The sequence below is a fragment of the Benincasa hispida genome, chromosome 4 (assembly GCF_027475165.1).
Source record: "Benincasa hispida cultivar pf3 chromosome 4, pf3_genome.v1.1, whole genome shotgun sequence".
NCBI classification, from domain to species: Eukaryota; Viridiplantae; Streptophyta; class Magnoliopsida; order Cucurbitales; family Cucurbitaceae; genus Benincasa; species Benincasa hispida.
Genome location: NC_143481.1, coordinates 28514402 through 28577402, shown reverse-complemented (window position 1 = coordinate 28577402; position 63001 = coordinate 28514402). Strand labels below are relative to the sequence as shown.

Genomic DNA, 63001 nt, shown 5'->3' with positions numbered 1-63001 from the left:
TGTAAATTTTAAAGTAAATAAAGAACTAGATATGCATTTATATAAATTATAGCATGCTATTAAAAAGTTTTAGAAACCTTACATTTGAAGACTTTTCTTCAAGAATCCCTCGAACAACACACGAACGTCTTGAAGATTCTCTTCAAGAAAACTTCAATCAAGAGCACGAACACTACCACAAAGGCTTCCTTGGTATTCTCAGGTAGAGAACCTAGGAGTGATGGGCTTTGGCTATTTTGGAATGAGGAAATTTTAGTCGTAAGGAAGAAGGTTTGAAATTGTTCACCAATAACTCAAACTCACACACAGAACTCTTCTGTTGTTTTCTCCACTGTCAAAAACGAAGAATAGAATCTTGAAGAAGGAGACTCTCTCATGTCTTTCTAAAAATAAAATAGCACAACCACCCACTTACGTGGGTGGAGAGAAAAGAGGGGGAAGGAGTTGTAACTTCCACCCTCATTTTTATTTAAAATTAAAAAAATGATATTTAATATATATAAATACAAATATGATAATTAACTTTTATTATTATATATAAAATTATATGTTATATCAAATATAACATATAACCTATAGATTTAATATTGTATCACATACAATATAACCTATAGTTTCTTTTTTCTCTTATATGGAATTTAATATAAATCACATTTATATTAAATTTAAAATTATGAATCCAATTCATATTAATAATATTTGAGTCTTATTCAAATATTTATGTCCTCTCAATTAAGCTATAATGTATCAAATACATTATAATAATTATATCACATATAATTAAAATAACTTAATTATATCATATATAATTAAATTCCTATATTAATTTGAACATATCAAATTAATAAAAAAACCGATTCTCAATTAATCTTATTGAGCTATAAAGGGGACCTCATGGAGTTAGATGTAACTACAGGGGCAAAACAATAGCCTAGCTGTACTTACGAACAATTTGTGAAGGATCATCGTACTTTGATTGGTTATATCTAATGGACACAAAAATATATCTATAGTGAGAAGAGTGTAGCTGTCGGTCTTTAATGGAGTGCCCGACAGTTAACGGATGGTGGATAAAGTAATTAAAGATTAATTATTTATTTACGTATTGTTGGAGCTTCAAGATACATATCCATAAGGTCCCCTTGGTAGCTCAATGGATAAAGTTGAGAATCAGTTTTTGGGTTAATTTGAAATATTCAAATTAATAAGAGGGAATTTAATTATATATGATATAATTAAATTAATTCAATCATATATGATATAATTGAGATAATGTATTTGATATATTATAGTTTAATTGGAGAAACAAATAGTTGAATATGATTCAAATATATTTTCTATGAATAAGATCATAGTTGTTAAATTTAATATAAATATGATTTATATTAAATACCATAAAATAGGAAAAATGAACAATGATTTATATATTGTATATGATGCAATATTAAAACTATAGGTTATAAATATAATATGTTAAGTTGGTTATCATATTTATTTATTTATTATTAATTATTTGATAATTAACTCCATTTTTCTCTCTAATCATCTTAATGGGAAGTTATTTAGTTTTTATGGTAAAATGGGATAAATAAAAACATGACTTTTTATTATTCAAGATCAGAGGCACACGATTGAGATCTACCACACAATTGCTTGGAGAGCCTATACGATAGACTCAATTCTCTAAACGATCAAGAGACTTATCTATGCGATAGAGTTGTCCTTGTTGATCGTCTTCCTCCTCCAACTCCAAAACACCCTCCTAACCAAAATAGCCAGAGTCCACCACTCCTGGGTTCTCACACCGAGAATACCAAGGTCACCAAGTGGTTGTGTCTTCTTTTGGTTTGAGAGTTTTGTTATTGTTTGCTGTTGTTTGGAGTGTTCGTGACTTGTTCGAAGTGTTCGTACAGTTCGAGGGATTAATGTGAAGAAGAGTTCTTCAAAGGTATAATCTCTTGAACTTTGTTTATTATTAGAAAACATGTTGTAATTTAGTTTTATGCATAATCTATTCTATTTATTGTAAATGTATGCGTTCAATCGAAATGGGATTTGGACGATCCACTTCCGCTCATAGGTCCTCTGTCAAACGAGTTCCACCATAACTATGACTAAACCCCTCTCGGGTCAGGAGAGGGTGTGACACCACATTGTTCAAGCTCTGGAATCAGCCCTTAAGGGAGTAATTTATCTACTTACCCCAACTTCGGGAAAAGAGTGAATTCCTTCTTATGTAGCTGTGTTCCTAGCTCCCCAATCAGACGAATCCCCAAAATGATAGGCTTGTTGAGTCAAAGATTTGGCCATTCTCACCCATACAAATCAAAGGACCACCCTCATAGGCAGGAGTTCACAACTCACTCAGGATTAAAGTCATGTTATCTATGGTCATCCTAGTGAAATAAAAGTCTATATTATAAACGACGTTATATAATCAGACTAGGAATTTCGTGATCCGATCTTATACAAACTCTTTTGTATAGAATATCCCCGCACGCATTTCTAATATATGAATGATCAGGATCAGATCATTTGTAGTACTTTACAATATTTGTAACATCTATAAAGTGGGCCATACTCGTAGTGTTACCAGGATAAGGTACTCGGCCTTATCCATATACTACAGACCATTTAGGTTATCACTTAAATATGATCTACCTGTATGTCTCCACATACATGTTTAAGTTACAATGATAATTGGTTTGTGGTTAATGTAACTAAAATATCATAGATTTCATAGACAGAGTGAATAAAATATCAAATATTATTAATCACAGATATGTTTGTTCATTCAAGCTTTACAAACTATAGGACCATGAGATTTAGGGCATCAACCCCAACAAAACGTAGCTCATCATAGTCCGAACCAAGTCTAACAAGGTTCTATTTCTCCTTTTCAATACACCATTTAGATGAGGTGTACCAGAGGCTGAGAGTTGGGACGTAATTCCATGGTCTACCAAATAGTTTTGGAATCTTAAGTCCATCCACTCTCCACCACGATCAGATCGTAGTGTTTTTATCTTTTTACCTAACAAGTTTTCAACCTCAGTCTTATACTCCTTGAACTTTTCAAGTGGTTTAAACTTATGTTGCATTAGGTAAAGATACTCGTATCTTGAATAATCATCTATGAAAAAGATGAAATATTCATACCCTTCTCTTGCTTTTACATTAATCGGAATATAGAGATCTGAATGTATAAGCTCCAAAGTATCTTTGGTTCTATAACCTTTTCCAGTAAATGGTCGGTTGGGTTTTATGCCATAAAACTTGTTGATATTAAATGTAAATAATTGACCGTCATTAATAAAAAGTTATTGATGTTATCTCAATAAGTGTTATTGATTGTTTTGTATTTATTTTGTCTTCTTAACCCTAAAACCCAATAAGCTAACATCTTAGGTTGTCTTATAAGGCTTGAACAGTATGTAGAGACATGCAGAGATCAATGTTCAAGATACAACCTAAAGGGTCTATAGTATAGGGATACGGTTGGGTACCTTATCCTGGTGAAACTTGATGCGATCTAATTTGTATTTGATACAAACACAATGATCACACGCGTTTATAGGAGACATGCGAGTGGGGGTATCTTATACAACGAGTTTGTATAAGACCGGACCACGAAATAGTAACCACTAGATGTAACTCTGTTGACTAGTTAGGTTTCTATTTCAATGGGATGACCTAGACAACTTAGTCTTAATCTTAAGTATATTATGAACTCTTGTTCACAAGAGACTATCCTTTGATTTTACAGGTGAGAGTGGCCGATTTGCCGACTCAATATACCTATAATTTTGAAGATTAGAATGAGTGGGGAGCTGGAACATAATAATATAAGATGGATTTCACTTCTTTCCGACTTCAGGGTAAGTAGATGAGTGTTCCCTTAAGTGGTGTCTTTAGAACTTGAATAAAGGGCCCTATTCTCTCACTGGCTTGAGAGGGATTTTTGTTTGATGGTTGGGCCATAAATAAGTTGTTCCTTAGAGGAGAATTGGTACTTAAGGATATAAAAGTATGAAGAAACCATGAGGTCCAATGCAGAAGCGGGCAACGTTCCCAATTTTCAAATTTCACAGTAATTAAAATATAGAACTCACATTATGCATATTAGGAGGAATTTTACAACATACTTAAAACAGTATAGAAAAGAGAAAAAGAGCCCAGTCACACTTACCCTTGAAGCCAAATAAGCCTTCACGAAAAACCCTCATCGATCCAATCACGAACACTTTGATCTCCAAAAAACCTGCAACAATCCAAATGACCACCACCATAAGAGAACCTCCTATATTCTCTGTAAGAGTTGAGAATTGGCAGGAGTGTGTGGGCTCTTTTATATTTTGGGAAAAGAGAGAGAATTTTTTAGAGGAAAGGAATTTTACAGAAGAATACTTCTTCGAAATCACATTAACACACACTGTGATCACCCTTCTGTGAAGAAGATGAAGAAGATGATAAAAACCACTCCCACACCACGATAAAAAACTGAGAGAAAAATAGGGGGAGAATTAATTAAAAAAATTAAATTAATTTAATTCAAAATAATTTAATAAATAAAAAATTATACCTTATCATATAGTATATATTAAACTATATGCTATATCAAATATAACACACTTATAGTTTTAATATTGTATCTATTGGGTTGTATGTTATAAAACTCACAGTTTGTAATGCATATTTTATTATCAATAAAGATGTTATTGAAGTTTATTCAATAAAACTGACATTGAATATGTGAATTGCACTTGTAAAGTCTAAATCCAATAAACTAAAGATCCATGACTATTATATGAATACATGAACTTTATGTGGAGACATAAGAGTGGATCAAGTTCAGTAAATAGCCAAAATGGTCTATAGTATACGAATAAGGCTGGGTACCTTATTCTGGTAACACTATCGGATGCGACCCACTCTGTAGTTGTTACAATTGGTTGTAAAGTGCTACAAATGAATTGTTCATGTATTGACATGAGAAGCGGAGGCGACCTATGCAATGAGTTTACATAAGATCGGACCAAGAATTAAGTCACTCTTACTTTATAACGTTATTTACTATTTAAGATTGGCTATTTCAAAGTGATGACCTAGGTAACTTGACCTTAATCCTGAGCTAACTATGAACTCCTGTTTATTCAGGATTATCCTTAAATTTGCATGGGTGAGGGTTGGCTTAACAAGCCTCCCATTTCAGGGGTAAGACCGGGTAGATAGCTGGGGACATAAGGTGCAAGATGGAATTCACTCCTACCCGCTTTTAGGAATAGTAGAGAGGTTGTTCGCTTAAATGTTGACTCTGGGTCTTAAAGAAGGGGCTTTACCCTCTCATTTGCCCGAGAGGGACTCAATTTAGTGATTGGATCACAAATCAATTGTTCATTAGAGGATCAATGGGGCTTAAGAAGCAAGATGTAATCTCGAGGGTAAAACAACTTTTGACCCAACCATTATTACGAACAATCTGTGAAGGGTTGACTTACTTATCATGGTTATATCAAATGGACACATAATATATCTACAGTGAGGGGAGTGCAACTACAGGCTATAGTGGACAGTCTTGTTAGTTAACGAATGTTGATTAAGTAGGTTAAAGAGCTTGACTGGTTAGTCTCGAATCGTTGGAGTCCATGATCTGTAGGTCCATCGAGTCTCCTTGCTAGCTCAATATGGACAAAATTGAAGAACTAGGTGAAGTAAGAATTTAAAATGTTCAAATTCGGGTTTTAGGGAAACTTATATTTTATATGAGATATAATTTACAATTAAATAATTAATTTATTAATTAATTATTTTTGAGAGTATACTTGATCATTAGTATGAAAGTGTTTTCTAAACTTGATTAATGTGATCAATCAAAGCTAGGTGTCATAAACAATTTAAAATGTGATATTAAATTTGTTTATTTTATTTAATTGAAATTGTTTTAATTAAATATTTTCTAAATTTAAAAAATTGTATTTCTTTTTTTTTTTAATAAAAAAATTAGTTAGTGGAAAAATCAAATTGTTGGATTTTCCCGCTAACTAAATGAACTTTATAGTGGCACTTCCCAAGCTTGACACCTAGAGTTTACATGCTAGTGGAGTTTGAGATGGAACACATGCAAAATGATTTTGCATGTGTTTTCTCTTTAAATGACTTTGTTTTTAAAATTTGCAAGACTAATGCTTCCACAACTTTTGACCTAAACTCTTCCACCTCAACTCTCCTTTACTCTCCTTCTTTCTAAAGTAAAATTCGTTTTTTCTCACTGACATAGGTCCCACCACTATGTTCTTCAATCGAGAATAGCGAGGATTTGTCGTTGGTGGTGTAGATCGAGTTTGGTAGAGGAAGTTTGTGGTGGAGTCTTCAAAGGTTGTATTTTCTATCCCTTTTGCATGCTTATTCTTGTTTTTATTGCAATTAGAACGTTATCGATCCTTGTTTCCGCTATGCATGTGTTCTTTATGTTCCATCAATTGGTATCAGAGCCTGCTTGTAACGTTCTATTGCTTTTTGGTGGGTGTTATTCATGTGATGAATGTTTGGTTGACTAAAGTAGATTTATTACGGTTTTGGCATTAGTTTTCATTTAATTTTTTGTTGAAATTTTTAATTGCTCACATGTATATGAGCTTTAATGTGTGGCAAAGGGTCTGCAAATTTGCTAGAGTCATTAGAGTCGTTATTAGGCTGTAATTGTTCAATTCCAGAAAAATGGACAACATCAATTTGGAGAAGAAATCAATGCAGGCCTGTTTGGTAGCTCCCAGACCCGATTTTGTTATTCCATACCCGGAGACCCGTCCCGGAAGTAGCACCCGACCCGGTTTGGTGAGTACCGCGCGCGCGCCAGCTGTCGCCCGAAGGATCGGACTCGTTCGCACCCGGCTTGCCTGCTCTGCAACCCGGCTTCGTCACCGCCAATTCGTGCGCCTTCCCTCTGCGACCCGGCTTGCCTCGTGCTTCGTGCGTTGACCAGCCGGTCTGGACTGGTCCAGTTGACTTGGTTGACCGGTTTGACTAGTTCAACCTTGTTTTTGATGTTTTCAAGCTGATTCCAGTGGTTTTTGGCCCGTTTAGGTATGTTCAAAGCTTTTGAAGCCGGTTCGAGGGAATTGTTGACTGAATTATGTAATAATTTAGTTGTTTGATTGTTTTTAATGCCAAAACCAATCCACTTTAGTGTTGTTTAATTTATATACATGTGATGTATAATATTATTTGATTATGTACGCATAAATATAGTTTTTAAAAAACCCCACCATAGGATAAGCATGTGAAATGCATTTGTTATATATTATAAGTGTTATAGTGTATGTACTATGCATGCTTAGTTTTAATATAAGTGTTATATTAAAGCATGTAGTTTAAGGAAGCATGTTATAGATGATTGTTCTAGGGTTATAAATGTTATAATTTATTTTATAATTATTATAAAATAACCTAGGCTTTTAAAATCTATAACAAAGTTAAGATGCATGCTCACCTAGGGTTAACCGGTGCAATTTAATCGCCTTTTTAAGAGTTAGAATAGGTCGATTACTTATAAAACAAGAGTTGTTTACTTACTCGGGGAGATCTTGTCTAAGGTTGGGGGTACTTAAGTCGACGGTTTACGGAACACCTCCTACCTGGAGATCAAACTAGCGTCTAAGTCAATAACCCTAGTTTTATGAGCATGCGTGAGTGATGTAAGGTAATAAAATTGGTTTATCACCTAAACATCATAGGTTAATCCCGGTATAAGAGTTATACTAGGAAAAATCACCTAGACTTAGGTTGTTTAATTAGCCAGAACATGAAGGAGTATATCAGCATGCAACAGAAGCAACTAGGATCAATAAGCATTCTAATTTATAAATTTTGGCATAAATGAAGCATGCTCATACAGTAATAAGAGGGTTTCAAGTCATACATTTGTAGAACCTTTAGAATCTCGAATTCAGCTGAAAATCTTCTCCAAATCTCATTGTGAACCATCTCAAGATCTTCCTTACTATTCTCTTGGAGCTTTAGATTGAGTTGTGGGACTCAAAATAAGCTTGAATGAAAGAATTTGGAAAAAGAAGCTCACTGATGCAATTTGAAGGACACTTTTTCAACCTTATAAGTTTTCAACAAAACTTCAGCAAGTTCATCAAGTATTGCTTGCCCGATTTCCACTTCCATCTTCTCTATTTATTGCAGGACATTCATGCATAAAAGAAGGTTGCATGAGGTGTAGCTCATGCTTGAAAGATTGAAGCAAAATCAAGTGGACTTTGAGTGAGCTACTTGGTAAATGTAGTGGAGAAATCCCATTTCCAAATTTGTATTTTCCAATTTTCTAATTTACAAATTGATTTCCAAAATCAATTTTGATTTCAAAATTGAAAACTTTTATTAATTTTACAAAATTAATTTCTAATAAAATTAATAATAAATAAATAATTAAATAATTTAATTAATTCTAATTAATTTAATATCAAATATTAAATTAATTTTACACAAATTCTACCTTCATGAATTTAATATTTAAATCATATTTAAATATTAATTAAATTCTCCAATTCTGTTTAATTCTAAAATTAAACGCGTAATTATATCACATATAATTACTAATTCCCTTAATTCTAATTTGAATATTTCAAATTAACTTATCACGCTACACTAAAGCTAATCCATTTACGAGTTAGTAGGGGGATCTCGCGGACCTACAGATCATGGGCTCCAACAATCCAAGATTAATTGGCTAAACTCTTCACACCAAATTAACCCCATTCGTTAACTAATGGGTCACTCCACTAAAATCCATAGTTGCACTCCTCTCACTGTAGATATATTATGTCCACTCGATATAACCATGATTGGTATGTTAACCCTTCACAGGTTGTAATAACAGCTGAGTCAAATGTTTATTTTACCTCCGAGATTACCTCTTGTCCCTTAAGTCCCATTGATCATCTAATGAACAATTGATTTATGATCCAATCAACAAATCGAGTCCCTCTCGGGCCAATAAGAGGGTGGGGCCTCTTGTTCAAGACCCGAAGTCAACACTTAAGGGAACAACCTCTCTACTATCCTTGGAAGCGGGTAGGAGTGAATTCCATCTTGCACCCTATGTTCTCAGCTATCTACTCGTTCTTACCCCTGAAATGGAGGTTTATTGAGCCGGCGCTGTTGAGCCAATCCTCACCTATGCAAATCTAAGGATAATCCCGAATAAAAAGGAGTTCATAATTAGCTTAGGATTAAGGTCAAGTTACCTAGGTCGTAGCTTTGAAATAGTCAGTCTTAAACAGTAAACAACGTTATAAAATAAGAGTTACTGATTTCGTGGTCCCATCTTGTACAAACCTATTGCACAGGATGCCCCCACTCCTCATGTCATAACATGTATGAATTAGGATCACATCATCTGTTGCACTTTACAACTCCTTGTAACAACTACAGAGTGGGCCACATACGATAGTGTTACCAGAACAAGGCATCCAACCTCATTCATATACTATAGATCATTTTGACTATTTACTCGAACCTGATCCACTTTTATGTCTCCACATATAGTTCAAGTACTCATGTAATAGTTATGGGTCTCTTAGGTGTGAAAGCCGGATTTCCATTTTTCCTACTTAAGCAGGTGGTTAAGGAAATTAACTAAATGAAAGTTAAATCCTATGTTGAAGTGAAAGGAAATTTCTAAGTGTTGAATAGAATTTCCTTGAGTAGTTTTGAGTTAAATTTTAATTGATGAAATTTGGCTAAGTGTAAGGTCAAAAAGGGCCCATGCGTTAAGAGTTAGGAGACATTAATGCATAAGTTGAAAAAGGTAACCATGTGTTTGTAAGGTTGGACGCATGATTAGCTGAAGTATTGGCAAGAGGCATTTCCAAGAGTAACCATGCTTTGGAAGCCAAAAAGAAATATGACTAAGTATTTGACAAATGCGTTAGTGTGTGCCATGCGTTGGCCATTAGACTTTGAGAGGTTATTTGGGAGGTTAGTAGTGCATGTAGCACTAAATGTCTTGAAGAAGTTAGAAAACGTATGCGGCAGCCTCAAGTTGTGCATCCAAAGGCGCTGGATGTTGGATGCGATGGCATGCGGTGATGTTGCACGATGGATGCAATGGCATGCAGGTATGGATGCGATGGACGCGATGGACGAGGCAGTGCTATGCGATGGTAAGCAGCGATGGATGCGATGGATGCAATAGCGCAATACTATGTGTTGGTGATGCAGTATGCATCGGTTGCTATGCGTGGGTGATGTGCTATGCGTTGGTGATGCGCTATGCGTTGGTGATACGCTATGCGTTGGTGATGCACTATGCGTTGGTGATGCATTATGCGTTGGTGATGTACTATGTGTGGTGATATGCTATGCGTTGGATATCCGAGGCTAGTAGTATGCGTTGAAGTGTGGTCATCATCCTATTTGAATGCATATTGAGTTGGATGGATGCATACGAAGGATGAACGCATAGGAAGGATGAACGCATAGGAATGATGAAAGCATATGAAGGATGAACGCATATGAAGGACGTCATCCGGACATTTGGCTTGTTGGGAAGAAATCTTAAGCCTTAAGCAAATGAAGTGGATGCATAAGAAGACATTCAAGATTGAGGGCTATGCGTTGGTAAAAGGGGAGCAAGACACCTTGGGTGTACTGATGTAAGAATGCGTTGATAGTGTAAGGAAGAGACACTTGGACATGCGGCCAAGTAGGAGGTGTCGGCCTTAGAGCAATCTTGGATGCATATAAATAGGGCTAAGGACTTCAGATGAGAACTCAAATTCTCTTCAAAGGACATAAAGAAGAGTGTATTGGGAGGAGACTATGCGTTGGTAGCAAGACCATGCGTTGGTCAAGAGGTTCCAAGAGGGGAGATGCTGTCGGACAAAAAAGACAGGAAGTAACATCAACTTGGGACGAGGAGTTCTCCCAGAATACTCATGCGTTTGGAGTGATTCTAAAGCCATATGAAATCTATGAGATTCTAGTTTTTAGGGTAGGATTACTAGAGGAGAAGCTCCAAGGAATCGGGCTGAAGAATGAGGAGAAGACAGAGGGATCGAGCTGTCGGACAAGCTGAGCCAGTCTTGATGTTTTGATGTTTCCGGCGAAACCACGTAGATTTATGAGCTAAGCTTTAGAGATAAGCTTCCTGAGACATTTGAGCATATTTGTAGAAGGAGGTATCTCAAGATAAAGCCTAGAACTATGAGTAATCTGAACATTAAGTTGAATTTGGATTGTAGGGTTCAAAAGGGAGCCCGAGGTGACCAAAGGAACTTCTAGAGAGAAAAGTTCCTAAATGATCAAGGTGAGTGACTAAAATGTTTGACTAAAATATTTACAATGTTTTAAAGAAACCATGTGTTAAAGAAAGATCTTTCAAATAAAGACATGTTTTCTATTCGTTTTATTAAAGAAGGTAATTGTATGACTTTACTTGAAACTCGATACCGAAGGACGATTAAGAAGGTATCCAAGTAGCTTGATACTGAAGGACACAGTTGAGAAGGTATCTGAGCAAAAGTACCTAAGTGTGGGGTAGTTCTTCTGATAAGAATCAGTTTTCTGGTCACTCACTGGTCTTTAAAGCTTATCCCGTTTTCAAATGTTTTTCTTCCCAGGTAGCGAAAGGTAAAGAGTTCCAGGATGCTGCTAAGGTCAAGGTCTGCCACAAGCCACGATTACACTTCCGGATGGTTTTACGGTTGTTGTTGTAAACTTTGTAGCTAAGTCTTGGAGTTGTATAAATGTTTCACTGTTGTAATAAAATGGGCCTACTTAATCAGTTGTTGTTTGCCTCCTTGACTTAATCAGTGGATCGTTGAATTTGTTCATTGGTATCAGAGTTATTTCCGCAAGAGTTATTAGGCAGTAAGTGTCAACAAAAGGGTTGATAACTGTTGCAGTCATGTCCTTTCCTAGGCTCAGAGAGTAGTCTGGGGCGGGGTGTGACATTAGGTTTATTGGATTTATTTCTAAAACGAAATAAGCAATACATATATTCAATAACAACTTATTGAATTTTCAGAATAAGTTTTAATGTTTACAAACCACGAGTTTTAGGACATAAAACCCAACAGAACATTCCTAAGTAAAGATTTACCCAAAAATAAGAAAAACACTTTAGCGGGAGTTTAATAACGTATATGATATGTTTGTTGGGATTGATGCCCTAAATCTCATAGGGTTCTGTAGTTTGTAAACACCTGTATGAACAAACAATTTTGTGTTTTATAATATGAGATATTTTATTATCTATGAAATATGAGATATTTTAGTTGCATTAACAACAAACCAATAAACTAAGATCCCTGGTTATCGTTGTAACTTAAGCATGTATATGGAGACATACAAGTAAATCGTGCTTTAAGTGATAACCTTGAAGGAACTCTTAAACAAGAGTATCGATGAGCGGGTTCAGATCTTTCCTATTTTATTGTGAACGAATTGCCACACACACATTCTAACAAACATGTGATTTAACACTATTATAGGCATGCTTTGAAAAATTAAATACAACAGATTGAGTAAACGTACTAGATGAAGACTATTTTCACTCGAACTCAATCCAGCAAAAGTGACTCCTCTACGGTCCTTATCGCCCAACAAATAGTCGCCTAGCAGCACCACGATCGTCTACACGAACGGTAACGCACGAACAAGTAGCAACCGGGGACGACATCACCACTTGAAGCCTTTGGTATTCTCAGGGTGAAAATTCAAAGAGTGGACTTTGATGAAATTGGTAGAGGGAGGAGGAGAGGACGATCGTATAGAACGAACAAGCAAGTGGGTGATAGTAGGTGATTATCGTATAGTCAGGTGCTTGTCGCTTAGAGAAAGGTACACGATCGTGTAGGTTTTACTAAGCGATCGTCTAGTAAATATTAAGCGATTGTTTAGGAAAGCTCGACACACTAAGCAATCGTTTATAGAAGGTGGGCGATTGTTTAGAGAACGCGTGCGATCGTTTAGTGCGTGGGTGTGCGATCATCTAGGCGACGGGCGCTATTGTATAGGCTTTCAACTAAGCGATCGTGAAGTTTCCACACTGTGAGCGATTTTTCGAACTCTTTGCAAAATGAAACAAATTTCCATTTTATTCTTCAGTTACAATAACTGAAATTGATCTTCCCACTATCACACGATTCAGGAGAAATTTCCGGTCAATTATCACATAACCGACTAATTAATTAATAAATGAATATAATCATATTATATTCTTAACCTATAGTTTGATATCATATATCTACTATATTAATTTCTCCTCCACTTGATATAAATCATATTTATATCTAATTTCCTCCAAAATAATGTATCTCATACATTTAGTCAATTATATCACATATAATTAACCGGTTCAATTATATCATATATAATCGATCTCCCTCTTGTCAATTTGAACATTTCAAACTGACCCAAAAACTAATTCTCGACTTATCCAAGCTACCAAAGGGACCTTACGAACCTGTGGCTCGAAGCTCCAACCGTACGTGAATAGTTGACTGAACTCTTTAGCCACGAGATCCACCATCCGTTAACTGTCAGACATTCCACTAAAGACCAACAACTGAACTTTTCTTACCACAAATATATTTCTTTGTCCATCGAATATAACCAATCACGAGTATGATGACCCTTCATAGATGCTCGTAAGTACAGCTGGGCCAATTTACCGTTTTTCCCCTGTAATTACATCTCACTCCTTAAGTACCATTGATTCCTCTAATGAACAATACAACATAGTCCAACTATGTGTGAACACCTCTTAGGCCAAGAGAAGATGTGTGGCGCCACATCGTTCAAGCCTTGGAATTAGCCCTTAAGGGAGCTATCTTTCTACTTGCCCCTGCTTCGGGGAAGGAGTATATATTAAAACTAAGTGGTACAAAATATAGCTGCAATGGGCAGGAGGATGCGGATCGACTTTAACATGGCAACAGGTGAGAAAGTCTCCTCATAGTCGACTCCCTCTACCTGGGTATAACCCTTTGCCATAAGTCGAGCCTTGAAGGTTTGCACCTTCCCATCAACACCCGTTTGCACTTGTAGATTTATTTACAACCTATAGGTCTTACCCCATCAGCCTGATCTACAAGATCACATACTGAGTTGAAGTACATCGACTCCATCTCGAGATCCATGGCTTTGACCCATTCATTCCGGTCGAAATCCTTCATTGCTTTCTAATAAGACAACAGATCCTCAACGTTGCCATTTGCTACCACAGCAAGGATTTTCGTGAAACCCAGATAATGAACGGGCGGGTTCGCAACTCTCCCACTATGTCGAGGTTCCCTCAACTCCTGATGTGGAACCGACCTACTAGAGGAACTACCATCAACAACTCTTGTCGATGAAGTAGGCTCTTCAACAACTTGTTGAAGTTTCAATAGTTTCATTGGAAAGCTCATGCAACACGACTTTACTTTGTGGACTGTGCTCCCTAATATGATCCTCCTCCAGGAAAGTAGCATTCGTGGAATCAAACACCCTATTTTCCGATAGATCATAAAAATAACCCCTTCGTGTACCTTTGGGGTAGCCTACAAAAAGGCATAACCTTGACTGTGGTTCCAACTACCTTAAGCAGATGTGTAGGGCAACCCAAATGCGAAAGTGACATAAATTAGCTTTATGCCCATTCCACAACTCTAGAGATATCCTTGCAACACTCTTAGAGGGAACACAGTTGAGTATGTATACCGCAGTCTCCACTGCGAAACCATAAAATGAGTTCGGTAAGGAAGCGTAACTCATCATCGAACGAACCATGTCCAACAAGGTTCTATTTCTCCTCTCTGCTACACTATTTTGCTGAGGTGTACTCAGCGCTGAGAGTTGGGAAACGATTCCAGGTTCTATCAAATAGTCCTGAAATGCTGAGTCCAAAAACTCTACCCCTTGATCTGATCGAAGTGTTTTAATCCGTCTATCCAATGCATTTTCAACTTCAACCTTGAACTCTTTGAACTTTTCAAAGGATTCAGACTTCCGTTGCATAAGATAAACATACCCATACCTAGGGTAATCATCAGTAAAATTGATAAAATACTCATAGCCACCTCGGGCTCGCATATTCATAGGACCATAAAGGTCAGAATGTACTAACTTAAGAGGCTCTTTGGTTCGATAACCTTTTCCAGTAAAAGATCTTTTAGTCATCTTACCCTCAAGGCAAGATTCGCACACCGGTAAAGAATTTTCTTCTAACTCACTTAGAAGTCCATTCTTTACCAATCTCTCAATCCTATTGAGATCAATGTGTTCTAATCGAAGGTGCCAAAGTTGGGAATTTTCCTTGAGTAATACATTGACGTTTAGTTTGAGTTACGGTAGTTTTAAATGATTCTGTGTTATGGAGGGAACTAATGGCTAACGACCTTAGCACATACAAGTTTTTTTTTCCAAATATGCTGTACAAATATCAACACCATATTTATGAATAAATGCTTTATCCACATTAAATGAAATAGTGTATTTACATTGTAGCAAACACTTTATAGAAATGAGGTTCCTCTTAAGTTCAGGAACAATATATACATCATTCAAAATTGGAAATCTGTTCTTTAAGATAACTAGATCCTTCACATTGTCACAGCTGAGACGACGTGCCCGATGCCTACTCGCATCGTCATCTCAACAGCCTCCAGCTGCCGCCAGGATTTAATCCCCTGAAAAGAAGAACAAATGTGATTAGTGATGCCCGAATCAATTATCCTGGCAGAATCATCATTCTCCACTAAACAAGTTTCAAGTACAAGTAAATCATATTTACCTTTATCAGCCTTGACCTTAACCTTGGTAGCCTTCATTTCCTTCAGCCAACGAGGACAATTCCTCTTCCAGTGTCCATCCTGGTTGTAGTGGAAACATTTTCCCTTTTCAACCGACGGTGGATGCCTTCTTGGGGCGACAAGCGGTGGGTTAGCATGTGCCTTTCCTTTTCCTTTACCACCCTTCTTCTTATTTCCCTTTGCAGAGTTAGAAGTAGAAGGTGCAGCCTTTTTTCCTGAGGTCGAACCTCTATGGAATGTCCTGGAAGATGAAGCAACATTTGCCTCAACCTTCTTCCTCTCCTTACTATTCAGTAAAGATTGGTAGGTCTACAACTTGTCGAGGAGAGTTGTAAGGTTGCATTTCACTTTGCTAAGAATCACATTACTAAGGAAGCTATCCGACAAAGAATGCAGGATTATGATAACCTGCTGCCCTCATCGATGGTAGACCCATTCAACTCTGCCACATTGAAGTGGACTATCATGTTAAGCACATGTTCACACACATTGGTGCCTTCTTGCATTTTAGAGTTGAATATATACTTAAGAGCCTCATGCTGGAGCTGTTCAGACGGTTGTCCAAACATTCCCCATAGGTACTCCATGATCTCACGTGCTGAGACCATGGGCTCATGCTTCTTGGCTAAGACGTTAGAAAGACTTGCCAAGATATAGGCTCATGCCTTCTCATTCACCCGTGTCCATCGCTCGTATGCCTCCCAAACATTTCGAGCGGCATTGAGGGTTGGAATAGGACAGACCTCCATAAGGGCAAACATGTGATCCTTGATGATCAGTATCGTCGTGATCATGTGTTTCCATGTTGAAAAGTTATCGCCAGTTAATTTCTTAGCGCTAAGCAAAGCTAAAGTGGCTGTGGCCATTTTTCAAAAGATTGTTGCTGAAAAATGAACAAAACTTTTATTAGATTTTGCTAAACCACATTTTAACCAATTAATTTTGCAAAACAGTTTCAAGTACCCTAAGTGAAAGACTTCTATTTTGCAATGATGCCCTAGCGAGGCAGGACAAACGTCACCGGTGGGGTGATCAGATGCCCCTTCACTGGGATGAGACCTTCTCAACCATTAGGCAGAACCAATTCTTGGAATTGAACCTAACAACCATCATTTATTTGGTCCAGAACTGTTAACTTTTAACAATTTCGTGTAAGTGTGACGCTTTTGGTGCTAGAGTCTCGCCCTAATGAGCCCATCGTAGGGAAGAAGTAGATTAGGACAAGAGACTAAGTAACCTTATCCTCTCACAGGAGATTAAATATAGAAACGCACAAAACTGCCATCCTATAGGGGGAAACTCCCAGGGTGCCTCGAGGCGATGCACAGAAACTTTATTCAATCCAACGAAGGAGACCGAGGGATATGCTGTCGCACTTCCCTCTCCCACTTACTATGGACACTCTCTCCATTCACCTTGATATTGACCTACCCAAACACCATCCTTTAGGGGGTCACTCCTATGGTGTCACGAGGCCGAGGGTATATCTCATAGTGTGGACTATATAGGAGAAACGTAGATGGTTTAAATGAAGCATCATATGCCCCAAGTACCTCCCACTATGTTGGGTTTTATGTCCTAAAACTCGTGGTTTGTAAACATTAGAACTTATTTCGAGAATTTGATAAAGTTGTTGTTGAATATATTGTTTTTTAGAAATCCAATAAACCTAAGTCCCTTGACTATTATATGAGTACTTGAACTTTATGTGGAGACAAACAAGTGGATTAGGTTCGAGTAAATAGTCAAAATGATCTATAGTATATGAATAAAGTTGGGTACCTTATTCTGGTAACACTATTGGATGCAACCTATTCTGTACTTGTTACAAAGAGTTGTAAAGTGCTATATACGAAGTGATCCTAATTCGTGCATATTGAGACATGAGTAGTGAGGGTGTCTTGTGAAAATGAGTTTTGTGCAAAATCGGACCACGAAACCCGTCACTCTTACTTTATAACGCTGTTTACTATTTAAGACTGACGATTTCAAAGCGATGACCTAGGTAACTTAACCTTAATCCTATGCTAACTATGAATCTTGTTTGTTCGGGATTATCCTTTGATCTGCAAACGGTGAGAGTAGACCAATTGCCTCTGCTCAATAAGCTTAACATTTTGTGGATAAGACCGAATGAATAGCTGGGAACATAGGGTGTAAGAGGGAATTCACTCCTACCCAATTAGGGTTAATAGAGAGGTTGTTCCCTTTAAGTGCTGATTCTGGGTCTTGAACAAGAGGCCTCACCCTCTCATTGGCCTGAGAGGGATTCGATTTGTTGATTGGATCACAAATCAATTGTTCATTAGGGGATCAGTGGAACTTAAGGAACAAGAGGTAATTTCGGGGGTAAAACAGAGATTCGACCCAGCTATTATTACGAGCAACCTTTGAAGGGTTAACTTACTAATCATGGTTATATCGAGTGGACATAATATATCTACAGCCAGGGGAGTTCAGCTATGGGCTTTAGTGGAATAACCCATTAGTTAATGAATGGTGGTTAGATCGGTTTAATGAGTTTAGCCGATTAATCTTGGATCGTTGGAGTTCATGATCTGTAGGTCCGCGAGGTCCCCCTACAAGCTCGTAAATGGGTACGATTTAGGGTAGTTTGAGAAATTAATTTGAAACGTTCAAATTAAATAATAACAAGAGAATAAATATTTAAATATGATTTAAATATATGAAGATGATTATTGTGCAAAAATTAATTTAATATTTGATATTAAATTAATTATTTTTAAAATTAATTTATGAAATTAATTTAATAAAATCAATTTTTTAATGAAAATGATTTAAAAGTCATTTTTTATTTTAAAAAGAAAATGGAAATTCGTTTTGCATGGATTGTAAAAAGTGAAAAAAGAGTTTTCTCCATTATCATCATCTTTATGCTCACACACAAAGCATTTTCTTCTCTACTTTGATTCTCCAAGCATGAGCTGCAAGCCATGTACTCCATCTCTTTGCATGTTCATCTTAATATATAAATAAGATTGGAGTTGTTGGAGAAGAAAAAACAAAGGAATACAGAATTTTGAGAGAAATTTCGGTGAAAAAGAGATTGTCTTCTTCAACTTGCTGTTGCTGTGAGTTTTTCTTGTTTCTCCACTTCTTCAAGTTGTTCTTGAGTCCCATACTTTGCCTAAGGTTCCAAGAGCATAGTAGAGAAGGATTTAAGGTGGTTCATGGTAATATCAAGTGAAGACAGCAGTTGAACAGACGTTTTTTTTGAAGAGTTCATCAAAGGTATGTTCTGAAAACCCATTTTTATGAAGAGTATGCTTTAGTTTTTGCCAAAATTAGTGAATTAGAATGCTTATGGATCCTTGATACTTTTGCTGCATGTTGTTTAACTCTTACAATTGGTATCAGAGCATCTTTTAAGCTTTTAATTCGGTCTAATTTTGGCAAGGTGGGTGCTTTTTCATGAGATATATGAAACTGATGCACTGCTATGGTTTTCTCTATTTTGGCATCTTAATTCTCTTTAATTTCTCAATTAAATTTGTAATTGGATCTTATTTGATGAGCATTTATGTGTTAGTAAGAGTCTGTAATTTATTTGGAGTCATTAGAGTTAAAATTAAGATGTAATTGAACAAACAAGCGAAGGAGGTCGAGTTGCTGTTCCAGAGTTTTCAGCTTCTGCTTAAATCTGTTGCTGAGGTCTAGTTGCTAAACGATCGTTTAGCTCTAGACGTTACACGAGAGAAGAAAAACTAGACGATCGTTTAGTAATATGCGCTGGTCATGGTGATGTTGAATGCTAAACGATCGTGTACCTACGAGAGCTAAGCGATGCGTTCAATTGCTATACGATAGCATTAGACAATCATTTAGTTTTATAAGTGGGAACTAGACGATACGTTGATTTTGCTAAACGATGGCATTATACGATCATTTAGCAACGAAGCGTGCTAAGTGATGTGATGAAGTGCTACGCGATAGCGCTGAGCGATCGTTTGGTCGTGGAGCTAAGCGATCGTGTAGATAAATGCTATGCGATGTGATGATGTTTTATACGATGGAGCTATGCGATCGTTTAGCTGTAGCGGATATAAACGATGATTTGAATGTGCTGGGCGAGGTGTTATGCGATCGCTTAGTACTATGCGATGGAGTTAAACGATTGCACTGCGATGGAACTAAACGATCGTCTAGTCCCATGCGATAGAGCTAAATGATCGTCTAGCTTCCAGCAAACACTATGCGAACGTGTACTTCCTCTCAACCCAAGGCGACGACGCTAGACGATTACCTCCAGGCGTTACACGATTGACCTTAGCAACATATTGAGGTTGGACCGAGAGCAACCGGTTCGACCGGTTTACTCAAGGTTTAATCTGGTTCAACCTTAAATGGATTGGTTGGTCTGGTTCAGGCTTTGTTGGTCCGGTTCAGACTCGTCCAACCCGGTTCAAGTTGTTTTGGGTTCGGTTTGGAGCGGTTCGAGCAGTTCAAAGACGGTTATGAAGCTGTTTGTAATAGTTAGCTATCTGTTTGCTTGTTTATGCGAAAACGAAAACCATAAAAGTTAGTTGTTTATGCATGAGATGTATGTGATAATTAAATAAATTCATGTATATGCATACAGTATGCCATGTAAATTTAAAACTCCACCGTAGGAAGCATGTTACATGTATTGATAGTATGTTATAATTATTATGATATATAGTATGCATATTAGGGTTATGTTTAATATAATAGTTATATTAGATACCTTCGTTGTTTGTCATGGATGTTAAACATGTCTAAATTTTGTAAGTTGTTATAAAATTGGTTAGACATTTAAAATCCATAACAAAGAATAGCTGCATGCTCACTTTGGTTAACCACTTATTTTAATAAGTTAAAATAAGTCTTTAAACTTGTAAAACTATGGTTACAAACTCAACCGGTATATAATCCTATCAAAGGCGGGGGTGTTCAAGTTGACGATCTACAACACACCTCCTATCTGGGGATTATAGTCGAATAATTGAGTGTTGGTAACCGATTTTATGAGCATTGGTGAGTGATATGAGGTAATAAAATGGTTTAACACCTAGACATTGTAGGTTAAATCTAATTATAAGAGTTATATTTGGATAAACTACTTAGACTTAGGTTGTATGAAATTAGCCGTCTTGCCTAAGTAAAATACCCAAACATTTAGAACACTTCAGTGGGAGAATAAAAGTTATTAGCTCTCACGTCCTCAAGTGTTCACACTATGAGATCCATGCTCGGCTTTTTGTCGATTTTACCTCGACTGCTCCATACAGAAAGTGTTTGCATGGGTCAATAACAAGGTGAATGGGGAAGTCATTCATAGTAAGTGGGTGAAGGAAATGTGTCAACATTGTCCTACGGTCTCCTCCATTAGTTTGAACTGTGAGATTCTTATGTTGTGCCTATTGTCATTTTTCATGCGGCACTAGCTAGTCATTAACCTCGATGATCCTTACAGAGGGTTGTAACATAGGATTTGGAACAACCCAGGCTTCAGTAAAATGAATAGTGTCTTATAGTTCCATCTTGGGTATTGTCTTCTATTTTGGAGGCATACTTATACCGTTCTGTAAGATCTGAAAATGGCGGGTCTACACTTACAAGACTTACTAAGTGTTAGTAATGATCTTGACCGAAAACGATAACTAAATGACTATCGGAATATGAGTTATTCTGGAGATAGTATTTGGTCAAGAACTGTCTTGCTTTTGTGAAGGAATTCTTGATTGCCCCACGGTAGCATTTGTTCTAAATCACTTAAGTATCGTTGCAAAAATAATGATTATGGGTACGTTATCACTTTGCTAAAACTTGATTGGATTTAAAAGCAATTCACTTATAAATTTTTTTTATAATTTCAGAATGATGAGTTCTATTATACAATTGTTGGCTTTGGACAAACTAATTGGGGACTATTATGTAAACTGGAAATCGAATTTGAATACAATACTCACGATAGACGATATGAGATTTGTCTTAACAGAGGACTGTCCTCTCATTCCTAGCTCAAATACGAACCGAATTGTTTGAGAAGCGTTTGATAAATGGATCAGGGCTAATGAATAAGCCCGTGCTTATATTCTCGCCAGCTTGTCTGACATTTTGGCGAAAAAACACGAGGTTATGAACATTGCCAAAGAGATTATGGAATCTCTAAGAGGGATGTTTGGACAACCGTCCTTCACCCTGAGGCATGATGCTATCAAATATGTTTACAATAGTCGCATGAAAGAGGGGACCAATGTTTGTGAACATGTCCTGGACATGATGGTCCACTTTAATATGGCTGAAGTGAATGGTGCTACGATGGATGAGAGTGGTCAAGTTGGCTTTATTCTAGAATCTCTTCTAAAGAGTTTTCTGCAATTTTGTACCAATACCTTGATGAATAAAATCGAATACAACTTGACAACTCTACTTAATGAGTTGCAGGCTTTTCAGACCATGTTGAGAACTAAAGGTCTGGAACTAGTACCAGAAGTAAATGTTGCTTCTGTAGAGAAGAGAGGAATGTCCTCCAAGCCTGAAGTTGCCTCATCTTTGCAGACTAAGAGTATTTTAGCAAAGAAAGACAAAGGGAGAGGGAAAAAAGCCTGCTGGTAAGAAGAGCAAGAAAACCGCTGCAGGGAAAGGAAAATGTTTCCACTGCAACGAGCTAGGGCACTGTAAGAGAAATTGCCCTAAATATCTTGTAGAGAAGAGAGCAGAGAAAGGCAAATAGGTTGCTTAAATCCTGGAGACCATTTGCTTAGCTCATCCAGTAGGAGAAGTTGCTGATGAAGATGTAAATTACCTGCTTTTGTTAAATCTTGTAATGAACCTTTTATACATATTTTTGTGTTAAATGAAATGTTCATTTTCAAAAATTATGTTTGTTCTAGCAACTTCTGTTAAGAATCAAATTGTTAATAGCCATCAGCAAATATTCAGATATTTAAATGGCTAAGATCGAAGTAAAATGAATTTAAGATTTCTAGCTCTGACTGTTAACAAGAGTTGTTAAGGCAGGTTAGACCATTTTAATCAAAGAGTTGAGAGTACCTCAATGTAGTAGGAGGAAAATGTGTTTCCTAGCCATTATTGAGAAATAAATGAATTCCCCATAAGAAACCTATTTGTATACTAATATATTTACAATGATTCTCTCGGCTAAAGTGTTTAAGAATCATCTAGTAAGACTAGAAATACTAGAGGTTAATAATCTAGGGCAAGTGGGAGAAATACCAGAAGTGAATATGTACTCATTGTATTGAATATTAACAAAGTATACAATTAATTACAAATTAACACAATACAAAAATGTGTGTCCGTACAGGAATCAAAGAATTTCGTTAAAAATTTGATTCAGATGGGTGCATGCTAAAATTTGACACCCCGCTTCTAATAATGCAAATAAATTTTTGCTGAGGATGGGCAACAACGCATGCACCTCTGCAACACACCCATTAACTAATACATTTCTGGAGGATACCTCAACATAGTGCATTTAGCTAAGGATGGGCAAAGGACACATACGCGCGCAACACACCCCTCAATGCAATGTATTTGGGTATAATGGCCGCAAGGTGTCACTTGTTACTCACAATGCACCCATCATCGCATTACATACTAATTTTTCTTCTTTTTACGTCATAAAAAATGCAAGTCGAAAAGACTTTGCGGTGTCTCATGTTTCACCCAATTATTCACATAAATTAAAGAGCAACACTACTAATGTATACAAATTAAAGGAGTCTAAACATGACATGAAAAATTAAATTGAAGAGAATTACAGAAAGCATTCAATAAACCTAAGCTAGATGATACAAGATACAGCTTCATGTACAAGATGCTGGGGTCAAGGCTGGTTGTGAAAGTTGTGGAAAGACGTGGAATGCGGCGACAAGTATTATGAACAGAATAGAAAGAGAAAGACAAATAATATAAACAACGAAAGTTCTCAATTGCGTTGAAGCTACAAATGCTGTTCCACTCTTCTCTTGGTGTACACCTTTCAGTGATTGGCCGTGCTCCCACATGTCTGTGGTGAAACAGAGACTAATGTAATGAACACAAGGTTGCTTCTATGTCTGGAAATACTACTCGTTTTAGTTAACGCATTCTTCTGACCTTCTCTCGATAGATCAGAATGGCATCTTCACTTCTGCTCTCACAGGTGAAGATGCCGTCTAGCATGCCTTAGCTAAACGCATTTTATATCTTTAACACAGATTAAGTACTTAGTTAATTCATATTGCTTATCAGGGAATTAAGAAGACATCATGAAGAAAGTGATTGATGGGTGAACGAAAATAGACAGAAAATGGTAAATGAAAGCTATCGAAACATTTAACACGTCTATTAAGCGTTTGATACATGGTGTGAATGAAAAGAGTGAGAAAGTGAAATACAATGATGAAAAAGATAGAATAGATACAAACAAGTGCCAATGTTTTGGCACTGATTTGATGGAGATCTGCTTGCCAGATAGGATGGATTTAATGGTAGGAAGAGCTTCCCTCTCAGGCTTGCTCCACCAGTAGCAGGGATCTTTGCACAGAGCTTTCAATCAAGTGTTTGGCAGATTATTTATGAGATTCACCTCTCGGCCTTATCTCGTCTTCTTCTCAAATTTCTTCACTTAAGCACTCAGCTCAGCCTTTTCTCTCAATAGTTTTGCAGCATTTACCCTGTATCCCGAGCATACTTTTTCTCTGAAATCAATGGGGTATTTATAGGTGCAGGCAGATCTTTGACTCCGGTCTTGTGGTCCCCACTTGATTGTCATGGTAATTTCAAAGATGAAGGGATATTATTCCTTCTGTTATGCAATCAGACCGTCAATTCTGCACAATCGTTAGTTGTACACGTGTCTTAATCCTCCACTTTTGCGTTTCTCAGTTGCATCTTTCGATCATGGATTCGCATGCGGTGTTGTTTTTATTACTGCATGCGATTGAACACAGCTTTGGATCAATTATCGCATTGCGCCGTCGTTGCGGTAATCGTCTCTTCATTGTTGACTGACGGGTGCAATGTGACAGAGATGCGTTAGTCAGTTTCTCGTGAGCCTTGAGCGCAAGCGGTGACTTGGTATCCTGCAAAACAGAGTAAAATTCGGCTTGTCTTTCATCTTTATGGTGTTAGTGGGTGTAATTGCAAACATTTATAATTATTGTAATACTAGGCTAATTTTCATATAATCGACATATATTTACTAACTTTTGGCCGCAATATCTAGATAAGCTGGCATAAATAACTTGTATTTCTACAAGTTATCAAGCAGCACCACGATCGTCTACACGAACGACAATGCACGAACAAGTAGTAACCGGGGACAACACCAACACTTGAAGCCCTTGATATTCTCGGGGTGAGAATCCAAAGAGTGGACTTTGATGGAATTGGTAGAGGGAGGAGGAGAGGACGATCGTTTAGAACGAACAAGCAAGTGGGAGATAGTAGGTGACTATCGTATAGTCGGGTGCTTGTCGCTTAGAGAAAGGTACACGATCGTGTAGGTTTTACTAAGTGTTCGTCTAATAGATATTAAGCGATCGTTTAGGAAAATTCGAAACACTAAGCGATTGTTTAGAGAAGGTGAGCGATCGTTTAGAGAACGCATGCGATCGTTTAGTGCGCGGATGTGCGAATGTCTAGGCGATGAGCATTATCGTATAGGCTTTCAACTAAGCGATCGTGAAGTTTCCACACCGTGAGCGATTTTTTCGAACTCTTTGCAAAATGAAACCAATTTTCATTTTATTCTTCAGTTACAATAACTGAAATTGATCTTCCCACTATCACACGATTTAAGAGAAATTTCCGGTCAATTATCACATAACCGACTAATTAATTAATAAATGAATATAATCATATTATATTCTTAACCTATAGTTTGATATCATATATCTACTATATTAATTTCTCCTCTACTTGATATAAATCATATTTATATCTAATTTCCTCCAAAATAATGTATCTCATACATTTAGTCAATTATATCACATATAATTAACCGGTTCAATTATATCATATATAATCGATCTCCCTCTTGTCAATTTGAACATTTCAAACTGACCCAAAAACTAATTCTCGACTTATCCAAGCTACCAAAGGGACCTTACGAACCTGTGGCTCGAAGCTCCAACCGTACGTGAATAGTTGACTGAACTCTTTAGCCACGAGATCCACCATCCGTTAACTGTCAGACATTCCACTAAAGACCAACAACTGAACTTTTCTTACCACAAATATATTTCTTTGTCCATCGAATATAACCAATCACGAGTATGATGACCCTTCATAGATGCTCGTAAGTACAGCTGGGCCAATTTACCATTTTTCCCCTGTAATTACATCTCACTTCTTAAGTACCATTGATTCCTCTAATGAATAATACAACATAGTCCAACTATGTGTGAACACCTCTCGGGCCAAGAGAAGGTGTGTGGCGCCACATCGTTTAAGCCCTTGAATCAACCTTTAGGGAGCTATCTTTCTACGTGCCTCTACTTTGGGGAAGTTTGAGTCGGCGACCTGGCCACTCGCACCCATACTAATCAAAGGATTGCCCTCAATGGCAGGAATTCCCAACTCACTTAGGTTTGAGGTCAAGTTACCTATGGTCATCCTAGTGAAGTGAAGTCTCTGTCATGAACGATGTTATATAACGAGACGTTAACACTTTGTGATCAGGTCTTATACAAACTCTTTGTATAGGATGCCTCCGCTCGCATGTCCCCTACACGAATTATCAGGATCAGACCATCTGTGACAGTCACAACACTTGTGACCATTCCACAAAGCGGGTCGCATCCATAGCATTACCAAGATAAGGTTTCCCTCCTATATCCATATACTACAGACCATTTTGGTTATAACTTAAGACATGATCCACTTGTATGTCACCACATACATACTTAAGTTACATACAGATAACCAGGGCTTTTAGGTTTATTGGTTTGTGGTAAAGCAAATAAAACAAAACAACTATGCAAAATCAAGAAGTGAAGTAAAATATCATATATTATACATCACAAGCATTAGTACAAACTGTTTACAAACTACAGGACACGAGACTTTAGGGCATCTAAGCATTCAAATTCACTAATTTTGGCAAAATATAAAGCATGCTCTTTTTGTAAACAAGTAAGTTTCAAGACATACCTCTTGTAGAACTTCTTCAAAGCTCTTTCTCCAGCTGCTATCTTCTCCAAATCCTGTTGCAAACCACCTCAAGATCTTTCCCACTATTCTCTTGGTGCTCTAGATTGAGTTATTGGACTCAAAACAAGCTTGAATCAAGGGATGAAAGAGAAAAGCTCACTATAGCAACCTTGTTGAAGAACCTTTCTTCAAACCGAATTTTCTCTAAAATTCTCTTTAGAATCATGCCCGATTTTCACTCCAATATTTTCATTATATTGCAGATCAACATGCAAAGAAAAGAGTTGCATGAGTTGCAGCTCATGCTTGGAGAAGCCAGAGCCAAAGCAAATGCTTCATGTGTGAGCAACTACACAGATGGATAATGGAAAAACTCTTTTTTCCATTTAGTGTTTTGTTTTGTTTTCCTTTTCCAATTTTATCTCAAAAAATAAAAATTTGATTTTATTAAATCTATTTTGATTTTAAAAATGAAAAATTTAATTAATTTTATAAATTAATTATTAAATAAAACTTAATTAATTTAATATCAAATATTAAATTGCTTTTATACATATCCATCTTTATATATTAAAATCATATTTGAATATATAAGTTCTCCTTTTCCGTTTAATTCTAAAATTAAACATATGGTTATATCTCATATAATTACTAATTCCCTTAATTCTAATTTGAACGATTCAAATTAACTTATCACGCTATTCTAGAGCTAGTCTATTACGAGCTAGTAGGGGACCTCGCGGACCTACAGATCGTGGACTCCAATGATCCGAGATTAATTGGCTAAACTCATTAGACCAAATTAATCTCCATTCGTTAACTAATGGGTCACTCCACTAAAGCTCATAGTTGCACTCCCCTCATTGTAGATATATTATGTCCACATGATTTAACCATAATCAACAAGTTGACCCTTCACAGGTTGTTCGTAATAACGACCAAGTCAAATATCTGTTTTACCCCCGAGATTACGTCTTATTCCTCAAGTCCCTACTGATCCTCTAATGAACAACTTCTTTGTGATCCAATCACTAAACCAAACTCTCTCAGCCTAGTGAGAGGGTGGGGCCCCTTGTTCAAGACCTTGATTCAGTACTTGAGAGAACAACCTTTCTCTTATCCCTAAATCGGGTAGGCGTGAACTCCGTCTTGCACCCTATGTCCCCAGCTATCTATCCGGTCTTACCCCAAAAATGGGAGTCTTATTGAGCCGACGTTGTTGAGCCAACCCTCAACTATGAAAATCTAAGGGCAATCCTGAATAAACAAGAGTTCATAGTTAGCTCAGGATTAAGATCGAGTTACCTAGGTCATCTAGGTGAAATAGCCATTCTTAAATAGTAAACAACGTTATAAAGTAAGCGTGACTTATTTCTTGGTCTTGATCTTATGCAAACTCATTGGATAGGACGCCCCCACTCCTTATGTCATAACATGTATGAATTAGGATCACATCGTATGTAACACTTTACAACTCTTTGTAACAACTACAAAGTAGGCCGCATCCAATGGTGTTACCAGAATAAGGTACCCAACCTCATTCATGTACCATAGATCATTTTGACTATTTACTCGAATTTGATCCACTCTTATGTCTCCACATAAAGTTCAAGTACTCATACAGTAGTCATGGGTCTTAGTTTATTTGATTTAGACTTTCATACAATTTATGAGATCAATAACAAGTATTTGATAATAGAAAATGTTTATTATTTTACAAACTGCGAGTTTTTAGGACATAAAACCCAACAATCCTTTGATTTGCATGGGTGCGAGTGACCAGATCGCCAACTCAAACCTACCACTTTGAGGATTTGTCTAATTGGCGAGCTGGGAACTCAGCTACACAAGACGAAATTCACTCCTTCCCCGAAGTAGGGGTAAGTAGATAAATTGCTCCCTTAAGGGCTGATTCTAGGGCTTGAACAATGTGGTGCCACACCTTCTTACTCATAGTAGGACTATGATGTATTGTTCATTAGAGGAATTAGTGATACTTAAGAAGTTAGATGTAACTATAAGGCTAAAACGGTAAATTGGCCTAGCTGTACTTACGAGAAATTTGTGAAGAGTCATCGTACTGTTGATTGATTATATTTGATGGATACATGAATATATCTGTAGTGCGAAGAGTGCAACTGTCGGTCTTTAGTGGAGTGCCTGGATTAAAGAGTTTAGTCAGTTATTCACGTACTGTTGGAGCTTCAAGCTATAGGTCCATAAGTTGCCCTTGGTAGCTCAATGGATTCATGTTGAGAATCAGTTTTTGGGTTAATTTGAAGTGTTCAAATTAACAAGAGGGAATTTGATTATATATGATATAATTAAATTAATTCAATTATATGTGATATAATTGATATAATGTATTTGATACATTGTTTGATTGGAGGAATTAATATAAATATGATTTATATTAAATGCCATAAAAAGGAGAAAAAGAACTATAGTTTATATATTGCATATGATGTGATATTAAAACTCTAGGTTATAAATATAATATGATAAATTAATTATAATAAATTAATTATGAGATAATTGATTTTGGTTTTCTCTAATAACCACCTTAGTGGGTGGTTTTAGTAAGCTTATGGCAACCGGATGGATAAAAGTGAAAATGGTTTTCATTTTAAAAATCCACACACAAAGAGCAAAAAGCTATACGATAACTTTGAGAGAGTAAATGATCAATCGAGGATACTATATGATAGTGACTCACTTGCTAAACGATCGAGTACACAAGTCTATACGATAGACTTCTTCCTTCTCCCATTTACTTGATCGTCTACCCGATCATCCAGTTCCTCCTTCTCTTTTCCAAATCCATACAGAGCCCACACCTCTTGGATTCTCACACCGAGAATACCAAGGTAGCCTCGTGGTAGTGTCAAGTTTCTGTTCGAGGGTCGAGGATCAAGTTTCACTCGTTGCTATTTATGGATTTTCCAGAGGCGTGTTGCGTTCGTGCTGTGGGACACGTTGTTGAGTTGAATCGAAGAAATACTAGAAGAAAAGGTTCGTCAAGGGTATATTTACTTGATCCCTTTGTTTCTACCTTTGTAACATGTTTTAGTTTACTTGTTATGCATATATATGTTGTTAGATTGTAAATGTTCATGTTCTTTCACAATGAGATTTGGAACAATCTGCTTCCGCTCATTGGTTCTCTATATTTAGAGTTCCTTCAATTGGTTCAGAGCCAAGTTGTTCTGATATTCCAAATTCCATTGATGTATTGAATTACATTTGCAGTCTTGGTGGGTTTTATGTCTGCAATGCGTTTAAGTGTTAGATGTAGTTTTGATGGATGTTTTGGGATGATTGCATCTGTTTTAAAGCTTTCTATTCATTTCAAGTTAATTTATAAGGGCCCCTACGTTTTTAGGCATAATTAACTTGTTATCGAGTATGTATTGAAAGTGTTTGTTTTTTTTGAGTCATTCATGATGAGGCTTCAAAGACGCATGGAGATGCTATTCACTTCGAGGAAGAAGAACAAGGGTTGGTTGCATCGTGCAGCCCAGGCTAAACGATCGTTTAGATTTGGCTACATGATTGTGTAGAAAAGTTCTACTTGATCGTGTAGTATTTACTAAATGATCGCATGGCTGATACTATGCGATCGAGTAAAGAGTTTACTCGATCGTGTTGCGTTTGCTACTCAATCGCATAGACGATGAGGTAAAAGATCGCTGAGTATATGATAATCGACGCATGGTAGGCGCGCGCACTAAACGATTGAGTAGGCCACCATGCTTATTGCATAGTCACTGGCTACTCGACCACTCAGTATAAGATATTCGACGCTTGCTCCTCGATCATTTAGATGATCATGTTTCATTGCATAGTTGTCGTCTACTTGATCGTTTAGGCATACGTTACACGATGTGTGCTGCATGATCGCGTGGCCTTCATGCTTCATCGCATAGTTAAAGGCACTCGATCCATGCTACACGATCGTTTATACTCGTTCAACGTTGCTCGACGATCACAAGGAGCTGTTATACGATCAAGGAACGAGGCTTCGCTCGAGGGTTCAAGACTCGTGTTCACCTGTTTGAATCGGTTGACTTGGTGGCTTATGTAATAGATAGTTTTATTTCTGGTTTTTTAGGCTAATCATCCCAGTCCATCAATTTTTAATGAATGTACATGTGATGTATGTTTAATTATATGCCATAAAGTATGTCATATAGTTTTAAAACCCACTATAGGTTATGCATTTATTCATGCATCATCTTTATGTATAAGAGTTATAATATAGTAGCTTGCATGATTAAATTACATTAAAGCATGCTCATGCATCATATAATATAAATGTTATAATATATGCATGCACTTAAGCATATTCATGTGTCATCTTTATATTATATGTGTTATAGTATAAAAGTGTATGAAAGCATGTATGCTTATTTCATTACAAGTTATATAAGAGTTATATATAGCAATGAATGAACATTGCATGAAGCATGACACTTAGGTTAATTTATAAAAGTTATAAATACCTAGTGTAGCTTAGCAATGTGGTTGGTTTTAGTTGTTTTTTTTATAAGAGTTATAATTAACAAAATTAGAACTAAAATCAATAAGAAAGACATGCATGCAAACTAGACTTTAATCATGTTTTAAAAGAGTTTTACAATTTGATTGAGATAGACCTAAGATCACGGTTCTAATGAGATTAGAAACCTAAGTTTAATATTTTAATTCGGTTTAATATGATTAAATTGACTAATAAAAGATTAAATATGTAACAAATCTATTTATAAGGGACATTTTATCTAAGGCGGGTTCTGGCTACGTTGGGGTATTTAAGCTGATGGAAACGGTACACCCCTACTTGGGAACCTACCTGGAAAGGTGAATTAGATAGATTTGCTGCATTCATGCAAATTTGATGATAGTATGTTAAAGTGTTTAATAAGACTTGAATCAAACTTGTTTAATTATCAAAAGCAAAAGTTGTTTTTGAGCAAATTAAACACATACTTAGTTAAAATCAGTAGTCGGATTTAATGAATCCCTAGGTAGAACATTCAGTGGGAGGTACTTGGGGTATATGATACTTCACTTAAACCTCTACACGTTTCTCCCTAAAAGTTCATACCGTGAGACCTATCCTTAGCCTCATGGCACCTTGGGAGTGTCCCCCTAAAAGATGGTGTTTGGGTAGGTCAATACCAAGGTGAATGGAAAGAATATTCATAGTAAGTGGGAGCGGGACATGTGACAACATATCCCACGGTTTCTATCATTAAGTTGGATAACGTTTTAGTGCATAGCCTTGAGGCACCCTGGGAGTGTCCCCTTAAAGGATGGTTGTATTTGCACAACTTTTTATCTGATCTCCTGTAAAGGATAAGGTTGCTTTAGTCTCTTGTCCTAATCTACTTTTTCCCTACGGTGGGTGCATTAGGGCTGGACTCTAGGGCCTAAAATGAGGGGTTACACTTATGCAGAATTGTTAAGGTTGTTGACACATTCTGGATCGAACAATGGTGACTGTTAGAGTCAATTACAAGAGTTGTTTCTATCTAATGGTTGAGAATGTCTCAACCCAGTGAAGGTGCACTTGATCACCCCAATGGTGACTTTTGTCCTGCCTCGATGGGGCATCATTGCAAAATAAATGTCACTTAAGGTACAATAGAACTATTTTGCTAAAACCTAAAATTGGTCTTAAAAGTGGTAATGCAAGTAGACTTATTAAGTTTATTCTTGTTTTCAACAACTTTTAATTAATGGAAACCGCTACTTTAGCTCTTTTGGCCACCGACAAACTGACTGGCGAAAACTACGCTATTGGAAGAACATGATAAACACAATACTGATCATCGATGACATCCGGTTCGTCCTTATGAAGGAGTGTCCTCCCATTCCAACTCAGAATGCCGTTCGAAATGTTCAAGAGGCCTATGAAAAATGGAACGGGTAAACGAGAAGGCTCGAGCTTACATCTTGGCCAGTCTTAACGACGTCTTGGCCAAGAAGCATGAGCCCATGGTCACTGCACGTGAGATCATGGAGTCTCTAAAGGGAATGTTTGGATAACCGTTCGCGTAGCTGAAGCATGAAGTTCTAAAGTTTATATTCAACTCCAAAATGAAGGAGGGTACATCTGTTTGAGAACATGTTCTGAACATGATGGTCCACTTTAATGTGGCAGAAATGAATGGGTTTCGCATCGATGAGGGCAGCCAGGTTAGCATTATTCTGGAGATGTTTCCAGAAAGCTTCCTACACTTCGTAAGAAACTCTATTTTGAACAGGGTTGATTACACCCTTATAACTCTCCTTAACGAGTTGCAGACATTCCAATCCTTGCTGAAAAGCAAGGAGAAGAAGGTTGGTGATGCAAATGTTGCTTCATCACCTAAAAAGTTCCTCCGAGGTTTGACCTCAGGAACTAAGTCTGCACCTTCTTCTTCCGACACTAGCAAGTGGAAGAAGAAGAAGGGTAGTAAAGGGAAGGGAAAGGCACCGGCTAACCCACAACTTGTCACTTCATAGGGCAGGCGACCAGTGATAGTTTAAAAGGGAAAATGTTTCCAGTGCAATTAGGATGGGCACTGCAAGCAGAACTGCGCATGATTTTTAAAGGAGAAAAATAAGGCCAAACAAGGTAAATGTGATTGACTGGTTTTGGAGACTTGTTTAGTGGAGAATGATGATTCTGCCTGGATTATAGACTCTAGGGCCACTAACCATGTTTGTTCTTCTTTTTAGGGAATTAGATCCTAGCGGCAACTTGAGGCTGGTGAGATGACGATGCGAATTGGCATCGGGTACGTCGTCTCAGCTGTGGCAGTGGGAGGCCTTCGGTTGACTTTACAAAATAGGTTTATCATTTTGAATTTTGTGTATGTTGTTCCCTATTTAAAGAGGAACTTGGTTCTTGTAAAGTCGTTGATTGAATGTAAATACACTGTAAACTTTTCAGTTAATAAAGTGTTTATTCTGAAATATGATGTTGAGATATGTTCAGCTAAACTGGAAAATAATTTGTATGTGCTAAGGTCGTTAGCAACAAATTCCTCCATAACATAGAGATGTTTAAAATTGTCGTAACTAAAAAAAATGACTTAAAGTTTCTCCTAAAGAAAATGCCCAACTTTGGCACCTTCGTTTAGGGCACATCAATCTCAATAGGATTGAGAGGTTGGTGAATAATGAACTTCTAGACGAGTTAAAGGAAAATTCTTTACCTGTGTGCGAGTTATGCCTTGAAGGCAAGATGACTAAAAGAACTTTTACTGGAAAAGGTTATAGAGCCAAAGAGCTTCTAAAGTTAGTGCATTCACACCTTTGTAGTCTGATGAATATGCGAGCCAGGGGAGGCTACAAATATTTCATCACTTTTACTGATGATTATTCAAGGTATGAGTATGTTTATTTAATGCAACATAAGTCAGAATCCATTGAAAAGTTCAAAAAGTTCAAGGCTGAGGTGAAAACGCATTAGATAAACATATTAAAACACTTCGTTCTGATAGGGGTGGAGAGTTTTTGGATTATGAGTTCCAAAACTATTTGATAGAACATGGAATCGTTTCTCAACTCTTAGCACCTGGTAAACCTCAGCAGAATGGTGTATCAGAGAGGAGAAACAGAACCCTGTTGGACATTTTTCAGTCGATGATGAGTTACGCTTCCTTACCGAACTCGTTTTGGGGTTTTGTAGTAGAGACTGCAGCTTATATCCTCAACTGTGTTCCCTCCAAGAGTGTTGCCAGAACACCTTTGGAGTTGTGGAACGGGTGTAAAGCTAGTTTACGTCACTTCCGCATTTGGGTTTTCCCAGCACATGTGCTTGAGGCTAATCCTAAGAAACTGGAACCACGTTTGAAGCTGTGCCTATTTGTAGGCTACCCCAAAGGGACACAAGGGATTTACTTTTATGATCCTAAGGAAAAGAAGGTGTTTGTGTCAAAAAATGCTACATTCCTTGAGGAGGATCATATAAAGGGTGCATAGTCCAAGAAGTAAAATCGTATTGAGTGAACTTTTCAAAGAAACTACTGAAACTTCAACAAGAGTTGTTGAAGAGCTTGCTACATCAACAAGAGTTGTTGATGGAAGTTCATCTAGTAGGTCAAATCCACCTCAACAGTTGAGGGAAGCTCGATATAGTGGGAGGGTTGTGAACCCATTTATTCGCTATATGGGTTTAACTAAAATCCTGACTATAGTAGCCGATGGTGAGGTTGAGGATCTGTTGTCTTACAAGAAGGCAATGGAGGATGTCGACAGAGATAAATGGGTCAAAGCCATGGATCTTGAGATGGAGTCTATGTACTTCAACTCAGTTTGGGATATTGTAGATCAACCTGGTGGGGTTAAACCTATAGGTTGTAAATGGATCTACAAGAGGAAACAGGGTGCTGATGGGAAGGTACAAACGTTCAAGGCTAGACTTGTGGCAAAAGGTTATACCCAGGTAGAGGGAGTTGACTTGAAGAGACTTTCTTGCTTGTTGTCATGCTAAAGTCTATACACTTCCTCCTATCTATTGCCTCATATTATGATTATGAGATATGGCAAATGGATGTCAAGACTGCTTTTCTGAATAGCAATCTTGAGGAGACCATTTACATGGTGCAGCCCGAGGGATTCATAGCCCAAAGTCAAGAGAAAAAGGTTTGCAAGCTGAATCGGTCCATTTATGGACTGAAACAGGCATCTTGATTTTGGAACATAAGGTTTGATACTGCGATCAAATCGTATAGCTTTGACCAAAATGTTGATGAACCTTGTGTCTAAAGAAAATCATCAACAGTTCAGTAGTTTTCTTGGTGTTATATATAGGGATATCCTACTCATTGGGAATGATGTAGGTTTACTGACTTCAATTAAGAACTGGTTAGCGACCCAATTTCAAATGAAAGATTTGGGAGAGGCTCAGTTTGTTCTTGGGATTAAGATCTTTCGGGATCGAAAAAACAAAGTGCTAGCACTGTCTCAGGCATCGTACATTGAAAAGATGTTGAGCAAGTACTTGATGCAAAACTCGAAAAGGGGCCTTTTGCCTTTTTGGCAAGAAGTTTCATTGTCTAAGGAGTAGTGTCCTAAGGCAACTCAAGAGGTTGAGGAAATGAGACGGGTCTCCTATGCATCTGGTTTGGGAAGTTTGATGTATGCGATGTTATGTACTAGATCTGACATCTACTATGCTGTAGGGATAGTCAGTAGGTATCCGTCTAATCTAGGATTGGGTCACTGAACAAGCGTCAAGAACATCCTCAAGTATCTTCGGAGAACGAGGGACTACATGCTTGTGTATGGGTCTAAGGACTTGATTCTTAAAGTATACACGAGCTCTAATTTTCAGCCTGATAAGGATTCTTGGAAATACACCTCAGGATTAGTGTTCACTCTTAATGGAGGAGATGTAATATGGTGAAGCACCAAACAGGGATGCATCGCTGACTCCACTATGTAGGTCGAGTATGTGCGGATTCGTTTATGAAGGCTCTCACGGCTACAGTGTTTGAGGGTCACTTGCAGAGTACGGGTCTACGGAACCGACTGCGGTTGGACTAAGGCAAGTGGGAGATGTTTTACTGGGTATCTATTGATAACTTGTAGAAATACATGTTATTTTTGCTTTTAAGTTAGAACAACTAAGGATTTTAATGATAAACTATCCTCATTTTTAGTAGAAATGCATGGTTTATTTAAACATCAGCAAACTCATGCAAAAGAAGTTTTATTACTGAATATCGCGACATTAATGCACTGTATTGTAGGATTTCAACGCAAGAATTAACATTAACGCATTAGACAAGTGCCGCAGGAAAAGCTCTAATGCATGGGCCATGCAGAGGGAGTTCAAGGCAGAGAAGATTCATTGTTTCTGGTTGATTGTGTCACATCACCACTTGCAAGTATGGGCACCTACAACAGGCGGCGTCTGAAAAGCTTCCAAGAGTCAGGCGGCCAACCAGGGCATGACTTTAATGCTGACCAGGGCATGGACTTTAATGCGGCCCATTCACTAAGTCCCTCTAGAGTTAAGAGTTTGAAAAATCATAAAAAGATCCTTACTCTTTGTAAATTGTAGTTATAGTTTTAATTCTGTAGAAGCTGTGTCGTGGTGTTGAGACGATTAAAAGGGTTGAGAACCACTACCACCATCAGTCGGGGAGCGGAGGAAACCACTCTTGAGAAAGATACTCCGTCCACTGCCTATACAAGTTATTGTACACAACGAGATTGAGCCAAAGAACTACAAGAGATTGTATTCTTTGGCTTGACTCAGTTTCCTTCTTATTTATCGCTTTCACTCCATTTGATTGAATATTGTTTTTGTAAAGACTCCTTGTTTCTTTATAAAATTCATATATTTGATCCATCATACTTACTATTGTTTATCTCTTGTTTATGTTGAGTGCATTAATACTTTATGCACAACTTCATTCTAATGCCCAAGCCAACTTGACAACTTGGTAAAAACATCTTTAACTTAGATTGTTCGAAAGAATAACTAAGCTGCATCAAGTAGAATGCCTAGTACAGCTAGAGATAGACTTACTGGTGTTTCCTGCATTCTGTGTTAGACGCATGCATCCTAGAGATAGGCTTTATATGTTATTCGCATTGAGAAGTGTTGAATAAGGTCTAACACAAAAAAATAGATAATCAAATCATCCCATCTCATCCACATCACATCTTAGTTGTGTACATTCATCTTAGATCGACGCGTCCTCCTACCTCAAATTCCATTTTCGCATGACCCATCATTCACCACTCAACTCTTTTGTATCCTCTTGCACAGGCACAGCAAGTTAGTGTAAGTAATACATCTCTTACATTCATTTAGGAAAAACCTCTACAATAGATACAACGCAAGGCCTGCATTTGGTTAACTAAATCCCTGAGATCGACCTTGGACTTACCAAGAACTAAATTAGATTTATACTTGGGTCTAGTTTAGGAAAACTTGAATGTCATTATTAGGAGTTGTGTCAATTCCGTGCATATAACTAACGCCCCAATGTGTTACAATTACTTAAACGCTTCAAAGCATAAACGCATCACTTATAATTAGAACTTATTTCTCCAATTTATTTTATACAATACACTCTTAGAACATCTCACGATAGCAATGAACAAGTTTTTGGCGCCGTTGCCGGGGATTCAGAAACAAGAACTAACCAGAAATTTTGTTTGTATCTGTTGTAGGAACACTTCAGTCGAGGCAGTATTACAAGCTACGCATAAGCTTGTGAACATTTATGAGCAGGGAGAGCACTCCTAAATTCAGATACGACCTCGAGATTGAAAGGACCTTTTGGCGTAGGAATCGATCCAACCGTCGTTGAAGGTTAAGGCAGCAATTTCTTAGACAATAGAACAGGCATGAAGCAATGGCGGAAGAACAACCAAACCAGCAACTAGCTCATGCTGCACAGAATCCGATCCTGATGGCGAATAGCAGCACGCGTCCCATGAGGGAATACGTGTCCCCTGTACTGTATGATTTCTCTCCAGGATGGAACAGGTTCGAAATGAAATCTATTATGCTCCAAATGTTCCAGACTGCTGGACAATTTGGGGTGGTCGTGGTAAAGATCCTCACACCCATATGAAGCGTTTCTTGGAAACATGTAATTCATTTGTGATTCCTAGAATCACCTCAGAGGCAATCAAGTTGTCCTTGTTTCCCTATTCTTTGCGTGATGACGCAAAACAATGGGTGAGCTCACTGGAGCCTGGTGAAATCACCACCTAGGAGAAGTTGGTGGAAAAATTTATGCAAAAATACTTCCCACCTACCACCAACGCGAGGAGGCTTCGAGAGATTATGAACTTTGAACAAGAAGATACTGAGACCTTAAGCACCGCATGGGAGCGTTTTAAGGGCTTAGTCAAAAATTGCCCAAACCATGGACTACCACTGACTATCCAAAGAGGACTAAATAGAGCATCATAGATGGCAGCAGACGTAGCAGCAGCTGGTGGACTTATGGACAAATCCTATACTGAGGCTAAAGAGATACTAGACCGCATTGCTAAACACAATATGGAATGGGTGGATGATACATATGATGGAAGAAATGACAGGAGAAGGAAATCTCAGAATGTTAATTCTGTTGATGCCAATGCAATAGCCACACTTTCTACTCAAGTGGCTATGATGACCAGCCTTCTACAGAACATAATGTTGAGAAACGCATCAAATCAGCAGAAAATGAATCAGGTAGAGGTGTTTGGGCAGCCGACGGTCAGTTGTGTGGGCTGCGGAGATCCTCACTCCTATGCTGAATGTCCACAAAACCCTTAATCAGTATGCTTCATAAAAAACAACCCATTCTCTAATACATATAACCCTGGATGGAGAAACCATCCAAATTTTTCTTGGACATAAGGAAATCAGCAGGAGCACCACCCAAGGGCGAACCATCAACAAAGGAATGGATGCCGCCTGCATTTCAACAAACGAATCGGCAACATCAACAACCCTTCAATAGAGGAGGACATGCATCGATCTCAGGATCTCCGCTTGAGAACCTATTAAAGGAGTACATAGCCCAGAACGACGCGTTGTTGAAAAGTCAAGCGTCATCAATTAGAAACCTGGAGATCCAGGTAGGGCAGATAGCAAGCGATTTGAAATACAGGCAGCATGGAGTTCTACTTAGCAATACCAAAATACTTGGGAACAATAATGGGAAGGAGCAATGTCACGTGGTGACATTGCGGAGTGGAAGAGCTCTTGAAGAAAGAAGAATGAATCGAAGAAACAGCAGTCCTTTGAAAGAACGCATTACACGTTCAATGGATCAGGAAGAAAGAACGCCCGAGACTGCAAGCCATTTAGAATCTAGTCTAACATGGGAAAGCCTGAGGTGCCGCTGAACGCACTATTCCCTAGGCGTCTGATGAAGAAGAATGATGAACATCAATTCAAGCGCTTTCTTGAGCTCCTAAAGCAGTTGCACATCAACATTCCACTTATAGAGGCTTTGGAGCAGATGCCAACGTATGTAAAATTTCTGAAGGAAATTTTAACGAAGAAGAGAAAAGTCAGTGAGAAGGAAGTGATAGCACTAATGCAGGAATGTAACGCGTTAGTAAGCAATAATCTACCAAAGAAGCAGAAGAACCCTGGGAGCTTCACAGTTCCTTATTTGATAGGAGGATTGGATGTGGGTCATGCGTTGTGCGATTTAGAAGCCAACATTAATCTCATGCCACTTTCAATTTTTAAGAAATTGGGGATTGGTGAAGCACAACCTACTTCTGTCACCCTTCAGCTCGCTGACAGAACAATTAAGTACCTAGAAGGGAAGATTGAACATGTTTTGGTGAAGGTTGACAATCTCATATTCCCAGCAGACTTTGTTGTCTTGGATTATGAAACAAATAGGGAGGTACCAATTATCCTCGGACGCCCTTTCTTAGCTACCGGGAAAGTTTTAATTAACGTGCATAAAGGTGAATTAACTATGCGCGTGGACAATAAAGAGGTGAAGTTTAATGTGCTCAACGCATTAAAGTTCCTAGATAGTGAAGATTGTCAACTAAACAGCATTGAATTGCCTGAAGAAGAGACTCATGTATATGAGGTCCTCGCATTGGAGGAGAGCTTGAAGGAATCAGAGCCGCCAAGTCTGAGTGAGCGGCGGACAAAACCAACGTGTCTATCACTTAAAGAACCACCATAACTCGAGTTGAAACAGTTACCTGGACACTTAAAATATGCATTCCTTGGAACCAACAACATTGTACCTATGATCATTTCCGCAAATCTTACAGAGCCTAATGAGAAATCTCTCTTGCAGATGTTGAAAAAGCACAAACGTGAAATAGGCTAGACGTTTGCAGATATTCGTGGGATAAGTCCATCTTATTGCATGCACAAGATTAGGCTGGAAGAAGGGAAGTCGGGGTCAATCGAGCCTCAAAGAAGGCTGAAGCCCATAATGAAAGAAGTGGTCAAGAAGGAGATTTTAAAATGGTTGGATGCGGGAGTTATTTATCCGATATCTGACAGTAGTTGGGTAAGTCCAGTCCAATGCGTTCCCAAGAAAGGGGGAACGACCATGATAGTCAACAGTAACAATGAACTCATACCCTCGAGAACTGTCACGGGCTGGCACATCTGTATAGATTATCGGAAGCTCAACGCAGCAACTAAGAATGACCACTTCCCCCTTTCTTTCATCGATCAAATGCTTGACAGACTTGCAGGTAAAGAATTTTCTTGCTTTCTCGATGGTTATTCTGGTTACAACTAGATTCTGATAGATCCGGAAGATCAGGAGAAGACTATGTTTACTTGTCCCTTTGGAACATTTGCATTCAGACGCATGCCCTTTGGGCTGTGTAATGCACCAGGGACATTTCAATGATGTATGATGGCCATATTCTCTAACTTCCTAGAAAAGACCGTTGAAGTCTTCATGGACGATTTTTCAGTCTTTGGAGACTCATTCAAGTCATGCCTAGATAATTTGGAGGCCGTCCTCGCTCAATGCGAGGAGACAAACTTGGTGTTGAATTAGGAGAAATGTCACTTCATGGTGACTGAAGGAATTGTCTTGGGTCACAAAGTATCTAAGGCTGGCTTGGAAGTAGATGAAGCCAAAATAGATGTCATTTCAAAACTTCCACCACAAGAAAATGTTAAAACTTTACAAAGTTTTCTAGGAAATGTTGGCTTCTATAGACGGTTCATTAGAGGATTCTCTCAGATTGTGCGACCTCTGAGCGCATTACTAGAGGCGAACCAACCCTATGACTTTAATGAAGACTGCATTGATGCGTTTGAAACTTTAAAGTATGCATTGACGACAGCCTCAGTACTGATAGCACTAGACTGAATGCAGCGCTTTATTCTTATGTGCGACGCGAGTGAAGTGGCAGTAGGAACAATGTTAAGGCAGAAGAAGGGTAACTTGATACATCCCATCTCCTACACGTCTAAAACATTAAATGACTCTTAGGAACACTATACCACTACTGAAAAGGAAATGTTGGTTGTAGTGTTTGGTATTGAAAAGTTTCGATCTTACTTAGTTGGTGCATCAGCCACCATATACACCAACCAGTCAGCCATAAAATTCCCGATGAGCAAAAAAAACACAAAGCCAACGTTGATAAGGTGGGTGCTGCTGCTACAGGAGTTTAATATCGATATCCAAGATAGAAAGGGAATAGAAAATCAGGTGGCTGACCACCTGTCCAGGCTAGAGAATCAAGAAATGCAAGCCCAAGAAAGTGAAATCAAGGATGCATTTCCTGATGAAAGTCTATTTAGAGTTGAAGACAGAGAACCTTGGTATGCGGACATAGTCAATTATTTATCCACCAAGCAATTCCCTGAGAACTTCAACTCTCAGCAGAACAAACGGTTAATTCATGATAGCAAGTTTTATTTTTGGGATGAACCGACTCCATACTGCATCGATGCGTTCCGGAGGTGGGAACACAACGCATCTTAGCTGAGTGTCATGACTCTCCCTACGGAGGGCATTTTGGTGGGCAAAGAACCGCAGAGAAGGTCCTTCAAAGTGAATACTTTTGGCCCACCCTCTTTAAAGACACACGGGAGTTTGTTTGAAAATATGACCCTTGCCAACGCACCGGGAATATTTCTTCAAGGGATGCAATGCCCTTGAACAATATTCTCGAATTTGAGTTGTTTGATGTTTGAGGCATAGATTTTATGGGACCTTTTCCCCTGTCCTGTGGCCAACAGTACATCCTGCTTGCAGTAGATTATGTATCTAAATGGGTAGAAGCAGTGGTCTGTGCTAGGAATGATGCGTCTACTGTATTTAAGTTTCTTACTAGAAATATCTTTACACGTTATGGAATGCCGAAAGCCCTGATAAGCGACGAAGGTACGCACTTTATTAATCGCATCATTTCCAAATTACTTGCAAAATATAATGTTAGGCAAAATATTTCCACTGCCTACCACCCACAAACAAACGGTCAAGTGGAAGTATCAAATCGAGAAATCAAGTCCACCTTGGAGAAAGTCGTCAATGCAATACGGAAGGATTGGGCATAGAGGCTGAATGAGGCACTCTAGGCCTACAGGGCTGCTTATAAAACTCTTATAGGTATGGCTCCATACTCTCTTGTATTTGGAAAAGCCTGTCATTTACCTGTAGAGTTGGAGCACAAGGCGTTTTGGGCAGTTAAGAAGTTGAACATGAACTTAGATGCCGCGGACGTTCAACGCAAACTTCAGCTCAACGAGCTCGAGGAATGGCGATTGAACGCGTACGAAAACAACAAGCTGTACAAGGAAAAGAAAAAACGTTGGCATGATCAACGTATCAGTAAGAAAGAACTTGTTGTTGGCCAAAAGGTTTTATTGTTCAATTCATGTCTGTGTTTGTTTCCAGGAAAGCTAAAATCCAGGTGGTCAGGACCTTTTATCATTAAAGCAATCTTCCCATATGGAATTGTGGAAAGAACACAAGAAGATGGCACCAACGCATTCAAGTTAAACGACCAAAGAGTAAAGCCTTACTTTGAAGATGGACTGGAATGCCAGAAGTCATCTCTTGCACTACGCGAAGCCAGTTGAGGCCCACGTCGAAGTGTTCCTGCGTTTGCAACGCCATATATTCTAGGGATGCTTCGTCCACCCTTGTTTTTTTTTTTTGTATTTTGTATTTTATGATGCGTTTGAATTTAATGATTTAGTTGTTTGGATGTTTTTAGATTGATTGTCTTTGTTTTTGCTTTTACAAAAGTTGGAAACTTGTTTGTTTTTCTTTAAAAAGTTGTGTATGATCGAATTTGGAACAACGAACGCGTTAGACGCAAGTCTAACGCATGGCCTAGTTAAAGGAACGCGTCTCGAGAACACAAAAACACTCGAGTATTTAGATAACCTAGACGACCTTTCAACTTCACATTTATTACAGACGTCAGGCGGCGCCTGACATCAGCTACTACCATTTCCCTTCCTATAAAAAGGGCCAACGATTCAAGTTCTTCTTATGCTTCTTCTTCTTCATTTCACTCTCGAACCCTCTGAAATAAAAAGAAAAAAAAAAGGAAAACTAAACCCCTCCGTCTCCCTCGCTTCCATCGCTCAAGCTTCTCCGGCCACCATGTCGTCTGCTTCAGATAGCCAGAATCAGAGCGTTAGCTTTAGGAATGACTCTCTGGTAAGCTTTTACTTCTATGCCTCTGTGTCAATTTCACCCTCTCAAGCCCTAGGAAAACCAACAAAGCCCTCGCCCAAACCAAACCCACACACGGCGGAGCTACCTCTTCCCAGTGACCTTCCGCTTCGAAACCTTCCTCAGCCACCATGAAACTCTCGTCCAAAGCCTCCAAAACCACCGTTACTCTTCCGGCCAAAATCCCTCAACCTAAACCTAAAACCCCTTGACCCTGCCCTCAAGCCTAGGGCCAAGACACCTGCAAAACCAAAGACGCGTCCGTCATCTACGGCCGCATCCAAACCCTACACCAAGCCTGCCACACCACCAATTATCCCTAACATCACTATGATGGGTACAACTCACAATCCACTCCCAGCCTATGCTCATAACGCACCGTCACCAGCAGTGCGTCCACCACCTCCACTTTCTATCGAACCCTTGGTCACCATCTATCCCGTGGAATTGGACGCATCGAGCCAACCACCTCCTTCACCCATCCTCATATCTTCCCTTGGGATGCCTCACACCCCAGTGGGCACCCCTCCATTCACTCCACCCATACCACCTTCTGACAGTCCTGCATCAGAGCACAATCTTGAAGAGTTGGCAGAGCTGGCTCGACTCGACGAGCAAGAGGTCTTTGGTGCGATCTTAGCATCCCTCAATCAAAGCCAAGAGGAAGAACAGGTGATGGGTTCAGACCCACCAAACGTATCACTTGAGTTAGACGAAATGGAGCGTTATGCGATGATGCTTGAAGAGGTACTAGAGGAAGAAGAAGAAAGGGAAGAAGAAAACAGAGAAGGGAGAATTGACCTTGACACGTCTCAACCACGCTCATCCGACGTGAATGAAGGGCCTTTAAAATCAAAAAGAGTAACAAGAAAAAGAAGATTTATATTGGAGGAAGAAGAAGATGAGCATTCTGTATCTGGACCTGAAGGTGCAACGCATGAAAACAGCTCAAGGCACGATGCATTAGAGCAAGAATTGGAAAATTACTAGCACGCAAGGCAAGGGCGAATGAAGACTGAACTCCAAAGGGAATTGGAGAATGAACTGAGAGAACTGGCAATGGAAGAAAAAGAGTATGCGGCGGGAATACGCAAGGTAACCGACGCGTTACCTAAAAAGACTTCGAGAAGAAAACGTTAGTTTAATGACATACTCGTAGAGAAGGGTTTCTTCCCCGAATGCTACCCACTGCCGATTTACATAATTTAGACAATAAACGCATTGGGATGGAATCAATTCTGCGTTGGGCACACCCGTATCTGACCCAACCTCGTCCGCATGTTCTACAATAGTGAGTTCGATATGGAGAAAAACACAGCTTTTGTTGATGGGGTGTTAGTGCGCTTCTCAACTGATAGAATAAACAAAGTGTTCAACATTGACAGTAACCCAAACGCGGAAGGAAATCGCATCTTGGAGCAGTCTACGTCAAATCAATTAGAAGATGCATTAAGAACAGTAGCCAAGCCTGGAAGCAAATGGCAAACATCGAGAAATGGAGCAAAAATGTTGGCTTCGAGGAATTTAACTCCAGACGCGAATCTGTGGTATTACTTGATCAAACGGAGCATTATGCCTACAACGCATGATGAGACATTATCAAAGGAATGCGTCCTGGCTACTTATTGCGTTATACAGTGCATCCCTCTGGAAATCGGAAGAATTATAAGGGATCTGATCAAAGCCATCAAGACTAAGCCACGAGGGCAACTCTACTTTCCATGGTTGATTTGTGCATTGTGCAAACACGGGGGCATCCCTCTAGGGGATAATCATGAAGATGTTGATGGCTTGATAGACATAAAGTAAGTAAGGCGTCTACTTCGTGCTTCACCACATCAACCTGCCTTACCTGCCAAGGAAGTGGCACCCAAGCCTCGATCATCAAAATGCGCCCCCAAAAGAAGATGCATCCTGATTGTTGAACATAGCAATGAAGCTTTAGAGCATGAAAAACATGAAGCTAAACCTGAATTCCCGACTGAAGAAGCCCAACCAACCCTTGATTTTACTTTCCATGACTCACCATTGGCCCTGCCAGAAGGGAGTCCTGATCAAACGCACCAACCAACTCTTATGGATCAGGACATCCCTTATTCTCTTCCTTTGCCCCAACCAAGTCCAATTCCTAACTTCGTGCCTCCTCCAATAATTTTTGAGCCAACTGGGCTAGGGTCAAGCAACGCAGCAAATTTTGAAGACCCAGTTGGAAGAAATGAACCAACACCTTAATACAGAGCAGACTTGGAAGAGTTGAAAACGTTTATCAGTGATCAACTCAGACCATTGGTCGTGTCTATTGAAGGTCTCCTGTAGCAGAATCGGGTACTAAGACATTATTTAAGGCAGCAAACAAGACGGATGCAAGACCAATTTGTTTACACAACGCAATACATCAATCAGGTATTGGTTGGAATGTTTGCTTTGCCTCCACTACCTACTCATCTTAGAAACCCCTTAGCTTTATAGATGAAAACCCTGAGGAAGAATGACGAGACGACGTGCCAGCACAATAGAGTTTTGAGGTGTTGGGTTATTTTTTTTTTGTGTATTTTGATTTTATTGTTCTTTTGCATCTACTTGACTTGTTTGTTTAATTCATGTGAAATTATGAAAATGAATGAGAAATTTCTTATCATTTTACTCCTTGTGTTTGACCTTGGCATGCTTGATTTTTGTTCTTTGGATATTTTCTAAGTCTTATGCTTGGCCTAACCTTAATAATATCAAATATATGAAATCTATAAGCATAAAGTAGGCGTTAGGAAAATCAACAAGGCTTAAACTTCTCTAAAAAGATTAAGTTTACCTTCTAATGCGTGCAAGCTTTAAGTCTTAAACTCCTTTTAGATTCTCAAAGCCTTTTGAAATTTTGTTTCTCTTTTAGCAATGAGGATTTAGCTCGTCTCCAAATTTGGGATGAGTATAGCTCATCTCCAAATTTGGGAATGAGAGAAATCCGAGTTAAGACGCATCAAACGAATACATCATAAAGAAAAGGGAACAAAATAATAAGAATGTTAAACGCAACTCCTCTGTCATTACATCATTAAAAAAAAAAACCTTAAATGGTATGAGTTTAGTTGGAACAGGCACTTAGCCGTAGTTGGATGCTCGTATGACACCCGTGGGGGTAAGCCAAAACGAAGATAAGTCTCCTAGACCAACGCGTCTCATATAACTCCTCTATCTAGTCTGAAAAAGATTATATCTTAAAACGCACAGATATTATATATGAGTTTAGTTGTGAAGGGTTCTGACCCGTAGTTGGATGCTCGCATGACACCCGTGGGGGCAAGCCAAAACGAAAGTTGGATACCTGGAACAATGCATGGGTAAGTAAGTTCATAATCTTTTTCTTTTTATCCAGCATTTATTTTACAAAGAACATCTAACGCATTGTTGGTTTAGAAAAAAATGAGAATGTTTTGAGAAATGAAAGGAGTTGTGATAAAAGGCCTGCTGCACCTGAAATTAAACATTAGTTCTTTTAAGAAAAGAGTCAATCTGAGTTATATTTTCCAAACTCTTATCTCAAGTTTATGACTGAATATGATGAGAGGTGAACTCTGCACACTTAAGACAAAAGAGATAACAAAGAATTATTTTGGAATGCTTGAGGACAAGCATTGTTCAAATTTGGGGGTGGTGATAACTTGTAGAAATACAAGTTATTTTTGCTCTTAAGTTAGAACAACTAAGGTTTTTAATGATAAACTCTCCTCATTTTTAATAGAAATTCATGGTTTATTCAAACATCAGCAAGCTCATGCAAAAGAAGTTTTATTACTGAATATCGCGGCACTAACGCACTGTATTGCAGGATTTCAATGAAAGAATTAACATTAACGCATCAGACAAGTGCCGTAGGAAAAGCTATAACGCATGGGCCATGCGTCGGAGGGAGTTCAATGCAGAGAAGATTCATTGCTCTAGGCTGATTGTGTCACATCACCACTTGCAAGTATGGGCACCTGCAGCAGGCGGCATCTGAAAAGCTTCCAAGCAACAGACGACGTCTGAAAAGCTTCCAAGAGTTAGGCGGCCAACCAGGCATGACTTTAATGCTGACCAGGGCATGGACTTTAATGCTGCCCATTCACCAAGTGGACGTGACCAACGCCTATAAATAGATGAAGTCCCTCTAGAGTTAAGAGTTTGAAAAATCATAAAAAGATCCTTACTCTCTGTAAATTGTAGTTATAGTTTTAATTCTGTAGAAGTTGTGTCGTGGTGTTGAGACGATTAAAAGGGTTGAGAACCACTACCACCATCAGTCGGGGAGCGGAGGAAACCACTCTTGAGAAAGATACTCCGTCCACTGCCTATACAAGTTATTGTACACAACGAGATTGAGCCAAAGAACTACAAGAGATTGTATTCTTTGGCTTGACTCAGTTTCCTTCTTATTTATCGCTTTCACTCCATTTGATTGAATATTGTTTTTGTAAAGACTCCTTGTTTCTTTATAAAATTCATATATTTGATCCATCATACTTACTATTGTTTATCTCTTGTTTATGTTGAATGCATTAATACTTTATGCATAATTTCATTCTAACGCCCAAGCCAACTTGACAACTTGGTAAAAGCATATTTAACTTAGATTGTTCGAAAGAATAACTAAACTGCATCAAGTAGAACGCCTAGTACAGCTAGAGATAGACTTACTGGTGTTTCCTGAATTCTGTGTTAGACGCATGCATCCTAGAAATAGGCTTTGTATGTTATTCGCATTGAGAAGTGTTGAATAAGGTCTAACGCATAAACAAACAGATAAGTAAATCATCCCATCTCATCCACATCACATCTTAGTTGTGTACATTCATCTTAGACCGACGCGTCCTCCTACCTCAAATTCCATTTTTGCATGACCCATCATTCACCACTCAAGTCTTTTGTATCCTCTTGCATAGGCACAGCAAGGTAGTGTAAATAATACATCTCTCACATTCATTTAGGAAAAACCATTACAATAGATACAACGCAAGGCCTGCATTTGGTTAACTGAATCCCTGATATCTACCCTGGACTTACCAGGAACCTAAATTAGATTTATACTTGGGTCTAGTTTAGGAAAACTTGAATGTCATTATTAGGAGTTGTGTGCATTCCGTGCATATAACTAACGCCCCAATGCGTTACAATTACTTAAACGCATCAAAGCATAAATGCATCACTTATAATTAGAACTTATTTCTCCAATTTATTTTATACAATACACTTCTAGAGCATCTTACGATAGCAACGAACATCTATGCCTTAGGTTATTGTTTTGTATACTTGTAATGTGATTATCTTGTACACCCCACTAGCTTTAGGACAAGTGGGAGATTGTTGGGGTTGATGCCCTAAATCTCGTAAGGTTCTGTAGTTTGTAAACACCTGTATGAACAAGCAGTTTTGTGATTTATAATATGAGATATTTTATTCACTTCAATCTATGAAATATGAGATATTTTAGTTGCATTAACCATAAACCAATAAAATAAGATCCTTGGTTATCGTTGTAACTTAAGCATGTATGTGGAGACATACAAGTGGATCATATTTTAAGTGATAACCTAAATGGTCTGTAGTATATGAATAAAGGAGGGAAACCTTATATTGGTAACGCTACGAGTGTGACTCGCTTTGTAGGTGTTACATGTGTTGTAAAGTGCTATAAATGGTCTGATCTTGACCATTCGTGTATTATACATGCGAGCGAGGATATACTCTATATAAAGGAGTTTGTATAAGACCGGACCACGAAATGTTTAGTCTCGTTATATAACATCGTTCATGTTAGAGATTTTCATTTCACTTTGATGACTAGTTAGGAACTCCTACCTATAAGGGCAGTCCTTTGATTTGCATGGGTGCGAGTGGCCAGATTGCCGACTCAAACTTACCACTTTGGGGATTCATCTGATTGAGAGTTGGGAACTCAGCTACACAAGACGAAATTCACTTCTTCCCCGAAGCAGGGGTAAGTAGATAAATTGATCCTTTAAGGCTGATACCGGGACTTGAACATTGTGGCGCCACACCTTCTTCTGGCCCGAGAAGGGTTTACTCATAGTGGGACTATGATGTATTGTTCATTAGAGGAATTAGTGATACTTAAGAAGTTAGATGTAACTACAAGGGAAAAATGGTAAATTGGCCTAGCTATACTTATGAGCGATTTGTGAAGGGTCATCATACTGTTGATTGGTTATATCCGATGGACACAAAAATATATTTGTAGTGCGAAGAGTGTAGCTATCGATATTTAGTGGAGTGCTCAGTAGTTAATGAATGGTGGATATCATGATTAAAGAGTTTAGTTAGCTATTCACGTATCGTTGGAGCTTCAAGCTAGAGGTCCATAAGGTGCCTTTGTAGCTTAATGAATTCATGTTGAGAATCAGTTTTTGGGTTAATTTCAAGTGTTCAAATTAACAAGAGAAAATTTGATTATATATGATATAATTAAATTAATTCAATTATATGTGATATAATTGATATAATGTATTTGATACATTATTTGATTGGAGGAATTAATATAAATATGATTTATATTAAATGCCATAAAAGGTGAAAAAGAACTATAGTTTATATGTTGTATATGATGTGATATTAAAACTCTAGGTTATAAATATAATATGATAAATTAGTTATTATATTTATTTATAATAAATATAATCGAGGATACTATACGATAATGACTCATTTTTTAAATGATCGAGTACACAAGTCTATATGATAGACTTTTTTCTTCTCCCACTTACTCGATCATCTACCCGATCGTCTAGTTTCTCCTTCCCTCTTCCAAATCCATACAGAGCTCACACCTTATCGATTCTCACATCAAGAATACCAAGATAGCCTCGTGGTAGTGTCAAGTTTCCGTTTAAGGGTCGAGGATCGAGTTTCACTCGTTGCTGTTCGAGGACTTTCCAGAGGTGTGTTGCATTCATGCTGTGGGACGCGTTGCTGAGTTCAATTGAGGAAATACTAGAAGAAAGGTTCTTCAAGGGTATGTTTACTCAATCCCTTTGTTTCTACCTTTGTAGCATGCTATAATTTATTTGTTATGCATAAATGTGTTGTTAGATTGTAAATGTTCATGTTCTTTCACATTGGGATTTGGAATGATTTGCTCCCGCTCATTGGTTCTCTATATTTAGAGTTCCTTCAATGTTGTTAGAACACTTTAATGGGAGATTAGTAACATATATGATATGTTTTTTTTAGCTCTCACGTCCCTAAGAGTTCACTTCAAGATTCATGCTTTTCTTCGTGTCGATTATACCTCGACTGCTCCATTGGGAAAATGTTTGCATAAATCAAGATCAAGGTGAATAAGGGCAAGTTGTTCACTGTAAAATCAAATATGTGATATATTGATTTCAACTCTCATGTCCCTAGGAAGTTCACACCGTGAGGTTGATGCTCGTATTTATGAAGTGGAAATATGGATGATATGCATTGATGGATTTACGTTGTGCACTCAAGTTTCCCCAGCAGAATTCAAGTGTAAATTCCTCTGAGTTTCCTGGTAAGTCCAGGGTCAAAAATAGATTCTGTTGGTGATTTTTATGAAGACTTTGCGGTAACCGGTTAAATAAATAAATTGATGGGTTGTTGTTTGCGTTGAAAAATAAATAAAAAATGCAGCGGACTTTGAAAAGAGTTGGTAAACGGGAAATGCGATGAACATGTGGTGAATGGGTTGAGAAGGGTTTCGGCTAACACTCCCTAGAATGCGTTCATGCTATACGATCATGCAACATGTATACAACAGTAAACCACCTCTCAGTGCGAATACCACGGCTTCTAAAGCTAGAACGCATACGATATATGCGATAAGTCTACAGGGTTTACACATAAACCTCTATTTCTATTTATGCGATGACAACATGACAACTACACAAATATGCGACCAAATAATATCACTCCCATCTCTAGGATGCATGCGATGCAAGTTGAAAAATAGAGCTTATCTCTAAGTCCCCCTATCTCTTGTTTATACAAGCTTAATCTTGCTTTTTGGAGTTCAGATTCTAACCTAGCTCTCTCGAGACATTAGGTTTTTTCTTTAGACTCTTTCTCGAGTAACTCTAAAAGGTATTTTGCACAACATAAAACAAGACAATCGCAAGCAATGAACTTCCTAGGTCATGTTAACTTAGTTCTTCTCAACCCATTCGACTAGTTTAGCTACTCATGCGTATTAAGAGAGTGAGTAGATGTAGAAATAGAACTTCCATTGAATATATATGAAGATGAAGTACAAAATAACAATGCAAGTATAATAAAGAGCTTGGTAGCAATTTCTTGCTGCCAGACATTTACATTGTTTTTACTCGTGCTCTAAAGATAATCTCGCTTTCGCGAGAGTCGGCCTACTCTTTGCTCTTACGCCCTAAGGTTCTCTCTCGAGTTGCCCTGAGCGATCTCCGACGTCACCATTCTTCTCTTGCTCCGCCTTAAAATGGAAAGGAAATTATGAATAGAAGCAACTGGTTAACTCGTCAACCCCTTCTCTGAAGAATGCCCTTGGTATTTATAGAGCATCAATGGTGAAAGGTGGCTTCTTTCTCCTAGTTGTATAGATGGGATAGCTTTAACTCTTGACTGATGTGCGGGATAATTTTTACCGATAAAGCTGAATGTACTTTGTGACCGTTATCGACTGTCAACTTAATTTGGATTTAACTGTCATCAGCTTTCTGTCCCATCGCTCTTAATTATCCTTTCACTAGGATGCGCCCACCATGTTGCATTGAGCAAGTTGCAGCGATCCTTCTCAGGCGAATGTTTGCGAGCACGATCAACGCAAAGCCTTGCGGTTAAGTTGCGCTTGACCAACGAATTCCTATGATTGCAATCTTTGTATTGCGTTAACACATATTCTGCACAAACATACAAAAATCAATAGTTCTAATGCGCTGAACGCATGCGGCCGCAATATTATAGAATTTATGCTTAATGGACGCAATTTAGCATATTTCATCAATGTAATCCAACATTTTTTAAGAACTTAGCACTATGATAACGTGCATTTCTGCCCGTTATCACACCCCTAAATTTAAACAATGCTTGTCCTAAAGCATAAGCTAAAGATTCCTTTAGCAAGTCAACCGCAAAGTTTTTTTTTCCTAGACTTCTCAAGGATACTTCATTCAAATCCTATATATCAGAATTTCCTTAAGTCTTATTCAAGTCTCTTCTTAAAATATTTCTAAGATCTAGGGATTGCAAGCTTAACTTTCAAAAGAACATTACTAAATTTCGGAACATCGCATGATTTATTTCAAAAAGAAAATTTTCTACCGGGGTGTCAAATGATTTTATCCTTGCACAAAAATTTTCTTCATTGCTATTTTTTCTGACCTTGTGCTCATCCGAGTGCCTTGCCTTCGTTTTGGCTTGCGCCCACGTGTGTCATACGGACATCCAACTATGAGCAATGCACTCTTTCTTAGACTAAACTCATATCGATTTGGCAGTGGAGTTGCGGTCATTGATTTATGTGTTGATTCTGGTGACTTACTTTTGTTTTGGCTTGCCCCCACGTGTGTCATGCGGACATCCAACTACGGGTAAGTATCTTTCACAACTTAACTCTTATAAACATGGGTTTCTCATTGTGTTGACAGTGGAGTTATTATTCTAAATATATATATATATATATATATATATATTTTAGAGAAATAGCAAGGTTGGAAACAAATACCCCACCCGCAAATTTAAAATGCGGCAATGTCCTCATTGCCAAAAGATTAAAATAAGTCATGCGATGCTCATAGAATGCGTTGTAAAGAGAGTTTGAAAGAAAGCTAGCAAACCCCTAACTTCGAGAAATATTTTATGAAGAGACTATCTTAAGACTAATTTGACTCTAGTATATATGAAAGAAATAGAAGCATATTTGTCATCATTGAAATCATACTTGGCAAAGAAACAAAATGCGGTAACTCACTAAATTTATCTATGTCAAATGATTGCGGTGATTAAAGAGGATGCGATGATTAAACTTTGAAAACTAAAATGCAATGTGATAGCGCAAAATTTGAAATAAAGATAAGGAAGAATACACCCCCAAATTTTGCACTGTCACCCGCATTATATTGACGCATCCATTTTTGTGGCGATCTCTCTTCTTTGGGTTGCGATGATGGAGTAAGATAAGTACTTCATCGCGTAACATCTCCACAATCCAGCACCTCGATCATTGCAAGAAAAACAAAGAGAGGGTCAAATTATTTTAAACCAAATAAAACTCGTTATCGCATTTTAAACCATTTTTTTCTTTTTTAAAAAAATTTATTTATATATTTTTTTCTTATTATTTATTTTGTAGAAATAGAACTAAAGATAGTGATAGTAACATAAAGATAGATCAGGATTGAAAAGATATAGTAAAAATTCCAAGTAGTGGAGAGGAGTTGAAGAATTAATGTTTCCATTGCGTCCTTGATAGATTGTGATCATTTGATAACGCAAGTACCATCTACTTCCTTCTTTATTCAAAGTTCTTTAGTTCCACGGAGTCGACTTGGTGATGTCAGCCTTCTCCATGATATGTCTTTACTCACTGCCCGTTGACTTTGAATATGTTTTTTCCGCAATCATTTGATAATTCAACCGCGCCATGCGAAAATACTTGTCTGATTATGAACAGTCCGGACCAACGTGACTTTAGCTTTCCCGAGAAGAGTCGCAGGCATGAGTTGAAGAGCAAGAATTTTTGCCCAACTTGGAGGTTCTTACCACATATGTGTTGGTCATGCCAGCGCTTGGTGCGCTCTTTATAAATCTTCGCATTTTCATATGCATTGTTCCTTCATTCTTCTAGCTCGACCAATTGCATTTTTCGCGCTTCCCCTACCTTCTTCAAATCAAAATTTAGCTTCTTTAACGCCCACAGTGCCTTATACTCTAGCTTCAAAGGCAAATGAACGCCTTATCAAATACCAGCGCATAGGGGGACATACCTATGGGTGTTTTAAATGCGGTCTGGTATGCCCACAACGCATCGTCAAGCTTTATTGCCCAGTCTTTTCGTGAAGGCTTTACTACCTTCTCAAGTATCAACTTAAGTTCTTGATTGGACACTTCAGCCTAACCATTCGTTTGCAGATGGTATGTGGTGGCCACTTTGTGGAGGATATTGTACTTGCGCAGTAGCTCCCTGATAGTGTGATTGACAAAGTGGGATCCTTCATCGCTTATGATGGCACGAGGAGTACCAAATCGAGTGAAAATATTTTTATTCAGGAACTGGGAGACTACCACCACATCATTTGCGGCGCATGCTATTGCCTCTACCCATTTGGAGACATAATCGACGGCTAATAAAATATAGTGTTTACCATTCAGGGGGGGGGGATGGTCCCATGAAATTAATCCTTTATACGTCGAATAATTCCAGCTCCAACATAGTGTTCATTGGCATTGCGTTCTTCCATGAAATGTTGCTTGTGCGTTGGCACCGATCACATTTCATTGCGTAGTCAGCCGCACCCTTGAATAATGTAGGCCAAAAGAATCCACTTTGCAAAACTTTGGCTGCGGTGCGTTACCCTCCAAAGTGCCCACCATATAGTAAGTCGTGGCATTGTGACAATATGTGTTGTTGAGCAGCATTTGGTACGCATAACCAAATAATCTAGTATGCACCTCTCCATACAGATTTGACTCATCCCAATAATAATGTCTGCATTCATTATGGAGCTTCTTCTGTTGATGATACGTGTAATCTTCAGGGAATTGTTCACAAACCAAATAATTGATGATGTCCGCATAGCAGGGCAATTCTTCTATGTGGAATAGCTGCTCATTCCAGAATACGACACTCACCTCAGACTCGTTGCGGTCGACTTCAGGATTTTCCAGTCTAGACAAATGATCCGCAACTGATTCTCTGTCCCCTTCCGGTCAATTATTTCAATATCAAATTCTTAAAGGAGGAGAACTCATCTGATCAACCTCGGCTTTGCGTCCTTCTTTGTCATTAAGTATTTGATCGCCGAGTGATCGGTGTGGATGAGTACCTTGGTTCCCAACAAATATGCCCGAAATTTTTCCAATGCAAAAATCACAGCTAGGAATTCTTTTTCTGTGATGGTATAATTTGTTTGAGAAGGGTTTAAAGTTTTACTCGCATATGTGATAGGGTGCAAATTTTTTTTTCTCTTTTGCGCTAAAGCTACCCCCATCGCATACCCACTTGCATCGCACATGATTTCAAATGGCAATGTCCAGTCCGGCACAATCAGTACGGGTGCGGGAATTAGTGCATCTTTTAAAACTCTGAATGCATTGAGGCAGTTGTTGTCGAACTCAAATTTTCTGTCAGTCTCTAGCAACGCACTCAGTGGTCGTACTATCTTAGAAAAGTCTTTGACAAATCGTCTATAGAATCCAGCATGCCCTAAGAAGCTACGCACAACCTTCACACTGGTTGGAGGTGGAAGTTTTTCAATTGCGTCAATCTTTGCTTTGTCCACCTCCAACCCATGCCGGGAGACTTTATGTCCGAACACTATACCCTTCTTGACCATGAAATGACATTTTTCCCAGTTGAGCACCAAATTCATCTCTTCACATCTCTTCAGAATTTTCTCTAAGTTGGCTAGACAGACTTCATAAATGTTCCCATAAACGGCAAAGTCATCTATAAATATTTCCACTGAGTCTTCGAGATAATCTGAAAAGATCACCATCATGTACCTTTGGAACGTGCTTGGAGCATTGCAGAGGCCAAAGGCATGTGGAGAAAAGCGAATATCCCATATGAGTAGGTGAATGTGGTCTTGTCTTGATCTTCAGGAGCTATCATGATTTGATTGTATCCGACATACCCATCTAAGAAATAGTAAAAATCATTCCCTGCTAGTCGGTCTAGCATTTGGTCGATGAATGGCAGGGGGAAATGATCTTTCTTTGTGGTCGCGTTCAACTTGTGGTAGTCCATACATATGCGCCATCCAGTGATGGTCTTTGTGGTATTAATTCGTTGTTCTCATTTAGGACTACCGTAATTCCGCCCTTCTTTGGCACACATTTCACGGGGCTGACGCACGTGCTATCTGCTATGGGATAGATAATGCCCACATCTATCCATTTGATAATCTCCTTCTTGACGACCTTCTTCATCGCAGGGTTGAGTCTACGTTGATGTTCAATTGTTGCTTTGTGGTCGTCTTTAGGACGAATGTGGTGTATACAGTACGCGGGGCTAATTCCTCTGATGTCAGCGGGCGTCCAGCCAATTGCTCACACATGTTTCTTGAGAATGCTCATCAACGCATTCTCCTGATCTTTGTTGAGCGTAGAGGAAATGATCACTAGCAGCTTTTCATTCTGCCCCAAAAATGCGTACTTCAGATGGGTTGGTAGGGTTTTTAGTTCAAATGTTGGTGGCTCCACTGAGGAAGGTTGTGTTGTTTTTTTTTCTTCTGTCAGCTCTACTTCTTGCTATGCCATCATTTCTTCTTCCTTGTTTGTTTTTGTTACGATCGCATTGCAGGAAACAACAGATGCACTGGCATCCTCTTCTTCATACTCTTCATCAGACTTTTCTTCTTCAATCAAATTCAGGTCATCATCAGAAACTTGCAGGTCTTCTTCATCCGGAAACTTCATGGCACGAATTATATTAAATTTGAGCTTTTGTTCGTTGATACTCATAGTGATTTTCCCCTTGTGCACATCAATTTGAGCACGACCCATTAATAGGAAAGGTCTCCCCAAAATGATGGGCACATCTTTGTCGGCCTCATTGTCTAAGATGATGAAGTCAGCTGACAGGATAAATTTGTCAATTGTTATCAGCACATCCTTCACCTTACCTTCTAGATGGACCAGAGATCTGTCGGCCAATTGGAGAGTCACTGATGTGGGCACAAGTTGCCCCACATTTAATTGTCTAAAAACTGATAGCGACATCAAATTTATGCTGGCCTCCAAGTCACACAGGGCTTGTCTAATGTAGAGTCCTTCTATGGAGCAAGGAATGGTAAAGCTCCTAGGATCGCTCATCTTCGGTGGGATAATGGATTTTGAGCTTTGCGTTAAATCCATTGTGGAAAATTTCCCAACGCCCTTCTTCTTAGTTACCATGTCCTTCAGAAACTTGGCATAGGTAGGCATTTTCTCAATCGCTTCACTGAAAGGAATGTTAACATGTAATTGCTTTAATATAGATAAGAAGCGTTGGTACTGTACCTCTTCGTTTTTCTTCTTCCTTAGTCTATGAGGAAAAGATGGTAACTGAATTTTCACGGTTCCCATTTCAGTTGGCTTTGAGGTCGACACAACTTTAGGTTCTACTGCTTCTTCTTCTCTTTCTTCTTCTTGCGTTACCACAATCTTAGGTTCAACTACAATGGAAGTTGTTCTACTATGCTCCTTCTGTTCTACTTTTGCTCAGGAAATTAGTTTCTGGAGACAACTTATAGAAGGCAAAGAAACCTTTAAGGTAGGGATCTGGGAGGTTGTTTCGGCTAAAGTAGTGGGAGATATAAATTTATTTATTAGAGATAGGCACATTTTACTTGAAAATGTTTATTACATTCCTTTTATGAAAAGGAATTTAATTTCTATCTCATGTTTGGTAGAACAAAATTACAACGTTTCTTTTGAATATAATGAAATGTTCATTATCTCAAAAGGTAATATAGTATGTTATGAAAATCTAGAGAATAACTTATATGTATTAAAATCGACTGAGGTAAAAGCCTTTTTGAATATAGAGATGTTTAAAATAGCTGAAACTCATCATAAGAAAAGGAAAATTTCTCCAAATGCCTATCTTTGGCACCTAAGACTAGGTCACAATAATCTCAATAGGATTGAGAGATTGGTTAAGAGTAAACTTCTAAACCAGTTAGAAGATAGCTCTTTAGCACCATGTAAATCTTGTCTTGAGGGTAAGATGACAAAAAGATCTTTCATTAGCTTAGAGCTGGTAATATGATTTATATTAAATTCTATATAAAAGAGAAAAGAAACTATAGTTTACATTGTATGTGATACAATATTAAAACTATAGGTTATATGTTATATTTGATATAACATATAATTTAATATATATATATATATAATACGATAACTTAGTTATCATATTTATATTTATATTATTATTATTATTTTAATAATAAGGAAGGGTAACTCCCTTCCCATTCTTTTCTCTCTACTTACGTAAGTGGGTGATGATTATTTTTGGCAAGAAGAATAAAAGTGTTTTCTTCTTCTTCTTGAAAAAAGGTTGGTTGAACGATTGAGAAAGTGTAAACGACAGAAGAGTTCTGTGTTTTTTGAGTTTTTTGTGAAAATTCTCTACCCCTCCTCTACATTAAGTTTTCTTTCATAACCAAAATAGCCAGAGCCCACCACTCTTGGGTTCTCACCCTGAGAATACTAAGGTAACTTTTGTGGTAGTGTCCGATTTTGTTCGAGGTTAATCTTGAAGAAGGTATTCAAGGAGTTTGTGATTTGTTCGAGGGAAAACATGAAGAAAAGGTCTTCAAAGGTGAGGTTTCTTGAAACCTTTTCTAAAGCATGTTGTAATTCAAATTTAAATGCATATCTTGTTTATCGTTTACTGTAAACTTTGTATTCAATAAAATTAGAATTTGGTCGATCCGCTTCTGCTCAAGATTCTCTCCCATTAGAGTTCCTTCAATTGGTATTAGAGACAGGTTATAGGTTTCTGATTCCAAATTCCATTCCTATATTGAATTGGTTTACAATAATGGTGGATTTTATAATCTGCATCTTGTTTTATGTGATGAATCATTGTGGATATAATTTATTGATGGATGTTTTGGGATAGAACGCTTTGTTTAAGGCTTTTTTAATTTACAATTTTGGTTTGTAAAGACCCCTGCGTTTTTGGGCATTAATCTTGTAATCGAGTCTGTAATTTGTAAGTTTGAGTCACTCGTGTTATTCTCGAGAAGCTTCAAAGAAGAGTTTCAGAGTGTTGTTTCGATGGAGAATACGAAACAGAGGTTCCAGATCGTGTAGCTACAGTTGAATATATGTATATTATGTACCTGGTATCAAAAGGAACTTAATATCAATCTTTTTTTTTTTATTAGAATATATGTATAAAGTTACTTTTGATATCAGTGAAGTGTTCATTAGTTCAAGAGGTGTTCAAATATGTTCTAGTAAACTTGAAAATAACTTATATATGTTAAAACCAACTGAGGTAAAAGCTATTTTAAATATAAAGATGTTTAAAATAGCTAAAATGAAAAATTTCTCCTAATGCCTATCTTTGGCAATTAAAACTTGGGCATATAAATCTTAATACGATTGAAAGGTTGGTAAAGAATGGACTCCTAAATCAGTTAGAAGACAACTCTGTACCTCCTTGTAAATCTTGTCTTGAGGGTAAAATGACTAAATGATCTTTTACAGGAAAAGGTCAAAGAGCCAAAGAACCTCTAGAGCTTGTACATTTAGACCTCTGTAGTACTATGAATGTTAAAGCATGAAGAAGATCTGAATATTTCATTAGTTTTATTGATGATTATTCTAGATATGATTATGTTTACCTAATGCATCACAAGTCCAAAACTCTTGAAAATTTTAAGGATATAAGGCAGAGGTTGAAGACTTATTAGGTAAAAAGATTAAAACACTTCGATTAGATTGAGGTGGGGAATATATGGATTTGAAATTATAGAACTATTTGATAGAACATGGAATTATGTGAGATATGGTTCGTTCAATGATAAGTTATGTCTAGTTGCCTAATTCAGTTTGGGGATATGCAGTATAGACTGCAGTATATATTTTGAACATAGTTCCCTTGAAAAGTGTTTCAGAAATACTGTACTAGTTATGGAGAGGGCGTAAAGGTAGTTTACGTCACTTCCGGATTTGGGAATGCCCAACGCATGAGTTGGTACAAAACCAAAAGAAATTGGAACGATGTTTTAAAGTATGCCTATTTATAGGATACCCCAAAGAAACAAAAGGTGGTCTATTTTTTGATTTTTAAGATGATAAAATATTTGTATCAAGAAATGCTACATTCTTAGAGGAAGACCATATAAGAAATCATTAACCTCGCTATAAACTAGTGTTGAATGAGATGTTCAAAGAAACTATAGATAGATCAATAAGAGTTGTTGATTAGACTGGTCCTTCAATAAGAATTGTTGATGAAAGTGGTATGTCACATCTTTCTCAAGAATTGAGAATGCCTCAACGTAGTAAGAGAATTGTTCAATAGCCTGACCGTTATATGGGTTTGACAAAAACTCAGGTCGTCATACCTGATGATGACCTAGAGGATCTTTCCATCTTTAAACAGGTAATGGAAGATGTGGATCGAGACCAATGAATAAAAGCCATGGACCTTGAAATGGAGTCTATGTACTTCAATTCAGTCTAGGAACTTGTAGATCAACTAGATGGGGTAAAACCTATTGGCTGCAAAAGAATCAACAAGAGAAAACGGGACCAAACTGGTAAGCTACAGACATACAAATCTAGACTCGTGGCAAAAGGGTTTACCCAAAGAGAGGGTGTTGATTATGAAGAAACCTTCTTTCTAGTTGCCATGATTAAATCTATTAGAATAATCTTGTTCATTGCTGCCTTTTATGATTATGAAATATGACAAATGTATGTCAAGACAGCTTTTCTGAATGGCCATCTTGAAGAGAGTATCTATATGTCTCAACCAGAGGGATTCATTGAACAGGGTCAAGAGTAAAAGGTTTGCAAGCTTAATAGATCCATTTATGGGTTAAAACAAGCATTTCAATCTTGGAATATAAGATTTGACACTACGATCAAATTTTATGGATTTGAACAAAATGTTGAACAATCTTGTGTTTACAAGAAAATTGTCAACAAAACTGTAGCTTTTCTGGTATTGTACGTTGATGATATCCTACTCATTGGGAATGAGGTACAATTTCTTGCCAATGTTAAAAGATGGCTAACATTGCAATTTCAAATGACAAATCCTAATTATATTTAGGAGTTCCAACTACATTCAAGTCATCAACATATACAGTTATAATAACAAATCCTAATTGGGATTTCTTTATAAAAACACATAGACATATTGGATTATTTTGATATTCTTCTTTCAATAAATATCTACTCAGGCGATTGTACCACATCTGTCCTGATTGTTTCAATCCATATAGTGATCTCTGTAACTTTATTAAATACTATTCCCGAGAATTTGATGTATATGTTTCAAGTACCTTAAATCCTTTTGGGATTCTCATATAAATATCATTATCAATATATTGTGACTACATCCATAAGATGCATATCTAGATTTTTATACACAATCAAGCCAATTACAATATCAAGTCTTTGTGAAAAACCATGTGCAACTAGTCGTGCTTTATATCTTGTGACTTAATTATTTTCATTTATTTTCCTTACAAATACCCATTTGTATCCCACATGTTTAACATCTTCTGGTGTTTGGACTACGGTCCAAAAACCTGACATTTTGAAAGTGAGTTTAATTTTGTCTCGATTGCTTCTTTCCACTGAAGCCAATCTTTTCTATGTCGACATTCTTCAACAGATTTTGGTTCAGGATCCTCATTTTTAGATATAATATCAAGAGTAATATTATACGCAAAAATATTGTCAATGATTACATTAGTATGATTTCATTTTTTTCTGACATGACATGGTTATGATGGCAGTCCTTTGATTTGTATGGGTGTGGCTAGTTCGCCGACTCAACAAGTCTACCATTTTGGGGATTCGTCTAATTAGGGAGCTGGAAACATAGCTACATAAGATGGAATTCATTTCTTCCCTAATGTTGGGGCAAGTAGATAAATTGCTCTATTAAGGGCTGATTCCGGGGCTTGAATAATGTAACGTCACACTCTCTTCTAGCCCGAGAGGGATTTGGTCATAGTTGGACTATGATTT

The 63001-nt window shown here is 37.9% G+C and overlaps 2 protein-coding genes and 1 non-coding gene across 3 annotated transcripts; 2 read left to right on the top strand and 1 right to left on the bottom strand.

The window, feature by feature from the left end:
• Positions 1-38733: 38733 nt before the first annotated feature.
• On the bottom strand, positions 38734-38837 carry LOC120076953 (small nucleolar RNA R71). The gene has a single exon (XR_005481698.1). It is a non-coding gene; the product is annotated as a small nucleolar RNA R71 (small nucleolar RNA).
• A 941-nt stretch (positions 38838-39778) lies between these two features.
• On the top strand, positions 39779-40612 carry LOC120076153 (uncharacterized). The gene has a single exon (XM_039029924.2). The coding sequence runs from the start codon at positions 39779-39781 to the stop codon at positions 40610-40612; it is 834 nt and encodes a 277-aa protein (XP_038885852.2).
• Positions 40613-43020: 2408 nt separating this feature from the next.
• LOC150036611 (uncharacterized) lies at positions 43021-43491 on the top strand. The gene has a single exon (XM_090313189.1). It carries the CDS (start codon positions 43021-43023, stop codon positions 43489-43491), a length of 471 nt encoding a protein of 156 aa, XP_090169315.1.
• The last annotated feature ends 19510 nt before the right edge of the window (positions 43492-63001 follow it).

Coding starts and splice junctions, on each gene's coding strand:
- LOC120076153 (XM_039029924.2), top strand. CDS start 39,779: ATGGGAAAGCCTGAGGTGCCGCTGAACGCACTATTCCCTAGGCGTCTG.
- LOC150036611 (XM_090313189.1), top strand. CDS start 43,021: ATGGCTCCATACTCTCTTGTATTTGGAAAAGCCTGTCATTTACCTGTA.